This window comes from Xyrauchen texanus, chromosome 6 (assembly GCF_025860055.1).
Source record: "Xyrauchen texanus isolate HMW12.3.18 chromosome 6, RBS_HiC_50CHRs, whole genome shotgun sequence".
In the NCBI taxonomy this organism is placed as follows: domain Eukaryota; kingdom Metazoa; phylum Chordata; class Actinopteri; order Cypriniformes; family Catostomidae; genus Xyrauchen; species Xyrauchen texanus.
The window spans coordinates 7,991,269-8,047,803 of record NC_068281.1 but is presented as its reverse complement, the minus strand read 5'-3'; the positions used below and the strand labels follow the sequence as shown (position 1 = coordinate 8,047,803).

The 56,535-nt window shown below is 39.2% G+C and overlaps 1 protein-coding gene and 1 non-coding gene across 4 annotated transcripts; one reads left to right on the top strand and one right to left on the bottom strand.

The window, feature by feature from the left end:
- Positions 1–8,337: 8,337 nt before the first annotated feature.
- On the bottom strand, positions 8,338–38,242 carry acsl3b (acyl-CoA synthetase long chain family member 3b). Of its 3 annotated transcripts, XM_052129088.1 has the most exons (18): positions 38,065–38,242; positions 37,006–37,042; positions 27,014–27,254; positions 26,743–26,893; positions 25,477–25,677; positions 24,624–24,801; positions 22,982–23,091; positions 22,708–22,846; positions 20,534–20,684; positions 19,063–19,186; positions 18,776–18,847; positions 18,547–18,686; positions 17,084–17,256; positions 14,778–14,852; positions 14,151–14,342; positions 13,863–13,977; positions 13,584–13,741; positions 8,338–12,462 (listed from the first exon to the last, which is right to left on the bottom strand). In XM_052129088.1, exons 4-18 carry the CDS (start codon positions 26,890–26,892, stop codon positions 12,305–12,307), a joined length of 2,136 nt encoding a protein of 711 aa, XP_051985048.1. In that variant the 5' UTR covers position 26,893; positions 27,014–27,254; positions 37,006–37,042; positions 38,065–38,242; the 3' UTR covers positions 8,338–12,304. The 3 variants fall into 3 exon arrangements, with proteins under 3 accessions (XP_051985048.1, XP_051985047.1, XP_051985046.1); XM_052129087.1 differs by lacking the exon at positions 37,006–37,042 and having other exon boundaries at positions 26,990–27,254; XM_052129086.1 differs by lacking the exon at positions 37,006–37,042.
- Positions 38,243–38,744: 502 nt separating this feature from the next.
- trnag-ccc (transfer RNA glycine (anticodon CCC)) lies at positions 38,745–38,815 on the top strand. Its single transcript has one exon. It is a non-coding gene; the product is annotated as a tRNA-Gly (tRNA).
- The last annotated feature ends 17,720 nt before the right edge of the window (positions 38,816–56,535 follow it).

Sequence of the window (56,535 nt, the reverse complement as noted above, 5' to 3'; positions counted from 1 at the left end):
CTCTCTCTCCCCTTCCCCTGTGTCTTCCCCTGTTTTTCTCCCCTCCCCTCTTCCCTCTCGCTCTACCCTCTCCCCAGGGTCCGTTCCTGCCCCCCACAGGCACGGAGGATTCATGAGACCAACTTCCCGGCCGTGGGAGAACCTGCCTACCCCTTCCCCGTCCTTCAGCCGCTCTCCTCCTCAGGTGGGGGCGCCCGCCAGCACGGGTGCGGCCGTGGCGCCTGGGCCGGTCTGCTGGAGGTGCGGAGACCCGGACCACTTCCGGGATCAGTGTCCGCTGATGGAAATAGGGACGGTGGTGCGGGTCTCCGACTTCCCGCAGGCTGCCCCCGATCGGGCTGGAGCGTACCGTATTCCGGTAAGGATCCAGGGGGGTACATACCAAGCATTGTTGGATACCGGCTGTAACCAGACCACCATCCACCAACGCTTGGTTCAACCTGGGGCTTTGGGATTAGCTAAACTGGTGAGGGTGAGGTGTGTGCATGGGGATGTTCACAAGTATCCCATGGTGACTTTGGCGATTAAATTCAAGGGAAAAAACCATAGTGTGGAGGCAGCGGTTAGTTCCCGCCTCGCCCATCCGCTAATCTTGGGTACTGATTGGCCGAATTTCAAAGATATTTTAGAGGGTATTTGTGCGGATGGGTCCTGCATTAAGAGGTGTGCGGTGTGCGATGCTTTGGCAGGGGAGGCGGAGCCGGGGCCGTCCTCGGCTGCTCGGAATGACGAGGGAAGGGGCGAGGTGGCCGCCCCTCCTCTCAGGGAATTCCCTGAGGGGGACTTCCCTCTGGAGCAGTCGCGGGACGAAACCCTTAAACATGCTCTTGGCCAAGTGAGAGTAATTGATGGTCAACAGCTCCGGCCGGGCATCGCCATTGCATACCCATATTTTTCACTTATTAAAGATCGGTTGTACAGAGTGACGCAGGACGCTCAAACAAAGGAGGAAGTGACACAATTATTGATTCCACGGAGCCGCCGGGAAATGGTTTTCCAGGCGGCTCACTATAATCCTATGGTCAGGCACCTAGGGGAAAGAAAGACACTTCTCCGTCTAATAGCCCGTTTTATTGGCCGGGCGTTGGCGGTGACATCCGCAGGTGGTGTGCGGCACGCCGTAAATGTCAGTTGGTAAACCCACCGGCCACCCCAAAAGCGCCTTTGCGTCCCCTTCCATTGATCGAGGTCCCCTTCGAAAGAATTGGAATGGACCTCGTCGGGCCATTAGAACGGACAGCACGCGGACATCGCTTTGTGTTAGTCCTAGTGGATTACGCAACGCGATATCCGGAAGCAGTGCCCCTGAGCAACATCTCCGCACGTAGTGTTGCAGGGGCACTCTTCAAAATAATCTCCCGGGTGGGGATTCCGAAAGAAATCCTCACCAATCAGGGCACAACGTTTATGTCACGTACACTTCGCGAGCTTTATGAACTATTGGGCATTAAGTCGATTCGCACTAGCGTTTACCATCCGCAGACTGATGGCCTAGTGGAGCGATTTAATAAAACACTAAAAAATATGATTCGTAAGTTCGTACACGAAGACGCTAGGAATTGGGATAGGTGGCTAGACCCCCTGTTATTCGCAGTACGGGAGGTCCCACAAGCCTCCACGGGGTTCTCACCGTTCGAGCTGCTGTACGGGCGACGCCCACGCGGGGTCCTCGACGTCATCCGTGAAGCTTGGGAGGAGGGACCTTCTAATAGTAAAAACTAAATTCAATACGTTCTTGATCTTAGAGCAAAACTCCACACACTAGGGAAATTAACACAGGAGAATTTGCTCCAGGCTCAAGACGCCAACGCCGGCTGTATCACAGGGGTGCCCAGCTACGGGAATTCGCACCGGGAGATAAAGTGCTTGTATTACTCCCAACATCGAGCTCGAAATTACTCGCCAAGTGGCAAGGACCCTTTGAGGTCACACGACGAGTAGGGGATCTTGATTATGAGGTTAAACGTACCGATAGAGGGGGCGCGCGTCAAATATATCACCTCAACCTCCTGAAATTGTGGAGAGAAGAGGCGGCCTCTGTGACGTTGGCAACGGTAGTTCCGGAGAGGGCGGAGCTCGGACCGGAGGTAAACAAAGCCCGCAATCTCAACACCCCGGTTCCTTGTGGAGACCACCTCTCACCGCGCCAACTCGCAGAGGTTTCCGAATTACAAAAGGAGTTTGCAGACGTGTTTTCTCCTCTACTGGGCCACACAAACATCATACATCACCAAATCGAGACCGAGCCGGGCGTGGTGGTACGTTGCCGCCCCATCGCTTGCCCGAACATAAAAAGAAAGTAGTTCGAGAAGAATTGGACGTGATTCTTGAGATGGGAGTAATAGAAGAATCCCACAGCGATTGGTCCAGCCCGGTCGTCCTTGTTCCCAAGAGCGATGGGTCTGTACGTTTCTGTGTGGATTATAGGAAAGTCAACGCAGTGTCTAAATTTGACGCGTACCCAATGCCCCGTGTTGATGAACTGCTCGATCGGTTAGGTACGGCTCGATTTTATTCGACCTTGGATCTAACGAATGGTTATTGGCAGATCCCTTTGACACCAATTTTCCGTGAAAAAACGGCCTTCACCACGCCGTTCGGATTACACCAATTCGTGACGCTTCCTTTCGGTTTGTTCGGGGCACCAGCCACGTTTCAGCGCCTCATGGATAGGATCCTCAGACCGCACACTGCTTATGCCGCTGCCTATCTAGACGATATCATCATTTATAGCAATGATTGGCAGCGGCACATGCAACATCTGAGGGCCGTCCTGAGATCGCTGCGGCGGGCAGGGCTCACGGCAAACCCAAAAAAGTGTGCGGTTGGGCGTGTGGAGGTACGGTATCTGGGGTTCCACTTGGGTCATGGCCAGGTGCGTCCCCAAATTGACAAGACCGCGCCGATTGCGACTTGCCCTAGACCCAAGACCAAAAAGGGGGTGAGGCAGTTCCTGGGGCTGGCTGGCTATTACAGAAGATTTGTGCCTAATTATTCGGATGTCGCCAGCCCGCTGACTGACCTCACTAAAAGGGGGCTCCAGATCCGGTCCAATGGTCGGAGCAGTGCCAACAGGCGTTTATACAGATTAAAGCTGCACTTTGTGGGGGGCCGCTTTTGCATGCACCTGACTTCTCTCTCCCTTTTGTTTTGCAGACGGACGCTTCAGACAGAGGGCTGGGGGCCGTACTCTCGCAGGTGGTGGAGGGAGAGGAACGCCCGGTGCTGTACATTAGCCGGAAGCTCTCCTTGAGGGAGACTAAAGGGGGTCGCACACCGAACGCGCAGAGCGCAGCGCCGCACAGCGCCATGTCTTTAAAATTCGAACCCATTATTCTCTATGAGTGTACACACACCGGCGGCGTCATTCGGCGTCTGTCCACGGCGCCCAGCTACGGCTCAGGACCTTGTTCAAAACCCTGCCGCACCACAGAGCGCCATTTACATAGTTGTATATTGAATTTACATTTATTTGTCTCAAATCGTCGTTAATGTACATACTGACTTCACCCTGTGCTGCAATATACATTTAGTTTAACATTCCTATTTTAACAGCTTAAATAAAGTCATATTGGAAAAAATATATAACAAACATAGCCCTTTTAAATCTTTCATTTTCCCCTGTTGTGCCATTTTTCAATACTCTACCATACTAACCATACTCTCATACTTTCACTCGGGTTAAACGCTAGCTAAATAAATACTATTGTATTATGTAACATAGTTGCCAAGACAACGGATAACATTACAACAAAATAACAGACTTAACAACGTGATAGACACTTTTACTTGATTAACGTTCAAACATCAGCTATTATTCAATTAACATAAAAAATAAATAATACATCAAGTTAAATCTCACCCATCCTGCAGCTCTTCTAGACTTCTACCAGGAGTTGATTCAAAATTGAACTCGCACGAATAGAATGTGCGCGTCCGGTGTGCGATACCTGCGAGTTGTTCTAGACGTGGCACGGCGCGGCGCTGCGCTGCGCGTTCGGTGTGCGACCCCCTTAAGTACAGCACCGTAGAGAAGGAGTGTCTGGCCATCAAGTGGGCGGTCCTCACCCTCCGATACTACCTGCTGGGTCGGGCCTTCACCCTCTGCTCGGATCACGCCCCACTGCAGTGGCTCCACCGCATGAAAGATACTAACGCCCGGATCACCCGTTGGTATCTGGCCCTCCAGCCTTTTAAGTTCAAGATGGTCCACAGACCGGGGGTGCAGATGGCTGCCGCTGACTTCCTCTCCAAAAATGGGGGTATGGTGGCAGCGGGGGCGTGGTCAAGCGCCCGTCCGGGAGAGAAAAGCGGTAAGGGCGCTCACACCTGAGCTAAATTATGTCTAACACCTGTCTCTAATTGCAGTAGCTTGAGGAGAGCGGCATAAAAAGCAGCAGCAACAGAGCCCAGGGGAGAGCCCGACATGAAGGCCAAGAAGCTAGTGTGTTGTAGTAGTGTGTGAATTAGTGTGTGAATTAAAAACAACCTTACCTGAATCCTGTTGCTGTTTCCGTCCCTTCCTCAGTGGAAACTCGTTACAGTTGTCTAAAGCTAAGCAATAAACACTTTAGCAATACAAATGTACAGATATTTGTCATGCAAATAAAGCACCCTTAATTACAATTAATGGAGACACATACAGAGAGAAAGGCCAAGCAACATTGACTCATATGAACGTGCCCACCCGATACTGTTGATATGTGTGCAATTTATCATTTTCATTTAGGTATTTATGTTTTTGTCATTATGTACGTTTCCCCTGATGATTATTTTGCTTATCGGTTTTCTTCTGATGTCATTCTTCATCTCTTAACTGCCAGTTACACAGATGGAGAACAGCACACACATCCTGACAGTCAGTCTGCTGTCTCTCTCAGCTGATATGTACACACATACTCCTTCAAACCCAACATCACTGCAGTCTATGATACAAAGCACCCACTTGATTTTGGAAACTGATGAAATACTGCGATTGTAATTGTATGTGTTGTGTGACGTAAGTATGTATTTGTTTACAGCCAGCTAGATCAATGGTGTGTATGAACACAGGAGAAAAGAGATATTGAAACTTATTCATAATACTGATAGGTTGATAAAGAGTCAGTTTTATTGATGGGGTTATATTGAACCGTAAATGATCTGTGGATTTATTGAACAATACTGTAAATAACCTGGGGATACTACCATATTCATAAAGGTCTGATTGGAACTAAAGATGCACAGTATAAATACAGCAAATTAGAGAGAGAGAGACTGACTGTAGGGTTTCTTAGAATTGGTCATAAATTGGAACTGGGTGAATGATAATGCATTTGGCAATGATCCATTGTCATTCAATAGCTTTCGGTGGATTTCCTGACAGAAATGTTCTCTTTTTCAGTTTTTGTTTATTAGCAGCCATGGTGGTTTGCATCAAAAAACCCCAAATCTATTCATACCAGAAATGTGTACATTATGTGTAATATTTTAAACACCATTTTTAGGTGTAATGTTAGTCGCCCTTAATGTATATGTTGTTTGAGTAGGTATTGTTTTGTGTAATGTCAATTGTGCATTTACAGTTGTGTACATTTACATCCATCTGTCTATCGTTTGATCATGCGTTCGTTCTGTCATTCTATCGTTTGATCGTTCGATCTGTTGTTTGTTTGTTTTATTGGTCATTCTATCGTTACTTCTATTGTTCGTACTTTTGTCTGTTTTATCATTCAGTCTGTTGTTCATTCATTTTATTGTTTGTTCCATCGTTCAATGTATTGTTCAATCTATTAGTCGATCTAACCTTTGTTCAGTGCTTCTATCGTTAATTTGTTCTATCATTCGTTCTATCTATCGGTCGTTCTATCTTTAATTTTTTATATGGTTTGCAGGGCCGTAGCTAGTGGGGTGAAAGATGGTAATGATTCTAAGGGCCAAAGGTACAGGGGGTCCAAAACAAATTCGAAACTGTATTTCTTTAATCGGTAAGGGGGCCAGAGCAATATACAGTCAGGGGGCCCAGAATTCCATGCTACGGCCCTCATATGGGGCTTTTCCACTGCACGGTACAACTCGACTCAACTCGACTCAGCTCACTTTTGGGGTTTTCCACTGTGGATAGTACCTGGTACCTGATACTTTTTTTAGTACCACCTTGGTCGAGGTTCCATGCAAGCCAAGCCGATACTAATTGTGGCGTCAAAACCACGCAGATCACTGATTGGTCAGGGAGAATCAGCGTCACTGGCTTACCGACACGCGACATCAACCCGCTAGTTTTAAAGTTAGTAACAGCGACAGCAGTGTAGTTTGTTCACGTGACTTTCGAATTGCGCAAAACCACACCGTGGTCAATAAACGAGGTGCAGACGGTCCAATCGTTAGCGATGAGAGAAACGAAAAAGTCTCTCAGGAAGTGTTTCAGCACAAGGCTACCACCGGACCTACCAACAGTGTAGGAAAAAGTAAAAAAAAAAAACATAAAAGTGACTACAGAACCATCAAGGAAATGTGGAAGCGGTTCAACCACATGGACGCTATCTAAACCAGCAAGCAATGGGAGCAGGAGTGCCCTGCACTCAGCCACAATGGAGGATGGTACGTTTTGTTACATTACATCTATACTCTGCTTGAAAGCTTCAATTTATTTAGTTGACCAGCTACTGGAAGCTTGCTTCTCAAAAAACCAGGCCAATTTCACTGTCGTTCTATTGTTTGTTCTAATCTTTGATCTATTGTTCCTTCTGTCATTCAATTAACCATTCATTCTATCATTCAATCTATAGTTCCTTCGTTCTGTTATTGTTTCTTTTGCCAGACGTTCTATCGTTTGTTCTATTTCTAACTTTTGTTCTAATGTTCATTCTATCGATCTACCATTTCATTCGTTCTATTGTTTGATCAACCTGTCGTTCATTTTACAATTAGTTCTATCTATCTTTCATTCTTTTGTCTGTTTTTTCATTCAGTCTATTCATAATTTTTTTGTTTGTTTCATCATTCAATCTATCGCTCGTTCTATCGTTCATTCATTCTATCATTAGTTCGATCTATTGTCAATCTATCATTCATTCTATTTCGATCTACCGTTCGTTCATTCGATCTATCGTTCGTTCACTCAATCGTTCGATCTATCGTTCATTCATTCTGTCGTTTAAAATGCCACTTCACTGAAATGTGAGGTTTGAGGTAGCATGAACAGTGAACACCTGAGTCATTTGATAGGATCTGTTTCTGATACTCCGCTGTGTGTTGTGAGTCATTCTTTTTAATTAGAGATGTTTACCTTGATCTTTTCAATATGCCATTTCTTATAATGCCAGTTATAAGCTGCACTGACTTCATGGTACACGTTAGTCTCCAAGTTTCAAAGAATTTCTTTGTCTTCTCCATCTTTATCTCTGTACAGATGATCTCTACAAAAGACATCCGCCATTGACTAGCGGCCTTCGTTTCCATGGACACAGAAACTTGTCCTAGGCACTGACTTGTTTAGTTGACTATGGCTGTGTAACTCAGCTTTACAAGCAGCAACCTGCAAAGCCCTGAATGCTGCACATCATCTTAGAATTCAAGACATTGATGTTTAAAGATTGAAAGAGCAGATTGAAATATTTGACGTCAACCAAACAAGGTCATGGAGGCAGGTTTTGTGTATAAAAACATCTATTCAAATCATATGTTGGGGGAGTATAACTAACCGATTTACTAACTTTACATTTTTCAGTAATGTAGCAGCCTGGTCAGGTTTCTGGTTCTAGAGGGGTTTTGAACACTTTTACTGATCAGACTGGGAGACAAGCTTAGACCAGCCTGACCAACTAAAACCAGTTTCTTTTTTCTCTAGCAGATATGCAGTGGAATGTGACCAAATGCTATAAAACAGTTTTAAATGGCACAGATTTGCGTTCTTTACACGTAGGCTTTAGTAGATCAGGGTTTCAATGGAATTGATTGTTATCTCGCAGTGACACCTACTGGTGAATAACTGGTCCACATAGTAAGGTAACTCATATATTACATTTATATACAGCAGAAACGGACCATTTTGAAGAGTGTTGGATCATAAGCACTGATGTATCTATAAATCATCTGAATAAACATTTCAAAAGACTGTCCAAACACTCTAAGGCATAACAATGTATTTACTGTTGGCGTTTGTTTGCAGATTAATTGTTTGGAGAACAATTCAAAAGCCTTTTGTTTTCCCTTATAATTTTGCAACTGTCCAGATAACTGGATTTAATTTTTAAATGTGCATTTTTCTCTCTCCAAAAAGTAGACTGCCTGAAAATTCCACAAAAAAGGTAGTAATGGCACAAATATCCATGAATGGCTCCAATGAAGATACCCGCAGAAGACAAAACTTTATTCCTCATGACATGATTTCAAGGCCAAATTACAAATAAATAAAGGATTTGCTTGTTATGACCTGTCATAAGACAGTAACTTCATCCACACAAAGGAGAAAAGATCCCAAACCTACTCAGTAACAAAGATTTAACACATTTATAGGAAGTTTCACATCTGTACATCTGCTAATTGCAACTGTCATATTTACACAGTGGGTAATACAAGAGAGAATTACTCCACCAAATCAGCTGTATATTATGAACAGATCAAAATCATCTTTTGATGATCCAATGACCTGACGTAAAAAGTTACTGATTGAACGGCTCTTTAATCCTGAAGCTAAAAGCACTACTGTTCCAAGATAGATATTTCAGAATAATATTGTTGATGCAAATGCCACGGACTGACAGGCCGATACAGCAATCTAATTACAATTCTTCCAAAGACAGTAGAAATAAGGTGGAGCTCTCTCTGCACTGACTGGCCAGCTGCTTGTAGCTGGAACCAATTACACTGCAGGATTAACTTGCGCACAAATCAGAGTGATAGCGGAGTATACAGCTGCTATAAGAGGGGGATGAGTCACTCCCTGATCTTGAAGACAGAAATACATTTTCAAAAGTATAAATTCCTATAAACTACGTTTAATTTCCACTGTGTAAAAAAAAGGCAATCAACATCCTCCATCGAGCAAAGTAAAAGGCAGAGCCATCTAATTTTGGAACACCATTTGCCTTCATTCCTTTTAGGTAAAAATAAAAATAAAAATACAAAACAAAAAAACTTTCAGTCATGAGCTGGAGTGTTTCTAACAGTTTCTAAGGGAATCAAGAGATCATAAAAATAAAAAAAATAAAATTATTTTAAACTATTTGCATTGAAAATGTAAGTGCAGAAAATCAACAAATTACAGGAGATCTCCACATATATAATAATGAATAAATGTAAAAATTTAGAAGACATTTGCCCCATATCTGCAAAACGGCACATCTATATTGAATGTTCGCCATTCAATACGTTCTTAGCCGAAGTTTAATGGTTTGGTTAACATCTCCTGAATCAAATTTGAATCGCAATCTGTTGTCAAATCTATAATCATGTAAGTGAGTGATCTGCACAATCTAAAGCAGAATAATTGAGCCCCTTCTGTAACAGAAGAGTTTGGAGACATTCATGCTCTTTGGGTGGGACTGTGCGTTTCAGTTTACATATTTCAGAATACATAATTATATTGCACATTCAGTTCATACTTTTTCTTTGTTGATGTCACTAATCATTTCCTACAATGACAATATCACAATACAATGCTTACTCAAAATAATATAATGGCTATTTAGGAACACAAAAATGGTACCCAAACTACTGGACTGCATCTCGAGTTTCTCTAACTTTGATCACACTTGGTTCCCTTGCAATACATCCATGCAACACAATGGCTGACATTATAAGATCACATGACATATTAAAGTTTTAAGTTTAAAGGCTTTACTAATACAAACAAATGGAGTTCAAAGAAATGTACACTGTATGTATGGTTATATTTCTTTTATGATCTGGTTGACCCTGTAGTGATGAGTTAAGGAATGTGGGAGAACAGAGAGTTGTGAGAAATAAATCAAGCTTTTTTCCAGATGCAAGCTGTTGCAAGATTTTAAGAGGTCTGTTTATGCAAAGTGCACACACACAAAGTGCCCATACCTGTGGGTGGACACCAACTCACTAAAATGCATTTTAAATACAGAGACACAAATAATTGGAGTGTCTGTGAAGGGGAGTGCTAAGTTAGACTGTTAAAGTTGCCCTGACTTCTAATGCAGCTGAAAGCTGTACCAATCTATCAGCACAGCTCCATGCATCATCAGAACTGCTCTCTTCAGGATTAAATTGCTCTTTAGTGTCATATAACAGATCTCTACAGCATTAGAACAGCCTTTCGTAGCATTAAACAGACCTATGCAGCAGAACAGCTCTCTGGGTTAAGACTGCTCTGGAGCATCAGAACAGCTCATTGCAGCATCACAAATGCTCTCAACAGCATTCAATTGCTCTTTACAGTCAAAGAACAGCTCTTCATAGCATTAGAACAGCTCTCTGCAGTATCAGCACAGCTTTACACAGTATTAAAACAGCTTTCTGTAGCAAGAGAACAGCTCTCTGCAGCATCAGAATTGCTCTTTGCAGCATTAGAACAGCTCTCTGGATTAAGATTGTGCTTTGAAGCATCTGAACAGCTCTCTAAACATTAGATTGATTTTTGCCATCACAGAAAACATTTTTATAGCATTAGAATAGTGCTCTGGGATAAGACTGCTCACTGAAGCATCAGAACAGCTCCTTGCAGCATCACAACTGCTCTCTACAGATTAAATTGCTCTTTGCTGTTACAGAACAGCTCTTCATAGCATCAGAACAGATCTTGCGTAGAATTAAGAGCTTTCTCTTTCATAAGACTGCAATCTGAAGCATCATAACTGCTCTATACAGCATTAGATTGCTCTTTGCTGTCACAGAACTGATCTCTGCAGCATTAGAACAGCTCTTTGTAGCATTAAAAGTGCTCTCTGCAGCAAGAGCAGCTCTCTGGTTAAGAGTGCGCTCTGGAGCATTAGAACAGCTCTCTGCAGCAATAGAACAGCTCCTTGCAGCATCAGAACTGCTCTCTACAGCATTAGATTGTTCTTTGCCATTACAGAAAAGCTCTTCATAGCATTAGAATAGTGCTCTGGGTTAAGACTGCTCTCTGCAGCACCAGAACAGCTTCTTGCAGCATCAGAACTGCTCCTTGCAGCATTACATTGCCCTTTGCAGTCATAATACAACCCAGAAAACTGTTCTAATGCAATGAAGAGCAAAGACTGCACTCTGCAACAACAGAACATCTCTGCAGCATCCGAACAGCTTCTAACAGGATCAGAACTGATTAGATTGTGCTTTGCAGTTCTCTGGGTTAAAAAAAACAAGTATTAACCTAAAGAGCTGTTCTGATGCTATGTAACGTCTAAGGCTGCTCTCTGCAGCATTACACTGCTCTTCGACCATCATTAAAACAGCATTTTTTTGTTAAGAAGACTGCTCTCTTCAACATCTGGACAGCTCTTTGTAGCATTAGAACAACTCTCTGGGTAAATACTGCTTTCTTCAGTTCTGGATTATTATAATTTTCTGCACCTTTTCTAGGTACACTGTCCTCAATATGCACAAGCACATGAACTACACCATTCACTGTGACTATTAACTTCTATAATTCTACACAGGGCAACAATAACTGCCTTAGGATACAGGTAAACAAAAAGCTGAGGTTTAAAGTAACAAAATACAAATACAAATGATGAAAGTTCCATTTCATGAAAAAGTAGCAATGGAAAAAATACAATAAAGAGAAGCATTCTAATCACATTTAAATTCTGTACTGTTCCCAATGCTGTAAAAAAAAAGAAAAAGAAAAAAAAAAAGGCAGAACAAATGAACAAAGCCAAAAAAGATTTCAAATTTCAACAAAGTATAAAACATTTCCCTGCATAGAACTGGATGAAAATTCATTGTGACCACTTCCACTGCTGTAGGGAGGAATGATCAAGCTCATATCTGCCTGCAGTATAATGTGAGGGCGGGGCTGGGGGTGTGTCTATCAAAAAGAACCAATGAGAGAGAAGGAAGAGGAATGGGTCCAAAAGTCTCAGTCTGTAGGTTGTTTTGTATGTCTTCCAGGAGTCATTCTTGTAGGTCATCTTCATAAATGACAATCGAGTAGTCCATTTTTGTTATTCAGTACCTGCTCCAGCAGGTGGCGTATGCTCTTGCACCAGTCCCCCTGCAATTTTATTTTTTTTTTTTAAGTCAAACCATATTTTAATAACCCAGGGAGCATGAAGGCAGAGGATTGTGGGTTGCTTTTTTTTTTATATATATAGGCATTGTAGAATGGTGTGTCCTAAAACCCCTTCCCTCCCCAACATCACCCTGCTGGCATTCACTTGCCACCATACATCCTCTCGATATCGTCCTGATAGTGCGTTTTCAGTTCCTTGCGTTTGAGTTTAAAGGCGTCGGTAACCAGGCCCGTCTCGGGCGTCCAGGGTTCAGCACTCAGACGGATTTTCTTTGGGATCTCAAAACGCTCCAGTTTACCTGTGAATCAAAAGACAGATTTTAGAGACAAAGCTTGCCAAGCTACAAATGATTAAAAGTTGTTAAAAGAGTCAAGCTGCCCTTTAGAATAGTTCACCCAAAAATTCTCTCATAATTTACTCTATCCCATCCCATCCCAGATGTGTATGACTGACTTTCTCCTACAGAACACAAACAAAATTTTTTAGAAGAATATATCAGCTCTGTTGGTCCATTCAAGCAAATTAATGGTGGCCAGCAGTGTTGTAGTCAAGACCACCTAAACCGAGACCAAGTCAAGACCGAGACAAGACCAAGACTTTGAGACCAAGTCGAGACCAAGACCAAAGCAGGGCGAGACCAAGTCAAGGCCAAGACCAGAGTGAGTCCCACACTGCATGACTTACGATAAAATGTGGAAGATGCAAACCATTCCTCAAATTGATAAAACATTTTTAACTCTACATCTTACCATTGCAGTCTAGTCGAGCACGGTCATGATTTGAAGCTTGATTACACTTCCTAGCACTTGCACAGAGAGCGCAAGGAAGTGTAATCGAGCTTGAAATAATGATCGCAAAAGACTGCTGATGTCAAGATTTATAGTAAAAAAAATATTTTTGGTCTGTTCTTATACAAAACTGACTAGATCGCTTCAGAAGACATGGATGAAACTATTGGAGTCAAATGGTTTACTTTTATGCAGCATATGTACTTTTTGGAGCTTCAAAGTTTTGGTCACCATTGCATTGTATGGACCTACAGAGTTGAGATATTCTTCTAAAAATCATTGTTTGTGTTCTGCTGAAGAAAGAATGTCATACACATATGGGATGATATGAGGGTGAGTAAATGATGAGAGAATTTTCATTTTTGGGTGAACTATCCCTTTAAATAATATTTATTTTACCAATAAAAAAAAAAAAGGAAAAAAAGGTAAGATGCAACAAAGGGATTTCAAACTGTTTCTATGAAAAGAACTGTTTAAATGAAAAACCGAAATAGAGGAGATGTAATGAAAGCATAAACTGCTTCTGTAACAAAACAGAACCAAATGAAAACCCCTTGAAATTTCTGGAACATATAATAGATCAATGATGTTTTTCCAAGTAAAGCCCATAGAAAACAACATGCACACTTACCTGCTATAGCTGCTTCTGTGATGATGCGCAGAACCTCTTTCTCCATCTCTGCATGGTTACAGATCTCTTCCCATGATCCTCTGATGCCCCTCTGAGTTGCAAGGCCAGTTAATTGCTTCTGATTAGGCACCACAATGCCAATCACGTAGGACTCATCACTGTGTAAAGAGTGAAAACTATTTTTACATCTCAAACATTACAACATGTTGCATTCCATGACTGCGGGAACCCTGCAATAACGTTAAGTTTCCTTGTGAATGTGTCTATGTTTGTGCTCACCTGCTCGCATAAGCGCAGATGTTGTCAATGAGAGGGCAGTTTTTCATGACGGCCTCCACTTTCCCCAAAGACACATATTCACCAGCTTGTAACTTCACCAAGTCCTTCTTACGATCTACACACATACGACACTACTCATTATAAGAAGCCTCTTTTATAGGATGGTAAAAGCAGACATAGAACAAGCTCTGCGAATGACTCTCTTAATACGGAACACTCTACTCTGAGTGTGGATACACCATTTGCCCTTAAACAATACACATGATGTATATGTGCGCGCCTCTGTACCGATAATCTTGAGGCAGCCGTCGGGGTGAAACTCTCCGATGTCTCCAGTGCAGAACCAGCGCTCTCCATTGTGATCCACAAAGAAATCTTCCCGGTTTTTCTGCTCGTTCTTATAGTAACCCATGGCGACATTGGGCCCACCAATCAGAATCTCTCCTCGTGGGTTCGGTTTATCTGTGCTGTGATAACCACCTTCAGCCAGATAGAAAAAGGAAAAATTCATGATTTGATAATGATGGCTACACCAAAAGACATGCCCAGTTTACCTTTTTTAAACAATACATTACAACAAAAAACAAAAGCCTTTTCTAAAATAAGCAATAAAATGGAAAGTTCAGCCATTCTGTCATCATTTACTCAGTCTCATGTTGTTCCAAACTTTATTTCTCCCATAGAACACAAAAGGTGATGTTAGGCAGCAAGTTAGTCACCATTCACTTTCATTGCATCTTCTTTCCATACATGGTGACTGAGGCTGTCATTCTGCCCAACATCGCTTTTTGGGTTCCACGTATGAAAGAAAGTTGTTTGAAACAACACGAGAAAGAGAAAATCTTTCTTTATGGGTGAGCTATCCCTTTAAAGTGAACACAAGCTTCTATAGTTATTGAATAAAGCAGAGCTTACCTTCCTCCCAGTCCTTTAGCGTGAACTCTGAACACACCAGAGGAGCTCCGACACGCCCAGTGCTGTAGTCATACACTGCAGAAACACACACATTCTTAGAACACTTTGAAAATGAACATACTATCATTGAAAGTTGAATTAATGCAGTGTAAATTGCTTTGAATGTTTTGGTTCTAATATCACCTGCATTAAAATCTAGCTACAGTATGATTTCCTAAACATTTACTAGTATTGCTGATGTGTAAACATCTTGTAATCACATAAATAGTTAACCCAGTGTAAGCATTTTAACCTGGTGTATTGAGAACCCATTTCACTTATTCTGTGAATACTTTCTGGATACACTGTATTTGAGCTGTAAATTTGTTTAAATAGTAATTTTTACAGTCGTTTTAGGGTTTGTTGACATTACATCGTCATGGTGTTTGTGGTAATGAACATGATGCCACAAATGCTGTCGATTGAGCTTAACTTCTACTGAACCCAGAACATTCCTTTAAGATGCATCAGACCGCTCATCCGGGTTCTACGAGTCATGTTACTCGTATCACTGTGCAATCTCGCCAAAATAAACTAATAAATCCAATTAAATTTAAAACAATGTTTCATGTGCATTTATTTGGCATCTAGACTTGTAATAAGATGCATAATGAGCAGTCAAATGGTCATTATTTACAAAATAACACCAGAACAGAACTCAAACCAATTTCAGCTGTTCAGCCATTTATTACATGCAAATAAATCTTTTATGCCCATCTATTTATTTAATTGGTTAGTAGCCATGTAATAAGCAGGATAATGTACAGTCAGTCTGTTTCACATCGTTGTCCTGATCAACCGGATGGGCATGGTCGTTTCCACCACTGAGGTCACCGTATTAAGTCATAAAATAATTGCTTAATAATAACTCTTTGGTGCCAAAGATAACCAACCTTCTCAGGTGACTGCTTGCTTGAGTTAACCAATGAAATTGACTGAGGGGCGGGCTTTGCGCTCCACTGTTCTGGACTATGTTAACAAACTGGGCTGGGCAGGTACCTTACCCGCTGAAGCGTTATTAGGTAACTAGAGAAACGGACTGATAATGATATGCTTTTCTTTCATATCAGTTTGTGTAGGGTTGAAATGCATGTTAAAATGATGAGGTACCACTATATTTGTATTTTCATTGCAAGATTATCCTAGAGATGAGAGAGGAAGAGCTGGTACTACCCACTGTGCCCAGAATACGATTCGCATTGTTACTGTGCTGTTTAACACAAACAAAAACTGTATTTTTTAAACCCTGCATGGCCATGCTGACGGGGTTTATCTTGCAATAACAACCGGCTGACTGCACATTATCCCTGACTTATCTAGAACTAATTTTGTAGAGATTTCAAATAGCAATTTCTATCCAAAGAAATATTATAGAGCTGAGCATGAGAAATCACTATAGACATTTCAAAGGCTTCTGTAAATATATGACATTTCATGACTTTTCAAATGACTCATAAAATTCAAACTTTTAAAGGGTCATGATCTTTTGACATATAAGAAGTCATTATACTATAAAAACATACTGTAAGTTTCAGAACTCATAACTTCCTCACTGCAAAAAGTACATTTGTTGAAACCAAGCCGCCAAAACAACGCCGTCACACATTTGCATCGGATGGCCTCCACAACAACACATCAATGCTTAATTTACCTTATCAATTCTTTAGCCCCTCCCAGTAGCGGTTAGCAGTGAAATGGCAAGGAGCGAGCAGGTCAGTCAAGAGCAAAGAGCCAATCATAACAGTGGGCCTTTACTGTTACGTCTTAAAGGAGAAGCAGCACCAAAACAAGCGTTTCTGACAGAAAAACTTTACTAATACCATAAGTGAACCTCAAGGAACAGATTCAAATAATTAAAAAAAGGTATGCCATGACCCCTAACCCCATTTCCTAATATGTCCAGGTTTTCCATGAATGGGAATCCCAGCTTTTAATTCCTCAGAACACCATTAGTTTTACTGTAATTCTATTGACCCATCTTTTGATTTTATTACTATACTATGAGTTTTATTACCGCAGTTTTGAGTTTCATTCTTGTGTCTAGAGTTACATTTACATTTATGCATTTGGCAGACACTTTTATCCAAAGCGACAACCTGGAGTTAAGTGCCTTGCTCAAGAACACAATGGTGGTGGCTGTGGGGATTGAACCTACAATCTTCTGCTTACCGGTTCAGTGCTTTAGCCCACTACACCACCACCACTTCGAGAGTTCTACCACCCCTAGCTTCAGTTCTAACCCTGCCGACTCTGAATGTCATGCTTACAATCGCTGATGGTTCCAGCACCGCAGGTCTCGGTGAGGCCATAGCCCTGACCCACAGGACAGCAGAAACAGATGTTCATAAACCGCTGAGTAGCAGCAGACAGAGGAGCTCCACCAGAGAGCAGCACACGCATGTTACCGCCCAGCAACAAGCGCACCTTCTTAAACACCAACCTGGAGTTACACAGACACATGAAAGAAATACACATTTAAACGCATATTGCTGAGACAAACTAGCTTTGACAGTTATACATCAAACTAACATTAAAATACATACAATTTACTTATTGTGTAACTACATGTTGTTCTGCAAAATTCTCATAAGATTCACATTTGGTGCTACTCAGGTTGAGGTATGAGTAGGTCTAGGAGTAGGTCTAGGAGTAGGTCTAGGAGTAGGTTTAGGATTAGAGGTTAGATTAACAGTGTAACGTAATGTAATGGAGTGGAGTGGCGTAGTGGCTAAAGCACAAGGCTGTTAATCAGAAGGTCATTGGTTCGAACCCCACGGCTACCACCATTGTGCCCTTGAGCAAGACCATTAACTCCAGGTTGTTCCGGGGGGATTGTCCCTGTAATAATTGCACTGTAAGTCGCTTTGGATAAAAGCGTAATTAAATGCAGAAACTTTAAATGCAAGTACAATGCAACAACATGTACAAAATAAGTACATAGTATCAAATGCTTAAAGGAATATTTAATCCAAAAATGAAAATTCTCTTTTCATTTACTCACCCTCACGCCATCCCAGATGTGTATGACTTTCTTTCTTCTGTTGAGCACAATCAAATATTTTTAAGAAGAATATCTCAGCTATTTAGATCAATTCAATGCAAGTGAATGGGTGCCAAAATTTCAATTTTCAAACATAAGGTCAAAATAAAAGTACTCCAGACAACAATATATTTTGAAGCGATATGATAGGTGTGGGTGAGAAAGAGATCAATATTTAAGTCCTTTTTTTCACTATAAATTCTCCTTCCTCCTCAGTCAATTTCCACTTTAAAAGTTACTTTCACGTTCTCATTCTTCTTGTTTTTGGTGATTCACATCCTTCTTGAATATCTCCCCCTAATGGGAAGGAATTTATGACAAAGAATTACTTAAATATTTATATTTTTTTATTACCCACACCTATCATATAGTGTCTGAACACATGGATTTAACCACTGGAGTCATATGGATTACTTTTATGCTCCCTTTATATAGCTTTTGGAGTTCACAATTTTGGCACCCATTCACCTGCATTGTGAGGACCTACAAAGCTGAAAGATTTTCTAAATACCTTAATTTATGTTCTGCAGAAGAAAGAAAGTCATACACATCTGGGATGGCATGAGGGCGAGTATTTCATGATAATTATTGGATGAACTATCCCTTTAAGCGCATAGTATTAAAGACACCCAATATAATAAGGGTCTCAAAGCTGAAGTGACAATGGCTTGAAATGTATTTATGTGTTACCTGTCACACAGCGGTGTACTGTACCCTTTGGAGATCTGCTCCATTTTGTAATTGTATGCCAGAACAAAAAGAGTTTTCTGAACACTGCTCATCTCTTCAACTTTAGTCATCACATTCTTATAGATACGGTCCATAATCTCCTACAGAGAGAGAGAGTTAGAGAGACAAAAATACAAATCGTACACAACAACAACTAATGCAATTCTTTTGTGTATGGGAGTTTTCTTACTGGTACCGCCGCCATCAGTGTTGGTTTCAGGACACTAGTGTCTCCTTTGCTGCCCTTCTTAATTTTGGATGACTGTGCGAGAAAGGAAGAAATAGAGTGAGATTATTGCACGCTATTGCCTTTATGTTGAATTATTGCAATTTTTCTTTTCTTTGCACCATTTTCATTATATGAAGCTGGAAACATATTGGCTATACAAACGTAAAGGAGTTTGTACACACACTCATATGACATACTGACATGTGTGACAACACATCAGCAGGACTAATGCTAATGCAAATTTGTACCTGATCAGCAAGCGTCTGAGGTGACGAGTATCCGATCCGGCAGCCGTTTGACACACACACCAATTCAGCGCTGAGCTCCAGGACATGAGCGAGAGGCAGGTAACCAATATAGGTGTCATTCTCACTGTTTGAATAGAATAAATCTCTTTTAAAGCCCTATGTAGAGTTAGACCGAAATATTGGTTTTACCGATTAATCTGTGCCGATAGTTGTTTTTGAGCTATCGTTTATCTGCAAAAGAATTTATGCCTATTGTAGCCAATAGATTCTACAATTAGAACAGTTTGGGTCTACAGTGCAACAGTGGCATCTAGAGGTGAAATAAAAACAACCACGTGGGGATTTGCTTTATCTAAATCTTTCATCATTGACAAAATTCATCCATATTTTTTATCCTCACTTCAATTAATAGGCTTAATCCATATTTTCAAAATAAGAGTCCCTAGTGTTTTGGGCTTGCTTCTAGTTAAAAGTCCTGCATTATTCACCAAATCTTATTTATTGAGATTTTGGTTAAACAATAAAATTGCATCTAGGATTTTATTCATTTTGGACTCTTGTATGTCTGTGCTCATCATGGTAAGGATGCAATTTTAAAAACCATCAGCCTTTTCCACTGCCTTAAGCTGCGTTCACACTGCCAGCGACATACAATCTTATCTCATTCATTTGGAAGCTGGTGACTTCCAGTAACACGAGCGAAGGCGACCGTATGTGGGCTTGTCCAGCGATGAAAAACTTTATGCAAATGAAGAGCAACTTTCTGGAGCGATAGCCAATACAAGAGAATATGGTTGAGTTCATGTGATCCTAATATTTGAATGATAATATTAATACAAAAAAAAAAACAGTGCTGTTTAGACTCTCCATACACACCACTAGCGACCTAACCGCCAGTCACTGGCGCCATGTAGCAACAAAGTAGCTGGCAGTGTGAACGCAGGTTTAGTTATCGTATCGGGCAATATCGGTCAACCTCTGGCCCAAAGTTCAGCCACAGATCACATCGAAGTGGCTCAGCTAGCTAAAAACAACAACAACAAAAAACCTTCTGAGAAGTAAATGAAACAAGACCAACCAAAATTTTACCATGTTTAACAGTAACAACAATTATTATAACTACAATAAAACTATTGTAACTTGCTATCACTGCCATCAAAAAAAGTAAAATAAATATAAAAAACATGACAGAAATATTCTGAAAGATTTTTACATTGTTTGAAATAGATCCCTTTATAATTTAATTACGATTTTACAATGACTGTGGTGTTTTGACAGAAATCCAAATACTGAAACAGCTAAACAGCGACTGATAACTCGAGACAGTGAGACAAATCTACACAGTGAGACCGCATCTGAGACAAACAGTTAAATCCAGATAGTGAGACAGCTAAAGAGACAGACAGATAAATCCAGAGAGTGAGCAGCTGAAGAGATAGAGTGAGAAAGGGGTGGTGTCAGAGAGACATACTCTAGGTTAGGGATGCGTTCAGCCATGCCAGTGATGCCAGCGATGATGTTGCTATGGGAGATCATGACTCCTTTAGGGATGCCTGTAGACCCACTGGTATACATGATCACTGCGATATCAGATGGGAGAGGCTGTCTGCGGGACATGGCAACTGCACACATACAGAGAGACACAGGTCAATCATTGTGCTCAGGGGAAAAACAGTGAAAGTTATAAACTTCTTTTCTCAGTCTGTCTGAACAGTGAAAACCTGCTCTATTAATGAGAACATCTCCCTCTGGTATTTGCTCATATCTGACACAATGTCTGTGTGTGTGTGTGTGTGGGCTCCTAACATTGGTCATAAAGAGCCTTCTTTTCATCTGACAGGAATATCCTGCTGCGAAAACTGATTTTTCTTCCACACCAAAATCTAGATTTACATCTGTTTTGGTCCTTAGTCTGTTTATTAAGCTTGTAAACTTTAAAGCATGTCAAAAGTGGGGGGGAATACTTTCATGCTTAAGGGCACACTTTTGCGGTTTCAAACTCGTATGACTTTCATTCTTCTGTGGAACGCAAACAAAGATATTTTGAAATTGTGCATTCAGAAAGTATACATTTTTTTCACATTTTGTTATGTTGCAGCCTTATGCTAAAATGCTTTAAATTATTTATTTTTCACATCAATCTACACTCCATTCCCCATAATGAAAAAGCAAAAAGCAGAATTGTGATAACTTTACAAATTTATTTAGCTTAGGTGCATCCCATTTCTCTGGATCATCTTTGAGATGGGTCTACACTTTGAGTTGGGTCCACCTGTAGCAAATTCAATTGATTTGACATGATTTGGAAAGGCACACTCCTGTCTATATAAGGTCCCGCAGAGCACAGAGAGAGGATTGTGTTGAGATCTGGGGAAGGCTACAAAAAAATTCCCAAGAGCACAGTGGCCTCCATAATTCTTAAATGGAAGTTTGGAACAACTCAGGACCTCAGGCCATCCAACAGGACAATGACCGTAAGCACAATGCCAAGACAATGCAAGAGTGGCTTGGGGACAATCTGTGAATGTCCTTGAGTGGCCCAGCCAGAGCCCGGAATTGAACATCTCCAGAGAGACCTAAATCCCCTTTGCTCCCCAATTTTTGGAATGCCCAATTCTCACTATTTACTAGGTCCTCGTGATGGCGCGGTTACTCACCTCAATCCAAGTGGTGGAAGCCAAGTCTCAGTTGCCTCCGCTTTTGAGACCATCAATCCACACATCTTATCACATGGCTTGCTGTGCATGACACCGTGGCAACTCACAGCATGTGGAGGCTCATGCTACTCTCCACGATCCACGCACAACTTACCATGCACCCCATTGCGAGAAACACTTAATCATGACCACAAGGAGGTTACCCCATGTGACTCGACCCTCCCTAGAAACCGGGCAAATTTGGTTTCTTAGGAGACCTGGCTGGAGTTACTCAGCACACCTTGGATTCAAACTTGTGACTGCAGGGGTGGTAGTCAGAGTCAATAATCGCTGAGCTACCCAGGCCCCCACATTTTTTTTCTTTTTAATAAATTTGCAAAGTTATCAAATATCTGGTATTTGCTTTGTCATTTTGGGGTATGGAGTGTAGATTGATGTCAAATGAAAATAAAATATTTAAAGAATTTTAGCATAAGGCTGCAACATACAAAATGTGAAAAAATTAAGGGATCTGAATACTTTATAAATGCACTGTATGATGTGTTTATATCCATAAAACTTTAAAGCTACAAAAAATACATAAAGGCAGCATAAAGTTCATCGATATGACTTGAGTGGTTTAATCCATGTTTTTTGAAATTATACAATCGGTTTAGGTGCATGCGCTTGGGTTTGATTCATGGACAAAGCACAAGAACATTAAGGCTGTCAAACTAAAATTGAGAATTCAAACTTTCTTTGAATTTAAGAAGAAAATGCATATTCGAATGCTAAAACTGTGCATTAGAATTAAGGATGTGTGCCAAGCACTAACAATGACTTCAGACCGATCGCATTCTTGTGGTAAAAGGCTAGACGCATATTTTGCAAGATGCAGTAGGTCAAATATTTGCATACATTGTTGTTGTATTCCATTCCAAAAATACTGCACTTGTTGGAATATACTAGATGTTGCGGGATAAGAGGCTAATTAAGTTTGAGCTCTTACTGTTCTCAGGTTTGGCCCCAATTTCTTGCACAGTTGCCATATTGTGGACCATGATGCCTCTAGGCAGATCTGGCAAACTGGGGGGCTTCTTATCCACCACTATAATGTGCTTTAGTCTGGGGACATCCATTAGTATCGCCTGAGAGAGAGAGAGAGAGAGAGAGAGAGAGAGAGAGAGAGAGAGAGAGAGAGAGAGAATAATTCAGATAATGAGTTACAAGAATTTTAAGGTCATGTGCCATGCCGAAATCCCACTGATATGGCATGTTCTCACCTTGAGGCGGCTCTGCAGCAGGTCTTTGCTTGTTATGATGTGAGTGACCTCAGTCTCATTCAGCCCATGAGCAATTGCTGCTCCTCCCAATGTAGAATACAGAGTCACCACTGAAAGAGACAGTCATGATGACCATGAGTATTAAATGTCTGTGGTGGTAGGGGTGTGGTTGAGCGCCAGCTTGTGAATACAGAGCAAGATCATCACCTGGCAAAAATTGTCTCTAACAGCTTTTTGTCATTGCAGTGAGAATTGGAGACGGATTTAAGGGTGAGCCAGACACCAGTGAGGCAGAGAGAGAGCTGCCACAAACCCCGAGACTGTGCTAAGCTGAAAAGTGTGATTATTGATTGAAGTGCTGAAAAGCCAATTTTGTGTTATAAAATAAATACTGTTTGAGTTGGATTCGCTGTCTCCCACATCCTCCTTGCAACCCCATTGCGAACTTTGTTACTATGTCCCTTTACATATATATAAAATTGTGTGTAAAATTAGCTCAACCATGCAGGGATGCGTACTGGCTCATGCAAAATCCACCAGAAATATTATAGCATCTGGGCAGATTTGGCACACTATGATTTGGGACACACCAATTCTAATCTTGCATATTATTGAAGGAAACGCTCACTCAAAAATGAACACTCTCATATAATTTACTCACCCTCATGTCACTGCAGATATGTATACTTTCTTTCTTCTGCAGAACACAAACAAATGTTTTAGAAGATCTCAGCTCTGTTGGTCCATACAATGCAAGTGAATGGTGACGAAAACTTTGAAGCACCAATAAGCACATTAAGGCAGCATTAAATAATCCCTATGACTCCAGCAGTCTAATCCATGTCTTCTGAAGTGATATGGTTGATTTTGGGCGAGAACAGACCAAAATAGAACTCCTTTTTCAATGTACTGTACATCTTGCCATTACAGTCTCTAGGCACCAGTGGCATATCTAAGGATGGGCCGTGGTGGGCCTGGGCCCACCCAGAATATTAGAGATGCCATGCTCATGTTTTCAAGCTTGATTACACTTCCTAGCACTTTATGCATACACAGAGCGCTTGATGGGGCTAGGAAGTGCAATTGAGCTTGAAATCATGCTCGCGACTGCAGATGTCAAGATTGATAGTTAAAAATATTGTGGTCTGTTGTGTGTGATGAGCATGCCAAGAGACTGCAATGGAAAGATGTACAGTGAAACAGGAGTTACATTTTGATCTACATGGACCACTGGAGTCATATGGATTACTTTTATGAGCTACAAAATTTTGGTCACTATTCAAATTGCATTGTATGAACAAACAGAAGTGAGACATTTTTCTAAAAAGCTTCGTTTGTGTTCTGAAATATAAAGAAAGTCATGCACATCAGGGGTGGCATGAGGCTAATAGAGAATTTAAATTTTTGGGTGAACTATTCCTTTAAGCAAGGACAATGCACAAATAGGGATCAGCCAGAGGCTGAGATTTGTCAAGGAATTTTCTTGACTACTGCATAACAGTTCTGATTTCATTGTAAGTTGATATTGGATCCAGTATTGGCAGATCACAGTAATGGTCCTATTTTTGTCCAGAAGTTCATCTATATTTTTCCTGCTCAGCAGATACAGGTTTGTGTGTGTGCGCGTGTATATAGTGCTCACATGGGAAGTTGTACATGAAGCAGGCCTGAGCCGCGATGATCCATTCTGCACGTGTCTCGCAGAAAACGGCAATGTTACACAGGGGCTTCTGACCCAGTGCGGCCAGACCACTACCAAACCTCTGAGAAAGATGGAAAGTGTCTTGGTATGACAACCAGTTATAATCGCCCAAAATCACCTGGAGAGAAGAAAGAGATGGTTAGATACATCAGAGATGCACTGTATTTAATGGTGAATAGTTTTGGGTGAACTATTCCTTTAAGCAAGCACATGCTGCTGTGGCCTTCACAGCAGCATGTGACTTTTTTTCTTCAGTATCATGTTAACAGCTCTTGACAACAACAGGCAGGAGAGAAATGCATTATTTACAGAGCGAGATGGCCTCTGAGCCTCTTCCTCCAGAGTTCAGTCACACTCAAGAGAGTTTAAGGAAGTGTTCTCATGGGACCTGTCCACTTACCCTCAGAAGCATATATTGAGTGTTTAGAAAACATGGTTGAACAGTTTGAACAGCAAATGAAAACCAATTTTACAAAACTAATCCTAACCACATTCATACAAGGCAAGACATTTGATTAAAACTGGATGTTTATAAATCTGTTTCAGCCTGAACTCTCAGATAATTTTTTACACTCAGTTGTTGCAAGACAAAGTTTCGAAGGTGATGCCAACATCATTACTATGACAAGCAACGTACTGTAGATATACTGGATATGACACACTTATCGAGAAAATATCTGATTTGGGCACAGTGCGGACAGTCAGTCCTCAAGAACTGATCAGAAAACAAACTGGAATTGTGTAGAGTACAAAGGATAAAGGTCTAAAAGCGTGAAGTGTGCAAGTGTCTCACCTTCTTAAACACTTTGCCGTTTGGCTGGATTTCATCCTCCTCGTTTAGCAGCTCTCTTGTGCCTAGACAGTCTCTGTTAGGGAAGTGAACTACAGCATATTCAAACACTTTATCCAAAGTGTCCACACCCGCGTGCAATAGGGATGCCAACCGCTGCTGGCTGTTCACTGCCCGGTACGGCCCTGCAGGATTCCTGCTCACCTAGTGACACAGCACGGGAAAAGAGAATGAGATCAAGGGGAAAGATCTGGACCACTATGGAGCCTGCATGGGTTACAAATGGGTTAGGGGACCGATGTTATCGAGTGCAACAATAGCTGCTTTTCCATTATCGAAAGGATCTGTTCACTATCAGTAGCGGGTCCAATAGCATTTCTACTCTAACAAGGTTCGGTAAGGTATAATTATAAACTATTTCGTACCATACTCAAAAAGAGAACCATGTTGTTCGAACGCCTACATGGTGGCTTACAACTGGTCACTTGCTCAGTCAGCCCATTCGAATTCTGATTTTGCAGTACCAAAGTGGAAAAAAACCCCTAACATGCCAATGAGTCTAGATCAGAACAGAACAGCATGATTTAGCAACAAGAACCAATGGTAAAAAAGCGGTTAATGACCGCCAACTTTTTTAACGGCCTTGGTTCCAAAAGCATTTTTTTTTTTTAAATAAACCAACTAACTTTGATTTTAAACAAAAAAGCAATCATGGCTTCTATTGATTAAAAACCCCAAAATGATCACAAAAATCAGTTTTTCTATGGACAGAACCCTATTGTTGCGCTCTATAAACTGGTGCAAAGGCACTGTACAAAATCCAAACCCACCTGATTCATCACATAACTAAAATAATTGTAACATTTAATTTTCACTTGCAATTTACTTTGAGTGAATCTGTTAAGTAATGAGAGTCTAATCCATGCACTAATCTCAGGCTCTATGATCATTTTTGTGTTGTAGAACGTCCTGCCCAGTTATTCATGTGCTGAATAAACTAAAATGTTGTGTGTGTGTGTGTATATATATATATATATATATCCATTCCACCCAGCCCCATTTCTGAGGATAAAATGCTAAATTAGAGGCATTTAACATTACATTTGATAGACAATTTAATCACAGCAATGACAACATGATTGACTTTCTATAAACATAACAAATGTCAAACAAGCCCATTATTTGTTACATTTAGCTTTGTTGTTATTTAGTGTGAAGTAACTCCACATGATGTTTCTCTGTCCCAAATTTGATCTATACTTTACTCACCGAGCGCGCCTTGACCCGTTTGGCACGGGCCTTGTTCTCGCTGGCCCCGGAGAGCAGATACCAGGGCAAGAATGTGATGACGGAATAAACCCAGACCACCGATCGGAAGACCTGCAGCAGGAGAGGGGACATGTCCTCCTTCAACTTCATCCTGAGGAACGATGCATCAGGAACGAAAGGGAGAAAAGAGGGAAAGAAAAGTTCATTATTTTTTTGACCGCAGTACCTCAGGTTTGTTTTTATTTACCTTTGGTTTGTTTCCTTCACTCACTCTGAATTGTTCTGTCCTTTTCTCAGAGTCTGTGATAGTGTTCCTCCTCTTTTAAAGGTCTTGTTGTCCTCAAGACCTCTCGCTCCTGGAGTGCTTTATGGTATAGACGATGCTCCTCGGCCTACTCCCTTTTGTTAAACCTACTGGCTGACAGTTGCGACTTCCTGTTCCATTTCTTTGTCCCACTCCTAGCTTCCTACTATGACAGGGTATAAATGACTGGGACTCAGGACGACCTCTCCTGTAGGGAAATAATAATAAATAAAAAAAACTATGTTTTAATGTGGAAACTAAATTTGGTGTACTGAAACTTTTTGATAAGTTAATTGTCTCATTTTTGTAGTCACCATCTAAACACAGAAGCTAGACATGTTATCAGCCACGACTGCAGTAATGTTCCCAATGCCAATCAACTGGTGATGAAATGGCCTCACAAGGATATGTGAATTATCACAAGAGAACATCATCTTGAATGTTCAAAGCTAAATGAACACACAAAGAACAACCTGGACTCATATTGCATATCACATATTACACAATATTATTGGATTACAGGCTGCAGGGAATAAAGCTCGTTTTTTCTGCCTTTTTGCCACTTTGATTAATTGGAAAAGCAAAGAGAGTTAAGGAGACAGAGGAAATGGAATTAGGAAATGAAACGAGCCACACTTGAACTTGACCACATAAGCACCATAGAGCATGTGTGCTTATCACTATTCCATGGCTCTAACAGAGGCATTGTGTTCTGATTTAACTGGGGATGGCAGACTGTGAAGACTGTGAGCTCAGTGAACAAACAAGACAGACTTTGTTTTAGTGAGCTTCATCCTTCCAGAACAACAAAGTCTTCTGTACGAGAGCAGGATGTGTTCCTGAATGCAAGTGTGTGTATAGGAGGAAGAGATGGGAGTGGACACAAATTTCCAACATATTGAGTCCAAACAGGGATATTTTGCCAAATTCTGTAATCAAAATTAATAACCCGATATATGAGCAGAGCTACATGATAGAAACAACATCACAATATGTTTCACACACATTGTGCAATAAAATCATGATTGGATCTCAGTTGAAACTGCACCAAACACAAAGCATAGAAATGTTCAGAAGTTTTGCAAGAGAGACCCCGTGTTTGAATATGCATTCAATGGTGTCAGTGTCAATGGAGTAGAATGTGCTCAGTATTCATAAAACAGATGGAAAGAAATACCCAGATGACGTTCTACGTCTGACAGGATTATGAAATACGCATACACTGGACATTTTTCTATCCTGAAATCTCACAGGAGCAGAGACGACATGATAAAACTCTGAACTAAAAGAAAAGAAAATATGGAGATCTGCAAGTCGGGCGGCTTCTTTTAACTGTAATTTCTATAATAAGAAAGTGGCTCTTTGTGGTGAAATTTTACCTGATGAACAAAACCAAAGTTTTGACAAAAAATGTTCACGGTTGTTGCTACTACATCATATTTTCAGGTTACGGGACAATGCCTATGTACCTTTATGAATTATGTCAGAAAATGTACTACTGGTACTTAGGGTTGCAGCGGTACACCGGTTTCACGGTATACCACGGTTTGAAAATTGACGGATATCATACCATGTACATTTGCTTATCTACGGTATTGAGAAAAAAATCCAACCGGACGGAGAATCTCACGTCCGCATATCCTTTATTCCTTGTCTGCCTGTCAGACTCTTCAACTTGCGACACGCACGCACGCACAGCGGAGAAAATGTCTGAGAGAAGCGAGGGGGTCTGACATGAGTTTGTGTGCGAGTAAAAGCAGTGTTTCTCAACTGGTCTATTTGGACTGGGTCGCCAACAATGCCATGGTTCTCCCATTGCAGATATTTCGGCGGCCGCCCAAGTGATAGACTATTTAGGACTGCTGAGGCAGATTTAATGATAATCTCGCAAACAGCTAAAGCAGACATGGGCAACATATGGCCCGCGGCTCATTTATCGTAAAAGCGTTTTTATTTTTCATTGGATATTTCAGTTAACTTGTATTGGGACCTAACACGTCTCCATAAACGTTTACCATGCTAAGGGTTGCCAGATAAGAGACGAAACACCCCCAGTTTGAGATTTATACTTGCGCAAATTGGAAATATTCATCTAATGTTATACTTATTTTGTGCAATCTGGCAAACATGCACGTCTCGTGTTCTCCTTTGATCAAACTTAGCGATCTGTAGTGCAACATTCTGCTCAAGGAAAAGTGTAATACGGCTACTCTGTCCATTCTTGAGGCTGCTAGTGATGTTTGGTGCTACTAATTTTGCAGGTAAACCTTCTCAGTGATTAAATAAAATATAAAAGTATATCTCGGCATCATTGACACATGGATTGACACAATCATTGACATGCAAGCAAAAGAGATGAATATGTAAATGTATTTTTATTTGTGCAAAATAAACTTGCTAGTTCACACAAAAATGAAACTTTTCTCATAATTTACTCAACCTCAGGCCATCCCATGTGTATGGCTTTCTTTCTTCTGCAGAACACAAACAAAGAATTATTATTAATTTTTTTTATATCTCAGTTCTGTAGGTCCATATAATGCAATTCAATGGTGACCAGAACTTTGAAGCTCCAAAAAGCTTATAAAAGACAGCATAAAAGTAATCAATATGACTCCAGTGGTTAAATCCATGTATTCAGAAACTATATAGTAGGTGTGGGTGAGAAACAGATCAATATTTAAATCCTTTTTCGAAAGTCTCCACTTTCATTTCAACATTCTTCTTCTTATTTTTTTTGACGATTCACATTCTTCGTGCATATCACCACCTATTAGTCGGGGTGGTTAAAGGTGGAGATTTATAGTCACGGTATACATTCCTGGGTATCGAACCAATGACCTTATTCAATGACCAAGAATAATATTTGGCGAGCAAGGTGGCCAATGGCTAAAATAAATACCTATTTGAGACATGTAATAGAATTTAATATCATCAAATGTCATGTACACAAAATACTGTATGGAAATAGATTATCTTTTTTGTAAGCTTAGCTTATTAAAATTCTATAGGCTAAACTTATAAACTATAATGCTCCTCTTGCCTCTGAAAAATAGTTGATTTCTAAACACTTAGACTTAAATTGCAATTCACATATTGCAACAGGAACTACTGAAGAACTTTTCAAAGTGTTGGAAAACTAATTGTGTAAGAATTGCAAGCATAATGTTGCTCTGACAAACAACATATGTAAAGTCATTGCATCAAGCACTGTGCAAGGCCGGGCTGACTATGGTAAAGCAATAACAGGCAGCAATCCATGCTTGTACAAATCCCAGGTCCTGTATGACAGGAGACAGGAAGTACATGGATGTGAAAGCCTCTCCTTAGAGGAATGTCACAAAAGATAGAGGAGAAGAAGAGGACAAGACACAACACTAAATGTTTTTCAAAGCAAATTCAATGTACTATGTGGACATACTACAACGTTCACTAAAACTCAAAGTTCATTCAGACCATTTATGAAAACTAGGCTGCAAAAACGAGTTGTTCAGAAATCAGTGATGGAATAACCATGAACTCATTAATGTGACCGTTTAATGTTAATCAACCCCTAACACCTTAGCCAATCATAACAAAAGTCATTTACATACAGAATCATAAAAGTAGAGTATCAAAAACAGAGAAAGAAAAGTGTGAAAAATTACATTGAAAAGAATTGACATCAGTAAATCTTGACCTACATTATAAATGGACTTCAAGGAAGTTGGGCTCCATGATTTTAGAATCCAGTTATAAGAATGGAATTAACTTTGATAGGGTGGGTAGAGACACATTGGGTTAACCTCCTCGTGGTCGCTATAATGTGGTTCCTAATCTCAGTGGGGCGCGTGGAGAGTTGTGCTCGGATGCCGTGGAAAATAGAGTGAGTCTCCACACGCGCTAGGTCTCCGTGGTAATATGGTCAACAAACCATGTGATAAGATGCATGGATCGACTGTCTCAGATGCGGAGGCAACTGAGATATGTTCTCCACCACCCGGATTGAGGCGAGTCACTATGCCACCACGGGGACTAGAGCGCATTGGGAATTGGGCATGCAGAATTGGGGAGAAAATCCCCCCCCCAAAAAAAGAACTGAATGGAATTAACTATAAAACACGGAATGTCACAGAATTCGACAAATTTAGGATAAACATTAAGGTTTGAGTGCACAATTAATCAAATTAGAAATTGTGATATGTCCTAGTGAGATTATTACTGAAAAGACCATGTCATGAGCATCACTTGACTCTGTGTGTGTGTGTGTGTGTGTTGTGTGTAGCAGATGACAGAGATCAAAGTGCTCATTCACTTTGAATTGTACACTTTATATATTTCATTAATTAAATCACTGCCTTTTGACAGATTAATAATCACACTGAGCCATGTAAGGAGCTCCTTATGCAATATGATCACACGGGAAATCAGCATGTTGTTTCTGAATGTTCAAGTACCCTGACATCAGCCCCATTATGCCATCTTATGCTATCTTCCATCAGACATTTTTGCATCTGTTCAAGTGTGTTTTACCTTTCCAATGAAGCGACTGCATTGCTTCAGGTGTACGAAAGGCCCAGGTTCTCCTCACACTTTGAAACCAGGAAGTAATTGTGTTCATGCAGTCAGTGACGAGCGCGATTCAGAGGTTCCGTTTCCCTTTAACATGACTTTTTCACTATACTGATGGTTAGGTTTAGGGGACAGAGCTAATAAAATAGGCATTCCTCTTCACTGCATTGCATTACTTACAGCTAAAAACATCTCGCTACTTGATTTTTTTCCCCTCTGTGACCATTTCACTTAGGAACTGGAGCTTAAATGTGCCCTTACATATGAAAACCTTCCTCCAAAAAAAAAAAAAAGAAAAAAAAAAAACTGAATTTGGAAATAAAATAAAATTGATTTCATTGGCCCTGGGGATGAGAATATATTACTCACGTCTAAATGTATAAATGTCTTCTAAATTAATTAATGTTTAAAGGGATAGTTCACCCAAAAATTCTCTCAACATTTACTCACCCCCATGCCAACCTTCTACTGCTGAGCACAAACAAAGATTTTTAGAAGAACATTTTAGCTCTGTAGGTCCTCACAATCCAAGTAGCAGGTGGCCAGAACTTTGAAGTTCCAAAAAGCTCATAAAGGCACAAGGCAGCATAAAAGTAATCCATATAACTCCAGTGGTCACAATGCAAGTGAATGGATACAGAAATGTTTAAGCTCCAAAAGCACATAAAAGGTAGCATAAAGTAATCCAAACAACAGTTGTTAAATCCATGTCTTCTGAAGTTATATGATAGATGTGGGTGAAAAAAGATTAATATTTAAGTCCTTTTTTTACTATAAATTATACTCCCGTCCCAGTAGGTGGCGATATGCATGAAGAATGCGAATAGTCAAAAACAAAAAAAGAATGTGAAAGTGAAAATGGAGATTGATAGTAAAAAAGGACTTACATATTTATCTGTTTCTCACCCACACCTATCATATCACTTCTGAAGACATGGATTCAACAACTGGAGTTGTTTATACTACTTTTATGCTGCCTTTATATGCTTTTGGAGCTTAGAAATTTCAGAACCCATTCACTTGCATTGTGAGGAACAACAGAGCGGAGACATTCTAAAAATCTTCAATGATACTGATTTACTTTTTCATTTTTGGGTGAACTATTCCTTTACCAAATGTGCTATAGGACCAAACTAACCATATAACACGTTTCTCTCTCTATCTAGTAGTTTCAGTTTATTATTCACTTTTTCAATATTATTTCAAAAACAGGTTTAGTGCAGGTAATAATAGCACTAAATGAGATGACCTAGAGCATTTGAGGTGCAGTTGTTTAATAGAAAGTCATTTGAGATGCTGCCATTGCAGTGAAGATCTTCATCCAAACTATGGTATCAAGTATCATCTCCCTTTAGCAACCTGCACAGCGACATTTGCTCAAGCTCATAGTTTGGTTTCTCACGCACAATGCATGCGACACAAATTCCTTCATTAGCTCAGATCTGCAGGGTCAGTGTGCAACCTACTTTCTAGGCATATCTCACATCTTTGTGTGTTGTTGGCGCATGCGATTGATTGTTCTATAAGAGTATCACAAAGCAGTTGTACTGCGCATGCATCAAACTAATTGGGCTTGCGGTGTATACTTTAAAAGGCTGAGCTCTTAACTCTGCACGAGACTCGAATCCAGGGCGTGCTGAGTGACTCGTCAGGCTTCCTAAGCAACGAATTGGCCCGGTTTCTAGGGTGGGTAAAGTCAAATTGGGTTAACCTCCTCGTGGTCACCATAATGTGGTTCTTGCTCTCGGTGAGTTGAGCTTGGATGCTGCTGAGAATAGTGTGATGCTTCCACACGCGCTATGTCTCTGCGGTAACGCACTCAACAAGCCATGCGATAAGATGCGTGCAGTGAAATGTCTCAGATGCGGAGGCAACGGAGTTTCATCCTCCACCACCCAGATTGAGGGGAGTCAATATGCCACCACGAGGATTTAGAGTGCATTGGGCATTCCAAATTGGTGAGAAAAGGGGAGAAGAAACAAAACTGTGTATGAAACAGAACAGCGAGTATACAAACTACACTAAAACAAAGCACACCCTATAGCCTTGAAGGACAATGATGAACCTGCCTGCTGGCTCCAAAAGTAGTCATAGTATTATGAGGTGGGTGTCAAGAGGAGGAACCGGTCATGGAGGAAGGGTTGAATAACTACTAACATCAGGGAATCAAACTGAAAACAAAACCAGTTTGGAGAGAGATCTGTTCCCTTTTCTTCTAGTACTCAAATTCCCCCACACAAAAACACAAACAGCAAGTGCACACCCTTTGTTCCACGGCTCACCATGTATCAAAGTGCATGCCGAACTGAAGGAACAGGAATATCTCTGGTCTTTCAGGCACACCCACCTGGTTTACTGTTAAGAGCCCTAACATTCATTGCCCATAATCCACGTTAAACATCACTAGAGCAGTTTGGGCGTGATCAGACCCTTTATGCTGGTCCATCGACTACTGGCAACCCTATACAGGGTGTGAAAAAAGAAAATTATATTACAAACTCATTCACACACCCAAACTTGGGAGAATCATGTAGAATCCAGCCCAAAGGAAATGTACACATCATTCGCACTCAACTACTCGATACTACCAATTCATCTACAATCTTAGGTGCATTCAAATGGGCTGTTCAGACCAAATGCGTTCTTGAGCAAAAAAGAAAATGCCAGATGCAGTGCAACAAAATAACAAAATACAGGTGTCTCAAGTTTTTTTTTTTTACCCAAATAAACAGCTTGAAGATGCACAGCAGTCAAAGACATCTGTCTAGCACATGTTTACATAGAAAAACAATGTGAAAAGAGCGCAAACAGACACAAAATCGCAATCCCTGTGAACAGGTATTTTTGGTGATAGAAGAAAAAAAAACAAGCAAGTGCACACAAAACATTACAGTGGGACACAGAATATAAAATGGGGTAAGAGTATAAATGGACACAAAAAAAAATAGGCCATATAACATGTATGCACATGTGCAAGAGGTAATTTATGGTAGGGGTATGGACAGTTATTAAACTAAATATGAGTGAATTTACATATGTACATGGCATCGAAGTTAGTTTCAGGTTTTGCATTGTAATATTGAATGTTGTATCTTCCCTCCAATATATATATATATATATATATATATATATATATATATATATATATATATATATATATATATATATATATATACACACTCACCTAAAGGATTATTAGGAACACCTGTTCAATTTCTCATTAATGCAATTATCTAATCAACCAATCACATGGCAGTTGCTTCAATGCATTTAGGGGTGTGGTCCTGGTCAAGACAATCTCCTGAACTCCAAACTGAATGTCAGAATGGGAAAGAAAGGTGATTTAAGCAATTTTGAGCGTGGCATGGTTGTTGGTGCCAGACGGGCCAGTCTGAGTATTTCACAATCTGCTCAGTTACTGGGATTTTCACGCACAAACATTTCTAGGGTTTACAAAGAATGGTGTGAAAAGGGAAAAACATCCAGTATGCGGCAGTCCTGTGGGCCAAAATGCCTTGTTGATGCTAGAGGTCAGAGGAGAGTGGGCCGACTGATTCAAGCTGATAGAAGAGCAACTTTGACTGAAATAACCACTCGTTACAACCGAGGTATGCAGCAAAGCATTTGTGAAGCCACAACATGCACAACCTTGAGGCGGATGGGCTACAACAGCAGAAGACCCCACCGGGTACCACTCATCTCCACTACAAATAGGAAAAAGAGGCTACAATTTGCAAGAGCTCACCAAAATTGGACAGTTGAAGACTGGAAAAATGTTGCCTGGTTTGATGATTCTCGATTTCTGTTGAGACATTCAGATGGTAGAGTCAGAATTTGGCGTAAACAGAATGAGAACATGGATCCATCATGCCTTGTTACCACTGTGCAGGCTGGTGGTGGTGGTGTAATGGTGTGCGGATGTTTTCTTGGCACACTTTAGGCCCCTTAGTGCCAATCGGGCATCGTTTAAATGCCACGGCCTACCTGAGCATTGTTTCTGACCATGTCCTTCCCTTTATGGCCACCATGTACCCATCCTCTGATGGCTACTTCCAGCAGGATAATGCAAATTGGTTTCTTGAACATGACAATGAGTTCACTGTACTAAAATGGCCCCCACAGTCACCAGATCTCAACCCAATAGAGCATCTTTGGGATGTGGTGGAACGGGAGCTTCGTGCCCTGGATGTGCATCCCACAAATCTCCATCAACTGCAAGATGCTATCCTATCAATATGGGCCAACATTTCTAAAGAATGCTTTCAGCACCTTGTTGAATCAATGCCACGTAGAATTAAGGCAGTTCTGAAGGCGAAAAGGGGTCAAACACAGTATTAGTATGGTGTTCCTAATAATCCTTTAGGTGAGTGTATATATATATATGGAAAAAGAGTAGCTTGGACACCATGCAAAATATTTCACTTTGTGTTCCATGGAAGAAACAAAGCCAAACATGGGTTTGGAAAAATATGCTAGTTAGTAAATTAATACATTTTAACAGTATGTTATTTTTGGGCAAACTATCCAAAATTTACCGGCAAATAAATGATCGCTTAAGTGAGCAGAAGAAAACAAACGTGGTTGGTAAATAAAACTACATTTAAACTACCTAAAGAAAATGAAGAGTAACTGACATTGGATGTATCACATAAATGCATATATGATTATACTGTATAAACTCCCCTGATGTATACACTTATCAAGACCTCAAGATCTTGTGGTGTGAAGAAGAATACAATCTGTTAGATAGACATCTGGAATGTTAAAGTGTGTATAGCTTTTAAAATAGTTACTCATTATGACATATACAATAGCTGGGACACCAAAACCAATCTCTGCCAAAAAAAAAAAAAGATATGTAAATGAAAGTTATGTATTCTCAGAAATTAACCTTATGTAGCTGCATGATGACCATTCAAACACTTCCAACACAAGTGCATTGGCATTGGCAGGCATACTAATAATGACTGGTAACCTCCAAACCGTAGTACCCATAATATGAAGGAATAATCTCAAACCAATTCAACCTACTGTTTTACCAATCACCCAAAACAAACTACAGTTCCATGCCACCAGCATACAGCTCAGTAATTTAATTCACACAACACATCTTCCGATGCTAAAATAGACTGCTCGGACATCTGCTTTTCCATCAAACAGAGTAGAAGTAGTAGTGGGTGTGAGATTAGCATATGTGTGTTATTGTTTGTGTGTGAGAGAGACTCTCACATGAGTGATTATGACATGAGAGCACTAATGTGGTTGGTGTGAATGTGTAATTATGCAAGCATCAGTGTAAATGTGCATGGTCGTGACAGCAGAAATTTGTTTAGTGTGTATTTATAAGCATAAATGTGCATAAAGGGATAGTTCACACAAAAATTATAATTCTCTCATTATTTACTCACCCTCATGCCATCCCAGATATGTATGACATTCTTTCATCTGCAGAACACAAATTAAGATTTTTAGAAGAATATCTCAGCTTTGTACAATGCAAGTGAATTGTGGCCAGACATATGATGCTCCAAAAAGCATATTAAGGTAGCAAAAAGTAAAATAAATGACTCCATGAATTAAATCCATGTCTTTAGAAGCAATATGATAGGTGTGGGTGAGAAAAAGATCAATATTTACACACTTTTTTTACTGTAAATCTCCAATTTCACTTTCTTTTGGGTGATTTGCATTCTTTGTGCATATTGCCACCAATGATTTATAGTAACAAAATAATTAAATATAGATCTGTTTCTCACCCACACCTATCACATGGCTTCTGAAGGCATTTATTGAATTACTTTAATGCTGACTTTGTGCTTTTTGGAGCTTCACATTTCAGACCACATTGTATGGACCTACAAAGCTGAGATATTTTTCTGCAACTCTTTATTTGTGTTCAACAGAAGAAAGAAAATCATACACATCTGGGATGGCATGTGGGTGAGTAAATTAAATGAAAAATTTTGAACTATCCCTGTTACAAGTGTGCCTGTCTGAGTTGGTATATGAACAATTCAGTGCCATTAAAAACTACTGGAGTCCACAGTGAAAATCAATAAAACTTAATAAGAAATTTGCAGTCTTACTAGGTCACAAATTCAAAAAGCAAATGTATGACTTTGATCATATACTAATATATATATATATATATATATATATATATATATATATATATATATATATATATATATATATATAGTATATGCATGTATGTATCATTTCTGCTCGTGAACATAACAGGCCTGAGAAGAGATTCAACGCTGGAATGCGATGCCATCCATATCTTACATTCCTCCGGCTGCTGAGAGTTGTCAGAGCATGCAAACCATCTTCATACATGAGTAATAACTAGCCAACCATCGTCTGGTGCTTCTATATATATTTATGTGTGTGTCTTTAACATGTAAATCAATCCTCAAGCGCGCATTTGCACCACACAACAACACATACAGACAATCAACACTCACCTGATTCCTCCCAAACAATCCCGCTGCTTCAGTCAGACTCTAAACATCCCATTTAAAAGGGTGGGGGTAAACAGTTGTTGCAGGTGGATTTTAGATGTTCGATACGGTAAATATACAACGATAATATATATATTTTTTATTTTCTGGGTCGTTGTATGTTGCAGTCGCGCCGGTGTCGTCGCACACGCCCGGAAGTGATGGAAAGCGTTGTCATGGCAGGGGCACGGCTTCTCTGCGATCCCATTGGCTGAGTCTGGGTGGCGCGTGTTGATGGCTGACCTGACGTCACGCCGGGGTTACCAGCGGTCATTATAGATTTCTTTTAATGAAAAGTATTGCAGATATTTGTTTATATTTGCGTATCACATGTGATCGTTTGCGTTGCATTTCTGCGTCAGCGGTAATTGGTCATAAATATCAGTGACTATTGTCATTACTTATCTTGTTTGCTCGATCAAAGCTGTGCTGCAGCGTCCCCAACTGCTAGCTGTTTAATTTACATTTCTCCAGTAGATTCCCGTTTAGTTTACGGCAGTCGTTTCAAAATTTTCTCTCACTTTTGTGCATACAGATTCCTTGATGCTGCTCAGACATCTTGCAATTTTTGTGTGAATAATCTGATACGTTCATATTTATATTGCAATACTACTATTTCAAGATGATCTCTTGTAATGAAGAAGGCGCCGCTGGTGTAGTGGTATCATGCAAGATTCCCATTCTTGCGACCCGGGTTCGATTCCCGGGCGGCGCACTATGTTTTGAAAAAATCTTAATATTACAGAAAAGCAGATTTGACAAATCCGGGTAAATGCAACAGACATAAAGTTTGGCTTCGATATCCCCATTTGGGAAGTTGTGGTGAATTAGTAGCCAGATATGTTCAATAATGTATGAATCAGAGAACATGCAATAAATAATGAAAATTAAAATGCAAATAATTAAAGATGATGTAGGGCTACAGTTTATGCATTATTAATATAAAGGGATTTATTTCACTTTTTCATTGCACACCAATACACACAGAGTGCAGTTGTAACAGAACTGTTGGACAGATACAGGCCTAGTTCACAAAGTGTCACTTCCCCATCAAATATCATTAAAAATATGAAACATTCATAATGTGAGAAATAACAAATAACACTTCCCTCCAATGCAGCATTATAATGAACTTAGGATTTTTAAGTGAATTGCCAGTGATTTTTAAATTAAGTTTTGTGTCCAGAACACCATTCGAAGATCACAAATAGCAACAAAGCTTTAAAATAAGGTTCCCCATATAGAGTAGGGGCCAACAAAATGTGGACAATAACCACAAGTTATGCATATACAGTGTATTATACAGTATATTAGCTGTAATTGTTTTATTGTTGTTTATGTTTGTGCTTTTTTGGTAATGGATCTGTAATGGATCTTTGAAATGTACATTTTAAATGTAAGGATCAGCAACTAGTCTACAAAGTGCTTAGTAATCTCTCAAACTGCTAATTATACAAGGTCCGAAAGTCACCCACAATGTGTTTGCAAATGTTCTATTCTATTCTATTCTATTCTATTCTATTCTATGTGACAACAAAGTCAGTGGAGGGAGCACAGATCCCAGAGCTGTGTGTGAGCTGAACAACATTTATGATTGTGTTAGTGAAACAGACAGTGTGTTCCTAACAACTAGTTTAATAGGTGTCTGTAAGATCAAACATCTAAACGAAATGAGAGTTGTACTTCTGGGTTTATATGTTTGTGCATTTTTATTAGAGTGCATAGTAGGAATAAAGGGACTGTGTGTACTATGAGGACCACATTTCTGAATTTGTCCACATAATGATCCTACAAATAGTGTAAAATCTTTATTCTAAAAGTTGTCCTTAAAGAGACAGTTCACCCAAAACCGAACACCCTCACAGTTTACCAGATGACTTTCTTCTGCAGAACTGAATAGAAGGTTTTTAGAAGAATACCTCAGCTCTGTAGGCCCACACAATGCAAATAAATGGTGACCAAAATTTTGAAGCAATTTTGAATTTAGAATTTACAAAAAGCTCATAAATGCCATAGAAAGGTAGGCCTTTCCATACATCCATACATCCAAAATCCAGTGGTTTCATCCATATCTTCTAAAGCGATCTTATTGGGTTTAGAAAAAAACATTCCAAAATATAACTCTCTATAAATCTTGACATCGGCAGTCTCTAGGCAAGATCAAGATTTTGAGGAAATGTAGGAGAAAATGTAATTGAGCTTGAAAGCATGATCATGCCTAGATACTGCAACAGCAAGATGTGCAGTAAAAAAAAGTTTATTTCTATTCTCACCCAAAATTGATTAGATTGCATTAAAAGACATGGATTAAACCACTGGAGACATATGAATTACTTTTATGCTGCCTTTTTGTGCTTTTTGGAGCTTTACAATTTTGGTCACCAATCAATTGCATTATATGGACCTACAGAGCTGAGATTTTCTTCTAAAAAGCTTTGTTTGAGTTCTGCATAAATCCTGCACATCTGGAATGACATGAGGGTGAGTAAATGATGAGCATTTTCTTTTTTGGGTGAGCCAGTCATTTAAGGGGTAGGGTTAGGGTGCTGTCATTATAATTATCTGACAGTAATGTAAGAACAATAGAAGCATATGGGAGCTCACCACAAGGTGTAGAAGTGTTCATGTGTATTCTGTGGTACTTCACCTCTCATCATAGGCACTTAACCTTTAGTACTCTTGCCGTATGTCCAGCAGTGTCTGATTACACACACTTAAGTCTGAACTCAAGTAAGTGCACCTTTCATCCTTGTACATGTAATTTTCATGTCTGTCTGTGGCTCGGTATAATTGACACAATATACCAAACCTAAACTTCAATATTCAAGAGCACAAACTCACTTTAAATGTATTATTCAGACAAAACCATTTTTTGCATGTTATGTGTGGGCTATATGTTGTACTTAATGTGTATATGTTTATAATCTGTCTTATCTTGTTTTGTGCCCTCTCTGATGCTTCTGGTTAGATTTTCCCTTTTCACAATAATCTATGATCAACATCCCACACTTAAATACAAGTACAACAGACACTAACTGCAATGCTGGTCTCTATGAGGTCTTAAGTGTGAGATGGAGAGTGTGTGATGCTAGAGGGCAGATGCAATCTGCTGAAAAATGCTTTCATCTTTTCTTTGTCATATGTGTGTCAAATGTGATGATTACTGTCTGGACAACACAAGGGAATAAGCCTTCTGTTCTTCTTTAGTGGCCTGAAGCTGCGAGTATATTGGTGTGTGTGTGTGTGTGTGTGTGTGTCTCAATGTGTTTGTTACTGACTAGGTGTGTGCATTGTACATGAGTTAGTTTCCCTTTAACAATGTTTGAAGACTGATATATTAAATTTGTGAGATACACAGGCTCTAAACAAATAGATATTTGATCCAACAGGATGTGTTCTGATCTTTCCAGGTTTATAGACACGTTTTGTCTATGAAGGAATATTATGGGTTCAATATTAGTTTAGCATTCATAGTGTATACTGATTACCACAAAAATGTATTTCGACTTCTATAGAAAAAGCAAAAATCTGGGTTACAGTGAGGCACTTACAATAGAAGTGAATGGGGCCAATCAAGTTTCACAAGTAGCCACAAAAGGTAAACAATATGCGTGCTAACATTATTTTTGTGTGATACAATTGCTTACTAACTTTTTCTATAACTAACTATAAGTTATATACAAATTATAGAACTTTTTTGCTATGAATTTTTGAATTTATGTTCATAAAAATGTAATACACAATTTTGTTCATTTTATACAGTTGTGCTTGTCCATACTAAACCTTTAGCCATGATGCTAAGGTGTTATGGGTGGTTGCAAGGAGGTTATTTAGTGGCTTAATGGGCTTTAGAACCCATTCCCAAGTCTTTATTTCGTAACCAAGAGTCCTATGAGAGTACTTTTTCATTAATTTTTCAAGTGGGTTTTATCATTTGTCAGGTAAAAATCACAAGCCCTAATGCTTAGAAAATTATTTGCACATCTCTCTTTATTCAAGCTCAGTGCTGCTGAGGCTAGAGGTGCATTATTTGCCAAAGTTTTATAAAAACCCAAAACAATAAGTATGATCAGTATTAATAATGTTTAGAGGTAGTAGGTCAAAAATTCTTCAGGTAAAATCAGTCTGTGCTTACAGAAATTCTAACCACTGCCCCCAGTGGTGGAAACTGGATGTGTTTTGTGAATGTATCCAAGTAGGTATAGCTGCAGGCCGAAGATCTCCAAATAGGGGCAGGGTTTCTCCAGAAGTAGTGGGATTACTCCAAACGGAGATTGTGCCAACTCCCAAAGTGGGAAACAGCTCCACAGATGTTAGGGAAAGGGTAAGGTAAGGTAAGCGTTAGGGAAAGGGTAAGGTAAGAGGCTCCCTATATTTTTGCTGGCGATTTGGAACTCTCGCCCCTTTTTGGAGCTCTGTATGCAGCTATACCCTTCTCTGAAAGCTGGAGCTCACAAGCACCAATACATTAAGAAGGATATAGTTGCTGAAAGAGCTCCAAAATGGAGATCTCCAGTCTGCAGCTATACCTACTTGAGATTTCGTGTGAAATGTCCACAAAAGTGAGTTGTAAAGTGAACTGCATTTAGTTGTAAATGTTGTAATGAACTGAAGAAAAATGCATATTTTATTAACTCCATCCCCAAACTCCAACTCAAGACCTAACCATCAGTGGAGTAAAAATGTAATCTTAAAGGGAAAATACAACCTCCTATTAATGCCCATTATTGTTTATGTGAATGCGATTACTTCCTGGTTTCCATGGGACCAGAACCAGTGTCTCTGAGGCTGATCATGCAACATGCTATGAGTAGCACTACAGGAATAAACTTATTTGAATTGATGCAAAAATATCTGATGGGAAATGGTGCTTGTCAGTAATATGGCAGAATGGGGTCAATGTCAGAGTACTGGAACATTTGGCAGCAACATTCTGAATTCCTGTGTGATCACTTTGCACCGTTGGATGTAGCACTTATTTGTCTATTTGTTGTTGCCAGAGACACACACATTGGTAAGTTAAACCACATTAAGGATATAATTCTCAAAAGCCAGCTCTGTAGGTTCATACAATGCAAGTGGATGGTGACCAAAACTTTGAAGCCCCAAAATATAATCAATGTACACCACACCATTGTGGTGTGCACCATTAATTGCAATGTATGGTGAGAAAAGACTCAAATGTAACTCCTTTTTCACTGTACATCTTGGCATTTCAGACTCTAGGGGCCATGTGATTTCAAGGTCGATTTCATTGCTGTAGTTGCATGCTGCTTGTTAACATAAAAATAGCTGCCCAGCCTGCCCGAGTGCATTCCAAAGATTTTCAGCACATTTGGGATGGCATGAAGGTGATTAAATGATGAGAGAATCTTCATTTTTGGGTGAACTTTTCCTTTAAGGTTGCCTGCAGTGAAAGTGAACCATATTGAAGTCCCGCTTGTGAGGGACTGTGAACTTTGTAACAGAACAAGCGGTTTGAAAGATATGAGAGCAGATTCCTGTCTGTTTGTTGGGGAGAATGCATCCCCATACCAGAGCTTTAGCACAACCTCTCTTTGAGGTCCAGTTTGGCTTAAAATGCTTAAGACCAGCGAACGATTAGAGAACAGAAAGATCCTTCTCTGTCATCAAAGAGGATCTTCTCTAGGACTCATCAAACTGCATGGTCCGTCCACACTGAGGCCGTCGTGAAGAAGTTTGGAATGAACCAACACATCCTCACACGGTTCTACACCAGCACTGTAGAGAGCATCCTGACTGGCTGCATCACCGCCTGGTACGGCAATAGCACCGCGCACAACCGCAAAGCCCTGCAAAGGGTGGTGCGAACTGCCAGGAACATCATCGGAGGTGAGCTTCCCTCCCTCCAGTACATATACACTAGGCGGTGTGTGAAAAAAGCTCGGAGGATCATCAGAGACTCCAGCCACCCGAGTCATGGGTTGCTCTCACTGCTACCATCAGGCAGGTGGTATCGCAGCATCAGTACCCGCACCAGCCGACTACATGACAGCTTCTTTCCCCAAGCAGTCAGACTGTTGAACACTTGATCTATCAGGATCAATAATTAGCACTGCACTTTATTTTTCTATAATCTCACACTGGACTGTCAACATATTCTCCTCAATATACTACTTCATATATATATATTTCATATACTCTTACTTATTGTATTGTATATTGTGTATTGTATATTGTGTGTATTGTTTACTGTACATTGTATATAATTATTGTGTTGTGTAAGTATGTGTACATTTGATTTGTAAATTGTGTTGTGTAAGTATGTTGTTATTGTAATTGGTATATGTCTCGTCACTGTCATGACTGCTATGTTGCTCGGAACCGCACACAAGAATTTCACCTACTGTTGCACTTGTATACATGGTAGTGTGACAATAAAGTGATTTGATTGATTTGATTTGATCTATGCCTGCCCGCAGGTCTGTGTGTGAGAGAGAGATAGAACGAGAGGCAGAGGGAGAAAGAGAGTGAGAAAGAGAGGAGGGGTGCAAATTTCCAAGATAATCTTTAACTCTAAGCCTGGCAGACTGGCTGAAACAGACTCCCACCTCCTGATCTGAGACAGCATGTTGCCTCTCCCTCCCAGTGGGCCTGCCGTTCCTGCAGTCGCCTGCATTCTTCCTACCCTTTTGTTCTGAGGGCACTGAAGTGGCTGTGTTTATGGCCAGGCCAAGCCATGGAGAGAGGAAGATTTTGAATGACCTCGAAAGGGGGTGACTTTAACTCAAGACCACTAAGTCTCATCCTAAAGAAACACTCCCTTGAAACAAATACCTGCTTTGTTCCAGTGACTCTTTCAGAGCTGGTCAGGTCTGCAGTGGACAGGCTCTTAACAAAAAAGTGGGCAGTCCAGGAGAGATCGGCCACTGTGGTTGACCGACGCAATCCCAAAACAGATATGGCTTGTTTTGGCGTAGATGAGCTTCTCTTAAAGTGCACACATAAAAAGCATAATTTGATTGATTAAACTCCCCTCTGAAAACATGGGGAGAACAATGTCTTTTGAACCCTGGATTGTGGAGCATTAGCTTTTGTACAAGGTTTGAAAGCTTCATGGTTTTATTTGTAGCGAATGCACAAAGAGCTTTCATGTTTACTAAATGACACCAGATATCTAGTAAACTTAATATACATTTTATATTTTTTCTGAAGATATGGATATAACCACTGGAGTCTTATGGAGTCTTATGGATTAGATGTATTTATTATTTTTATTATTTATTTATTAGTTTCCTTTATGTTATTTTTGTAGCTACAAAGGTCTGATATCCATTAACTTGCATTGTAAGGACCTACAGAGCTGAGATATTCTCATAAAATGCTTTATTTGTGTTCTGCTAAAGAAAGGAAGTCATACACATCTGCGTTGGCATGACGGTGTGTAAATGATGAGAGTGAGTAAATTATGAGATTGATCCGGAGGAAGGGTCTGTCAATCGCAGTCATTACCGCGCCTCAGCATCGCTTGTGAGTAGATTGCATCACTGTACTACTGTAGTAAAATTGTAGTAACTAAGGGTGTGCAGCAAAGCCTGTATCTGTATCTGTTACTATGACAATATTATCTATAACTGTATCTGTATTTGGTTTAAACCGGAAGTGAATAATTTTGATTACCACAAAACATTTATTTTGACTTGCCCCCCCTTACAATGGAAGAGAATAAATATTTCTGTGTAAAGTTACAGCCAATTTTACAACTTTACATTTATGCATTTGGCAGATGCTTTTATCCAAAGCGACTTACAGTGCACTTATTACAGGAACAATCCCCCCGGAGCAACCTGTATTAAGTGTCTCGCTCAAGGACACAATGGTGGTGGCTGTGGGGATTGAACCGGTGACCTTCTGATTACCAGTTATGTGCTTTAGTCCACTACGCCACCACCACTCCAACTACAACTTTGTTGCCATGACGAAGTAATGTATACAAACCCTAAAATGACTGTAAAAATCATAGTTTTAATGCATTTAACCATGGTGTTACTGCAGTAATATGGTTGTAATTTAGTAACCATGGTTAATTTTGTGGTTACTGTACATTTATAACAAATCACCATTGTGAAACTATAGTTACTGATGTAAAGCCAAGGTTATTTTTTCTAAGGCAAGGTTAAGGTTAGGTTTAGGGGTAGGGGTTAATAAAGTGTGTCTGTGGGACTCCAAATAAACACAACAAACTCACTGTAATGATACCCATGAACTGTATGTTAGTATTTAAATATGGGTGCTTTTAAGTTTCTGACACTATTTGCACTGGGGTGTATATAGCCAGGGTTGGGAGGGTTACTTTTGAAATATATTCCACTACAGATTACAGAATATAGGATCTAAAATGTAATTTGTAACATATTCTAAATACTTTAGATTACTTCTTCAGCACTGGTAGATTTTTTTTTCAGTTGTTTTGTCTTACAGTAAGACAAAATAAACATGTTAAAAATACATTCTCTGAAAAACCTAAATATCATATGCAGTGTTGTTTCTAAAACAAGCTCAATAAAAATGCATTAATATCAAAGGTCTTACTAAAAAAAAATATATTATGATCCAACGTGAATTTTTTTGATGAAAAATATGATCGTGTCTGGCAACATGCACATGTAAAATGGCTAGAAATAGCATTTTAGCTTAGCACAAAGCTGACAATTTACACAAGGTTTATTTCTATTTCTTCTGGTCCAAACTTACTTCAAACGTACTTCTCTGTTTGCTTCTATTAATGCAACACATCATAAGAAAATGTTTCACTGCTGTTCAAATTCACTTTGGATCACATCATTAAATGAAACAAAAGACAATAAAATGCGAAGTAATCTCTTCAGTAATCAAAATACTTTTTTAATGTAACAGTATTCTAATTACCAATGATTGCAACTATAGTGGAATACAGTTATTTATATTTTGTATTTTAAATACGTAATCCCATTACATGTATTCAGTAACTCCTCAACCCTGTAAATAGCATTATCTCATTATTTGCACCAGGGTGTAAATAGCATCTGAATTTTTGTTGTTGTTGTTGTTGTTATAAAAATGCATTCTGTTGGAATGGCCTTTAAGGGCCCTTTCCAATATGTGCATACCTTGTGCGTATGTCTATTTACGCTTTGACGTCAAAACCAGAGAAAACACGATTAATCAAATCTCATGTATTTTTAACAAGCTGATTTTCATTGTTAGCAATTTATTGTTGTGCATGTAAACACACAGTGACATGAGTGGTGTAATGACCAAACCTCATGCATGCTAACTTTGGTAGGTTGTTGGTTTAAGTCCCAAAAATGCATCAATCAGTCTATTGTGTCCTTGAGTAAGGCAATCAACCCCAGGTTGTTTTATATGGGGATTGTACCTGTAATAGTAAATTATATGTTATGGGTAATCACCCGTCCTTAATCACAATTCACTTTCGAAACACATAGACTTTTCTGTGTATTTTGACGTGCACAATACAAAGACAAACTCCTTTTTTCCATGTTTTACTGGTTTATTTCAACTACCAGCAGGGGCACAACTACCCAGTGTTAGAGGGGTATGCAGCAACAATTTTGGCGCCCCCCCACACCCCACACATAAATAAATAAGTTTGCCGGACATCATCATGTATGGGCTTCAAATAATAAAGGTTTATTTGAAAGTATATCAGACAGCCACTGTAGGCCTGCGGTATATATGTACATATATACTGGACATTTAGTTTTGTGTAGTCTAACTAATATAACTCCTACCTGATGTCATCACTGGTCTCCTCTATACTTGATGCCATCGCCGACATCATGTCTGTCTCTTTTACCCCTTGCCTGTGTTCTTCTCCACTAAAACATTGTCAAACAAACATTATGTAATAGATTTTCCATATTACTTTTTCCATATCAATAATATTAATAAATTAATCTGTTGGTATCAAGTGGCTCCCTCTACACTTCCACCTAATGTTAGACCTACCTGTTGCCTTACCCTGTCTTTCCTGATCCACCATCCTCACACCTGAAAGAAATGAACTCACTGTTAAATAAAGCAGCCTAAATTCAATTCTTAAATCAGCCTAGTGATGGCATCATATAAGATAACTATTATGCAGTAAGGTTGTGCTGCTGTTGAAATTACATTAACATTTTGGATTTTAAAAAGTACAAATATGGCACACACACACACACACATATATATATATATATAGATATGTAATTACAGGGTCACATCTCTCTCCCTTTAAAGGTCTGTACTATACATATATATATATATATATATATATATATATATATATATATATATATATATATATATATATATATATATATATACACACACACACACATAGCACAGATTTTTTAAAGAGAGAGAGAGAGAGATGTGACCCTACCATAGGGTTTAACCAAAATCTAAATGTAAATATCAGCAACATTATTTTGCATTAAGTTAGCAAACACTTGCCAGTCTGTTAACATTAATATTTGCAAGCCTCCAAGTTTGCTAGCAAATCTATGCATGATTCCATGGTAAACCAGAGATATTGCATTAGTTGTTTTCCAGATTCTTGTCATTTATCGTACATGCTACCTTATATTTTTCAGTTTTCAGCTCAGCAACCTCGGTTTTGCATATTCTAAGCTAGCTAGCTACATATTCTGGCTGCTACATTCCCAGTCTTAGCAAACGCTAGCTAGTCTGTTAACATGAATATTTGCAAGCTTCCAAGCACAGACGTCACAATTTAAATCCTACCTGTTGCCTTTCACCATCCACTTATTAAGCTGCTGTCGCATCCCTTGACATGCAATCTCCTTTTCCCTCTTTCTTTTTCTGTTTTTAGCCCCCGACAGCTTTTTTGCTTTATCCATCTTTGAGTTTTAACGACAACTCACTCCTGCTGCTCACTCAGCGCTCGCGTCGCGATATTACCCTTCTGTCAAAATAAATTCTATGATGGAATCTTATGAGGGCGCCGGCGCCTACTCTAGCCTGTTAGTCCGCTAAAATGTATATAACTTTTTTATATTTAACTTATATAACTTTTATATAAATTTAATATAAATTTATAAAACTTATATAAATTAGAATAATTTTTATTTTTTTACCATCGCTTTGGCGCCCCCATATAGCGCATACCTACGGTGGCCGAGAGAGCTCAAAGTGCTGCAACCTAAAGAAGACGCATGCAAATAGAAAAAAACGCATGCAAATAAAAAACCACCCGCAAATTAAGAAAACATCTTCATCAGTTTCACAACACACGTGTGCTCCAAATACTCACAACACAACAAAATACAGAAACGCGCTGGGTTCGTCACTTATTTGGTTCCCCGGAACATTCGTGGTCATGTTACTTGCAGCGTTTGTATTTGGTCTGTGTTGTGAGCTTTGCAGCGCGTTTCTGTATTTGGTTGTGTTGTGAGCTTTTGCAGCGCGTTTCTGTATTTGGTTGTGTTGTGAGCTTTGTATTTGGTTGTGTTGTGAGCTTTTGCAGCGCGTTTCTGTATTTGGTTGTGTTGTGAGCTTTTGCAGCGCTTGTGGTTGTTTGTGAGCTTTGCAGCTTCTATATTTGGTTGTGTTGTGAAACTGATGAAGATGTTTTCTTAATTTGCGGGTGTTTTTTTATTTGCAAGCGTTTTTTTCTATTTGCATGCGTTTTTTTTCTATTTGCATGCGTCTTCTTTAGGTTGCAGCACGTTGAGCTCTGTCGGCCACCGTAGCATACCCACTTTTTGCGCCACTTACTACCAGTCTTGTTCATAAACCTCAGACTAATGGGGAATGACTTGTATGGATTAACGATGCAAACTGATCCATGCCTAAGTGCTGTACATCCTCATGTTCATGTTAAGCATAAATCAATACACCATTACACTTTTGGAAAGCACACCATGACTTGTGATATTGACCGAATGTATTATTCAACTACAGGCTCAATGACACAAGGTGGACAAGCCTTGTACTCCATCAGTTGCCTTGAGCTGTGTGTGTGTACAGTATAGCTGTGAGTGTCCAGTATTGTATGCATGTCTAATGGTTTGTGTTATAGTATATGTTCAGTTGGTGTCAACTGAGATAATTATTTTTTAACTTGTTGCACAAAGATTTATGGCCCATCAGCAGCAGTAATACTCATAATTAACAGAGATATGTTTCAGGAACAGATGAAAGCATTGTTTTGCTGGAGGTGCATAATATGTATGCAGTGGAAACCTGATGCTCTCTGCAGAACACAGATAATCCCAAACAACTTTACTCTGCCCTTTTAAATGTAGTGCTGCAGGGGTAAAAAAGAGGACAAAGCCCCCTTACAAGAGAATGAGAATCTAATAGTCATTAAGAAATAAAAACTACACATATGTGCATAGCACAAGTTTGATGAGAGAACTGTCTTATTAAGTTAATGTTTTGGTCGGGATGAGTCTTTTTTTCTTTTGGGAGTCAAGTTTACAAACTTGATTTAAGTACAAACTTCAAAGAAAACTCTGTTACCAGTGAGTTTACTGCATTATTGAAATAGCCTACATTTGTGTTTACGTGTTAAATATTTGAATTTATCATTAAAAGGGTACACATAAAAAAGATGGGATTTACTTAAACAAAAAAAAAAAAAAAGAAAAGGAAATAATTTCCACACAGAAATTGCTTGTAAATGTAACAGACTATATTTTCAAGTAAAGGCACTCTAATTATAAATTCTCAAAAAGTTTACTTTGCAATACTCGGTTTCAAATAAATTGTATACCGTCTTTGTTTGTACATTTTACACAAGACATGTAGCACTGAATTATGCCAGGCTTTTTTAAAGTATACCAGCATTTCAGCGCTTTTTAACTTTTTTAGTCATGTACCACATGTGACATGACACACGGAAGACTTTCACAGGGAAGCTTAATGCATGCTACAGTATGTACTCTATTAGACAACATCACCTAACTTTGATGCCAATAAAATCAAAATACATAGCTGTGCATGCAGACCTGAATACAATATATATATATATATATATATATTAGAGTTGTCGATTTAACATTTAAAAAAAATTTACGCAATTAATCGCATGCCTACGGACCATAATAAGGAAGATTCCTGAGAAATGCAAGCTTGTAGTACCACCTGTTTACTCCAGAGGGCAGTAAGTGAAAATTCAGCTGTATGAGCAACGCGCAGTTTACAGTGAAGAAAACACTTCAGTAGGCAGAACAACACAAACATGCGTTACATTCTTGCGTTCAAAACACTCGAAGGAGCACAAATGAGATCTAAGGGATCTCAAGATGTGTTTAAAGATTGAGTATTAAACTATATTTAATTTGACACGGTGACCTAAACATTTTATGTTTATGACAAAAAGGCACCCGAGACACTACACAAGCATGTCTGACGTAGTAATTGACGGGTTCTTAAACAAGCCCTCATAATAAATCTCCAACTGATTAACAAATTCACTTGTGAAATGGATTGCTGTGAACTGTATGCCAATGATTGACTTATGATCAATAATATGGTAGTAAACAATACATTGTATTCTAAAGCCACTTTTTGTATAGTCTTATTAATGATTAACTCTTCTGCTACAAGAATGTAAAGCATTTTAATTATCTGAATATATATATATATATATATATATATATATATATATATATATATATATATATATATAGAGAGAGAGAGAGAGAGAGAGAGAGAGAGAGAGAGAGAGAGAGAGAGAGAGAGAGAGAATTTTTAAATATTTAAAGATAACTATGTATAATTATATATTGATCTAAATATGTAAAATCATTATATATTCAGTTATTGTTATATGAGGGGCTTTTTTCAGCAAATATTTGTATATGTGATTAATCACGATTAATTAATCGGGACACCATGTCATTAATTTGATTAAAATGTTTAATCGATTGACAGCCCTGATATATATAGAATAGAATAGAATCCTTTATTTTGGTCACATATTATACACACAGTTTTTTTTTTTTTTTTGCATATATACAGTGAAATTTATTAGTTTTCACATATCCCAGCTAAGCTGGGGTCAGAGTGCAGGGTCAGCCATGATACAGCGCCCCTGGAGCAGATAGGGTTAAGGGCCTTGCTCAAGGGCCCAACAGTGGCATCTTGAACCCCTGACCTTCTGGTCAGTAACCCTGAGCCTCAACCACTGAGCCACCACTGCCCCTAATATATATATATATATATATATATATATATATATATATATATATATAAATAAATAAATTATTTGTGGTGAGAAAAAAAAACACTCAGCCTCAACCACTGAGCCACCACTGCTATATATATATATATATATATATATATATATATATATATATATATAAAATTCAGACAAAATCAACAATTAAACTGTGTAAATCAACTTGCAAGCAGTGAAACAATGCTAGCTCCAGCAGGTTGCATGCTGTGAACACCAGCTTCAAAAAGTTATGTAAACTATACTCATCTACATGTGAAATTTACTCAAATAAGCAAATCAGTATGACAAGGGTTGTCCTTTAGGATTTATACATAATGACACATAAATAACATATACTTGTAAGCTGTAGAGCATTCGTTTGTATGTTTGAATTGAGTACAAATATAGAATTTAGGCTAGGCTACTTAATATTTCCGAGTTTAAGCATTAACGTATTCAATGTAGAAAGTACTTCATCTTTTTTTTTTTTTCTCACCACAAAATCATTTATTTATATATTTTTTCAGTGAACATATTACTGTTTTTTTTTCCCCCCTATGACTTTAAATGTAACACGGTCCTTACCGAATGGAATACAGCCCTTGGCCTTTTAAGAGTAGCCTGTAGTCTATTATGTTCAAAGTAAACGAAAAATGGAGAGATAAATGAGCGATCTCACCGGAAATGCAAAGACCGTTTTGCAGTCTAAAGGTGTGAACAGTCTAATGTTGGTGAGCGCGGGAGCTGTCCGCGAGCGGTGGTGCTGAAAATTTACACAGGACTGTGGGAGGTTTGACAGTTAAACTCACTCAAAACCCACAAAACATGGCTCCCAAAAGACAAACGCTTACATTACACATGCGTTTTAATACTGCCACCCTAATACATTTAATGAAATACAGACACATTTAGCAAAGGACAGTAGCATTATTTGCTATATTATGGTGCAGTTCTCCAAACACATTTACATTTATGCATTTGGCAGGACTTACAGAGCCCTTAGTACAGGGACAATCCCCCCGGAGCAACCTGGAGTTAAGTGCCTTGCTCAAGGACACAATGGTGGTGGCTGTGGGGATCGAACCAGCGACCGTCTGATTACCAGTTTACCAGTTATGTGGTTTAGACCACTACACCACCACCACTCGTTAACTCTTTTTCTTTTAGCACAAGCCACACTTAAATGTCATTGTATTATATAACAAAACAACTTTACTTGAGATTAATAATATGATAATTTAGCTTTAGCCTTTTTTTTTTAAACAAATGCTTCAGACCAGGTCTAAGACAGAATTATTTTAGTGGATGTGTAAGGTCAGTTACCCAGTTCACACAGTACAGTACAACATATGGACATCTTCCACTAACGTTTGATAAGCCCAAAGTGTCTTTCTGAATTTGCTCCTAAAGTATTTAATGTTCCATATTGTATAGTCTAATATAAATCATATGTAATGTAAAACATAATGTCAAATTACATTAATTAATTCTTAAAGTCTGCTTGTTCTATATATGTATCTACATATATATATATATATATTAAATTATTTTAATAAATACCTCTTAATTTAAAATTGTGTTATCTAATGAAATGCCAGTCGTATAAATGGTGGATTATTTGAGGGGTTCTTTTTTGTTCCAGGCGCCCTCTGGTGGACAGAAGTAGCCCATGAGTAAATAAATAGACTTGCGCACCACACTCGAATGGCATTTTTTATGGCAGTTACATGATTGGCATTTTATGAGGACTCTTTCTTAAATCCAGATCGAATCTATTTAAATCCAAGAACCCGTCAGTTATCCTCACATCTCTGTGGCTTGCCACCTGTTGAGAGCAGCGCTACTGGTCGCCGTGATCACCTGAGTGCGATAATGCAAGCACTGGCCTGGGGCCAAGGTTCACCGCGGGGGCAATAAACTCCCTGTCCCCCTGCCATCATGTAAAGACATTACTGTGCCCCGAGGCCCTCACAAAAACACTTCATTTCCAAATGCTGTTTCGCTCTTACTGCGTCAGTTTATTTACCCTGTGTCATGCAAAATCCTTAATTTCCTTTGAATTCCAGTGTTACTGTATTGCCTTGAGTTACTGACATTCATTACCACCGTTTAATTAGTACCATCAAGCACTTTATGGTTACAGTGTCTCAATGTGACATTAGTCGAGACTGTTAAACTCATTAGCAAAGACTGATAAGGGGTAAAGGTGAGATGGTTTGCATTTTTTCTGTGAGAAATGGATGGGTATACTATACAAACAATGCAATAAGTATTTTTAGAGGTACATTTTAAATTAGTTTAGAAGAATAGTGTAATGGCATATTAATTTGTTTAAATTAATTATAAAAAATATATATTTGTACTTGTTTTAATTTTTATGAATTGGGCCTATAGGCCTACATCGTTCTATTTTGATAATGTCTTATTTATAAATAAATATCTTAATATACTGTATGTGTGTGTGTGTGTGTGTGTGTGTGTGTGTGTGTGTGTATTTATCACTTTGTGGGGACTAAATGTCCCCAGAAGGATAGTAAAACCTGAAATTTTTGACGTTGTGGGGACAATTTGTCGGTCCCCATGAGGAAAACAGCTTATAAATCATACTAAATTATGTTTTTTGAAAATGTAAAAATGCAGAAAGTTTTCTGTGAGGGTTAGGTTTAGGGGTAGGGTTAGGTTTAGGGGATAGAATATAAAGTTTGTACAGTATAAAAACCATTATGTCTATGGAAAGTCCCCATAAAACATGGAAACACAACAGTGTGTGTGTGTGTGTGTGTGTGTGTGTGTGTGTGTGTGTGTGTGTGTGTGTGTGTGTGTGTACAAATATTTCATTATTTAATTTAATTCCAAACTTCAAGTTTTATCCACAACGACAAAAAAAAATAAATAAATAAAAATAAAAATAAATAAATAAAACAACACCTATAATTTCAACTGTATACTGTATAATATAACAAACACATAAACTATTTTGGGACACTCCGCTCTGTCGAATCCTTACTATTTGAGCTACTGTGGGAAACAAACTACTCAATAATACTTCTCTTCATAATTGAGTTTTGCTGTTTTTATGACTTTATTTACAACCAGGGGTCATTAGAATAACTATAAAGGAATGGCAGTGTCCTTCTCATGTTCAGAGCAACAGAAGGTATTTGCAACAGTTATGAATTGTACATTGAAACATGAAAAACAATTGCAGTAATTTAGATTTTTTTTCAATGAATGATCACTACATTAAGAAGATAAAAAGCAAGCTACAGTGTTTATAACATAATATAATATAATATACACACACACACACACACACACACACTGGTGGACAAAAGTTTGGAATAATGTACAGATTTTGCTCTTATGGAAAGAAATTGGTACTTTTATTCACTAAAGTGGCATTCAACTGATCACAGTGTATAGGGACATTAATAACGTGAAAAAATCAGAACTTCTAAATCTACTTCAAAGAGTTCTCAAAAAAAATCCTCCACGTGCAACAATGACAGCTTAGCAAATCCTTGGCATTCTAGCTGCCAGTTTGTCCAGATACTCAGGTGACATTTCACCCCACACTTCCTGCACTTGCTACACACACACACACACACACACACACACACACACACACACACACACACACACACACACACACACACACACACACACACACACACATATGTAGTGTTTCCATGTTTTATGGGGACTTTCCATAGACATAATGGTTTTTATACTGTACAAACTATATATTCTATCCCCTAAACCTAACCCTACCCCTAAACCTAACCATCACAGAAAACATTCTACATTTTTACATTTTCAAAAAACATAATTTAGTATGATTTATAAGCTGTTTTCCTCATGGGGACTGACAAAATGTCCCCACAAGGTCAAAAATTTCGGGTTTTACTATCCTTATGGGGACATTTGGTCCCCACAAAGTGATAAATACATGCTCTCACACACACACACACACACACACACACACACACACACACACACACACACACACACACACACACACACACACACACACACACACACAATATATTATCACTTTAATGCACATCTATATGTAAATCACTATAAAATGACAGGTCATCATCAGAAAACAAAACACAATGTAAAAAAGGCCTTTTTTACAACAATAAAATATAAACTCAGCACAAGTTAAAATAAAGTAGGCATACAAGTATGAACTCATAAATCAGTAAACCCCATTAAAAAGACTTAAACACTTTCAAAGT

What these genes read in the sequence shown, in the direction of transcription:
- acsl3b (XM_052129088.1), bottom strand. Translation starts at nt 26,892, where the DNA reads ATGAAGTTGAAGGAGGACATGTCCCCTCTCCTGCTGCAGGTCTTCCGA. An exon ending in CACTGATGGCGGCGGTACCA is followed by an intron (nt 18,687 to 18,775) that starts GTAAGAAAACTC and finishes CTCTCTCTGTAG; the next exon opens with GAGATTATGGACCGTATCTA. An exon ending in CGGCTGCCTCAAGATTATCG is followed by an intron (nt 13,978 to 14,150) that starts GTACAGAGGCGC and finishes GTATGTGTGTAG; the next exon opens with ATCGTAAGAAGGACTTGGTG.